The 67,369-nt window shown below is 40.1% G+C and overlaps 3 protein-coding genes across 8 annotated transcripts; 1 reads left to right on the top strand and 2 right to left on the bottom strand.

Moving 5' to 3' along the window:
• Nucleotides 1–10,659: 10,659 nt before the first annotated feature.
• On the bottom strand, nucleotides 10,660–18,099 carry LOC131252729 (uncharacterized). Of its 3 annotated transcripts, none has more exons than XM_058253402.1 (7): nucleotides 17,938–18,099; nucleotides 15,254–15,358; nucleotides 13,457–13,524; nucleotides 12,075–12,188; nucleotides 11,653–11,815; nucleotides 10,918–11,064; nucleotides 10,660–10,828 (listed from the first exon to the last, which is right to left on the bottom strand). In XM_058253402.1, exons 2-7 carry the CDS (start codon nucleotides 15,326–15,328, stop codon nucleotides 10,802–10,804), a joined length of 594 nt encoding a protein of 197 aa, XP_058109385.1. In that variant the 5' UTR covers nucleotides 15,329–15,358; nucleotides 17,938–18,099; the 3' UTR covers nucleotides 10,660–10,801. The 3 variants fall into 3 exon arrangements, with proteins under 3 accessions (XP_058109385.1, XP_058109386.1, XP_058109387.1); XM_058253403.1 differs by having other exon boundaries at nucleotides 15,254–15,372; nucleotides 17,938–18,088; XM_058253404.1 differs by lacking the exon at nucleotides 12,075–12,188.
• A 7,216-nt stretch (nucleotides 18,100–25,315) lies between these two features.
• On the bottom strand, nucleotides 25,316–28,444 carry LOC131253846 (universal stress protein PHOS32). Its single transcript, XM_058254979.1, has 4 exons — nucleotides 28,160–28,444; nucleotides 27,941–28,050; nucleotides 27,651–27,769; nucleotides 25,316–25,675 (listed from the first exon to the last, which is right to left on the bottom strand). The coding sequence occupies exons 1-4, from the start codon at nucleotides 28,332–28,334 to the stop codon at nucleotides 25,588–25,590; spliced, it is 492 nt and encodes a 163-aa protein (XP_058110962.1). The 5' UTR covers nucleotides 28,335–28,444; the 3' UTR covers nucleotides 25,316–25,587.
• A 7,444-nt stretch (nucleotides 28,445–35,888) lies between these two features.
• LOC131252728 (guanylyl cyclase 1) lies at nucleotides 35,889–60,847 on the top strand. 4 transcript variants are annotated; one of them, XR_009174659.1, is made up of 11 exons: nucleotides 35,889–36,089; nucleotides 40,310–40,334; nucleotides 40,408–40,642; nucleotides 40,792–40,916; nucleotides 41,471–41,582; nucleotides 51,202–51,276; nucleotides 52,890–52,978; nucleotides 53,561–53,622; nucleotides 55,521–55,687; nucleotides 56,079–56,151; nucleotides 58,353–58,413. XR_009174659.1 is itself a non-coding variant. In XM_058253401.1 (11 exons), the coding sequence occupies exons 3-11, from the start codon at nucleotides 40,511–40,513 to the stop codon at nucleotides 60,135–60,137; spliced, it is 798 nt and encodes a 265-aa protein (XP_058109384.1). In that variant the 5' UTR covers nucleotides 35,897–36,089; nucleotides 40,310–40,334; nucleotides 40,408–40,510; the 3' UTR covers nucleotides 60,138–60,279. The 4 variants fall into 4 exon arrangements, 2 of the variants coding, with proteins under 2 accessions (XP_058109384.1, XP_058109383.1); XR_009174660.1 differs by having other exon boundaries at nucleotides 55,521–55,771; nucleotides 58,353–58,394; XM_058253401.1 differs by lacking the exon at nucleotides 55,521–55,687 and adding an exon at nucleotides 60,084–60,279 and having other exon boundaries at nucleotides 35,897–36,089; nucleotides 58,353–58,428.
• Nucleotides 60,848–67,369: the final 6,522 nt, after the last annotated feature.

The raw sequence follows: 67,369 nt of genomic DNA, 5'->3' as shown, positions 1-67,369 counted from the left end.
ATCAATCTGAACCGTTAAAATTGTTGGCCCAATTTTTAATGGCCCAATATTCGAAAATTACATCCATCAAATAAATCTAGCCTGACTTTCGTCACTTTAGAACACTTGATTTTGTCCATTATCCATTTTCATTTTCTGCCGTTGCTTCTATTGACAATGATCAGATGGATAAGATCAAAATATATAGATGTTTCTTTAGTTATTTTCTATCCTTAGTATGGCCCACTAGATGGAAGGCTCTGATTGGTAAATTAACCAGCAACGTGTCAGAAGGAGAGATGTATGTACCATACTTCGGTTGTTCCGTCTCTATTCTTTCTTTTCTTTCTTTCCTTCCAAGTCTTTTTAGGCCCTTTTCTTTGATGATCACGATTGCCGGTGGTTCCAACTAAAGGGCCCTTCAACGGCTAGTATGAGTTGTTGGGGATGGTTTCTTATAGGAGGCAAATGGGTTTCAAAATTTTCAAAAGATGGCCCACCTTTATATAGCCGTTGATAGGTAGCTGACCGTTTTGTGTTTGGGGTGGTATCATGATATTCTGGCAGCCTGTACTAGTTCATGCACATGAACATGCAGTCAGAAAATTTGCACGCGTGAGATAGACCAGACTCAAATCAAAACCGTCCAAGTGTCTGGGCCACTTATCATGATATCAAAGTCATACTGATTGCACCTTGCCAACCTCCTATTCATGGAGACCGTTGATTTTTTATTTTTTCATTTTCATCATCTGTGATCTATGAGCTATCTGAAGAAGACCCATTCATTTCAGATAAATGTACGCTGCATTTACCATTTCTGAGTGCATCTGAGTACTATCTATATGTTACTATCTGTTTGAGGGGATAAACTCCTGTGTTAGTTCAGCAACATTTTGAAAATGGTGGTGAGTCATCATCCGCACACATGTCACTGATAAAAATCTATCTATACCATCCAAATTGTGAATCCCATTGTCCATAAATCACACTGACCATCCAAATAATCAAATAGATGGTTAAAAGTAATATAGTGAGTGGTCCAAATTCAAAGTAAAGGTAAGACGTCTAATATTATCTTATCGGTGTAATTTTTCATTTATACGCCATCCAAGGTTAGGTCAGCAACTTGGACGGCCTAGATTGTGGTAAAACTATGTAAATATGTATTTCGTTGTTGCTTTCCTGAGTATACGAGGGTACACCATATCATAAAACATGCATTAACACCAACTGACCAATCCGAACGGTTTAAATCGTGGACCCCACTGGATCCACTAATCTGACGGTTTTTGGTACGTATGTGATGCATGTACTTTTGGGAAGCGGATTAGCTGGTGTACGTCACACCAGCTATATGATTCATTTTTTGGATAATGCTCTAGAATGATCTCCAAAAATAGATGAACGGTGTAGATATAATAAATACGTCACTGTGGGGCCCATCTCCCTTGAACCGTTCGTACAACTCGGTGCTCGAGTAGCGTCAGTGCTCGTCTTCGCAGGAAACGTACCCACAGCAGCTATACAGCTGGTGTGTGTTATCCCATCCAATACGCTTCCGTACCTTTGGTGGGTGAGTGGGCACGGAATTCCATACACTGGCCGAGTATGGTATAATTCCTCAACGTTCGCTGCACTGTTTCAAGTTTTGAATTGGGAACGTGGAAAAGCATCCATCCGTCTGTTGATAGGGAAGAAAAAGGACTGTCATCTTTTCAGGAAAGCTAAAGTAATAAAACGGCCACCAGCCCTGCCAACCATTGCCATGTGGCACGTGGGCGTGAGATCCAGGCCGTTCATCGCATGCCCCCCAGCCAGAAAATCACTTGGTCCATTCCTCAGCTGTGCCCCACGTGCACTTTGGAATGTGAACCATCAGTCCTATTTTTCTGACGGATACGCTTTCCCACACGTGTGGCCACTGACAATGAGGATTTTTGGGTCACAATACATGCAATGTTTCCACCAGATGAACGGCCCGGATCTCCCATGCAGTGCCACACGTGCAGCAGTAGCACGTGTGTTGCAAGTCTCAGCTGCCGTAGCAGTGTTTCCCAAATGGGCTATGATAGCTACTACTCTCCTCGTGGGTTTGTACCGTTGGGTTTTCTCAGTGCACTACTGATGAGTGGTGTGGCCCACCTCCACCTGTGGTCCAGTCGTCCAGATATGTAATGTAAGTGGTTGCAACACAACTGTCCTAGCTTACGAACATTATGGTTAGGAACCCCAACAAACCCGCTTGGACTGATATATGGTAGAGCCATCTCCCTCCCATAGTACACGTGGCAGGTAGTTTGTCAATCCCGACCGTTCATCTAATTTACCCTACCGTAGATTGCAAATGCCTGAAACATAGGCATGGTTTGGATGATCCTTGCCGTCTAAACAGTGGCTTCTTATGGCAACAGCAGAAAACAAAAAGGATAAACAGTCGGTATTCAATGTGGGAAAGTCAAGAAAAATGATGGTAGGAATGTTCGATCGGTTTGATTTTTCGGAACATTGCCATCGATAGGGAGGGCCCACTAGATGGACCGTCACCCTGCCGTTAGGCAGGTTTCATGGTGAACATGGTAAATTTGTGTGGCAATCAAGACCGTTGATCTGGTGGGAGACCATAGCGATAGCCATATGCAAAAAAGCCAAAGGGACCGGACAATGTTAGCCATCACATCAGTGGTCCGGAAAAGGATCGATTGGATCAAATCATTCACACTCAACAGGCAAAAGTTCTTTGAAAAAAAAAAAAAAAAAAACTCATAACAAATGGATGGCCAGGATTGTATGATGACTGAGATTTTTATTTTTATTTTTATTTTATTTTTTACTATAGCCCATCCATGTCGTGATCCACCAGATCAAATGTCCTCATCACCACACATTTGAGCCATGTGTAATGGGATATACCGTCCTCTCTTTTAACAAAATCATCCTTTTGCATCGCTTTTGGAGGTGATGTGGGGCCTACCATGATGTGTGCATGACAACTTTCCTTCCATCATGTTAGTAATTTATGTTATCGTTGGCCTCCAAAATTCAGATCATCCATGACTTTAGTGGGCCACAAAAAGAGGAACAGTCAGGATGGGAACGCCCACCATAATAAAATAAAATAAAAGGAACATTCCAGATTAATTGTGGGGCCTAACATGTTTCCATATTCCATTTATTCATTCAGAAGATAGCAGCCTAGCCAGATAAACCGACACTTAAACATTAGGCAATTCTAAAACTCAGGTGACCCACAACACATGATTTTAAAGTTGTTTGCCGACACTGGTTCGGATGTAAGTGCATCCAAGTTTTTAAAGACATTTTATGGTTAGATTTGGAATAGAATGAAACACCCATTTCTAAAATGCCTACTTTAGTTTCGTTTTTAATAGTGCACATGTAATATAAGTGTTATCAGGATATTGATTGATTATACATGTGACATGATAATAATACACAAAAAATATATGTAATTATCGGCTGCCTCATTGAAATCACATAATAAAAAAAAATCATTTGAACCATCAAAACATTGGCCATGTAAATTGATGATCAAAAAACATTGGTAGGTCACATATTTGTGGCCCATCCAAAAGTTAGAATTTCGTCATTTTCTTGTGAAGGTATATATTTTAATTGGCCTATTATCATCTATTGGGCTAGAATTCAGCCACGTGATGCACGTGTATAGTTTGCAAGTGTGCTAAAATTGATTGTGGTCTGATGACCCTTGACATCAAGATAAAACCACATAATTAAATAGCGGAAGATCAAACATTTATTATGCCAACGGTTAAGTGCGTTATCAAACAATTTGTGAAAAATAAAGTTTTACTATAAATATACTATTTTTTGTCTTGAAATTTAAAGACTTTGTAAGTTCTATTTGAGCGGAGACTAACAAAGGAGCTTAAGATCAGAAATAATAAGAGTTAACTATTTAGGATCACCATCGCAGTTGAGAGCAGTGAAGTGCTTAACCGATTAGCGTGCGAATGTGTTGGAATAGGTAATGTCGATCTTACAAATTATTGTCGACCCAGCATATGAACGCAGGCAGACCGGTCCTATTACTAAGGTCTTCCTTCATATCCCACATACAAGCATATATGAAAGAAATTTACCGTTATTGCATATGACTAAGTTAATCCTACATAAAGCAAGAACGGACAAAACTAATCTTATATTCTAAATGGTCCATGTTGATGAGCGCTGGAAATAATAAGTTTCCTAAGGATCCTTTTTAAACAAGGTTGTGCTGAAATGGATTCGTTTGATTAGTATATTTAAGAGCTTTTGGATTTTTTAAATGATATGATATGATCCTTCTTTTAATATGTTCCTTCACTATTTATAGATTTTTTAGTGGCATCGTGAAAATAATAGTTGCTATGTGGCGACGTTGTATACAGCAATTATAAAGTGGTAATTGCTTTTATTCGTTCGTACTTTACTTTCATCAAATATGTTTTTATTAAAGTAATTGGTTATTTGATTATTGATCATACGTCGAGGTTCAAGGTTGATGTAGCTCTATTAGTTTCTTGTTTTTATCCATGAATTATTCGAGCCATAAGATTCTTAAAAACCTGATCATTAATGAGTTGACTTTCATATATCTTGCACATGACATGAAGGTCTTGCATTTGCTACGTGACTGCATTTGCATGGTTGGATCCGGCATTATTAGATCTTACCCAAACACCATCGTTCCATCAAATGTCACATATGTAAACAAATTGACAATATTAAAATTAATTTATTAATTAAACTCAAGTACATGTTAATGTACTACTATAATGCATTTCACTTTTTGGAAGCTACTGTATTCTAATTACCAGCCACGGAACAGAATCAAAGGACTGAGTCACCTTGATTGAGTGTATCTATATTCGAGTTCTAATGCATTCTAAATATAGGCTCCTGAATGAGCCCTAAAAGAGTTTATGCACGATACTGTATGGCCTGGCCCTCTAAAACGTTGAATCAGCTTGATTTTTGGGTGCTAAAAAAGATCTTTTAGATCCATAAGGTCACATGGACCTTCGGTAAGACATAAATATCAGTTTAATCAAAAACTTTAGTGGCCTCAAGAATGTTTTCAACATGTGGTCCAATTTAGCATTCGATCTACATCATTTTTTTGGTTCATCGCCTAAAATGATTCATCAAAATGGATGAACAGCGTGGATAAAACACATGCATCACGGTGGCCCCACAGAGCCCTTAACAGGACCGTCCGTCTCTATCTAGTCCTGCCGGGGGTAGTACCCAATCCCCGCCCAACATAACCTAAGTCAAAAATCAGACTGGTCCACTAATCAGGCGGTGAAAAGGTTTATGTTGTATACAGACAGACCCCTAGCCAGCTGTTTTCTAACCGTTCATCTCGCATAACACGTGTGGCCCTATTGATTCATGGACTACAGAAATTTTCAGATTAGGGTATGTCCGTGGAGGATCCCACCAGATGAATGGTTGGATCTTGCGCACGCCGATCATCTCCTCCCTCTATCCTCCCACGGATCGCCTTTAGCATTTTTCTCTTTATAATACGGAGCTTTTGCCAAGCCCACACGCGTGTACAAATCAGCTAATGCACACACCATCACATAGGCCAGCGTAGTAGATAGATGAAATATCCAAGCCATCCATCAGGTGGACCTCATCATGTAGATGTTTCTGCCTGAAGATAAAGGTGGCCCATTTAGTAGTGATCCCATGACATTATAAATAATCAATCTGTTACAAAACTTCAATTGATTTTTTCACAACCGTAAATTTTGTTCAGTTCATCGACGGACCTGATGTTTGGCATAGAGAATGTACACAGCGGCAGCCTTCTGATGGATGGGTTGGATATTGCACGTGTCTGCCACGCTGGCAAATGTCATGGCATGTGCATTAGCGGACTTGTACACGCGTGCAGGCTTAGAAGAGCTCTATAATAAAACTTTCGATTTTCTTAATCCTCGATTTTCATGCCAAAGCCGTTTTAACTTTCAAATTTAGGGAATTCTTTGATACTCCCGTTGGACGTAACATTTGATACGCAGCCACTCAGAACTTGAACACGTGGTATATATTACTCAAATTGAACCGACTAAATTGTGGAACTCGCCTTCTGTAACTCGTAGTCCAAAAATCAAATTCGTTAAACAATACTAACTTTGGATACTTGTTCGTTGAAATATGACCACTAAATATTTTTCTATTTTAACCGTCCAATAAATGTCCACCAATCCTATAGCCAAACAATCGAATAAGCATGATTTTTTGTTCATGATACATCCAAACTGAGACCCATCATTTGGCCAGTTAAATTTGAATTACTTGTATGCCGAGCAAGCAATTTATAAGTAACATCTAAGCCCCTGTATATCATCCATCACGCTCTGCCCGAGTATCAAAGTTTTTCTCTCCAAACTTTTTATTTTACATGGCCTTTTTGTTGTCTCCGTTAGAAGAACGCTGACTGCAGTGCACACGAAAAAGTGCACATTGTGGGCACTCGCCTCTTTAATGTAGAAACTTGGTAAACGTACACAACATCCAAGCCACTCAACGGGCGTGGACCACCATTTAGACCATTGATCTCATTATCAGGTGGGCCAGATGAGTACAGAGAATGTGAACCGTCAATTCATTTTGCTTAACTGTCTGTCTAATTTCTACAAACCTTGCCCCACCTGATGATCAGATCAATCTAATTTCGAGACAAATGCACCTAATGATCTGCTTGGATCTAGTGCACACGTCCGACATTGCCACCTGTTTGTAGAATTTGAACTGTTAACTACTTTCATTTAGGACAGTTGATTAGATGTTCACCAATCGGCCATCTAAGGTATACCGCTAGCCGTAGCTTTTATTCCGTGACCCATCCAAGGTGGGGTTCATGATTTGGACGGTTTAATTTAATCAAATGTGTGACACGTGTACAATTACAAAGTGCACGAGTATGAACCATGGTACTCTACTAAAATACCAGAGTTTTTCTCTTTGTATTTGTTAATATTATACTTGGGGTTCTAATTTCCATAATCTTACTTTAATTTTTTTTAAACGTTTCTCTCTTTTGATGAAAAGAGTCAGAGCCATAACGGCTATCTTTGGGTTTAAATGTTCTGAGACCCGCAATCGAAGGCTTGTGATACCCATCGCATAAAAAGGCCTTGACTTTCTACCAGTGGATCTAGAATCCTAGATCAAATTCAACGGTTATGCCTCAGGAACCCTTCTTAGCTGTTCAAAGTCGAGTGTGAGCCATTTTGTCTAATCAAATGATTAGGATCATGTGGTGAAATTTCAGCCAAATGGCTCATTCAAGATGGACCCCACTAATGATCTAGATGCCAATTTGGGTGGTCCCACAATGGCATGCTCTGTGCTGGCACGGCTTGGGTGGATCCCTTACTGTGGAGTCCACCGTGATGTATGTGTCATACATCCACGATGTCCATCCATTTTGAAAGTTCATTTTAGGGCCTGATCTCAAAATGAAGTAGACCCAAATCTTAGGTGGACCGCACCATAGGAAAGAGGTGATTGAATACCCACCTTGAAGACTTGTTGGGGGCCACCAGAATGTTTATTTGCCATCCAACCTATCGATAAGGTCACACAAGGATCTGGATGAAGGGAACACACGATTATACTGTGGCCCATGAGAAGTTTTTAATAGTCAATCACCACTGTTTCCTGTGGTGTGGTCCACCTGAGATCTAGATCTGCTTCATTTTTATGATCATGCCATAAAATAAGCTGTCAAAAGAGGACAGCATGGATGTGGGCCCATCAGTCAGGGAACCACCAACCTCGGTGGATCTAAGACTTTCTTACAACAGTGGTAGGGAGCCAATGCAACAGAAAGCTGTGGGGCCACTGTGATGTCTGTGGCATCTACTCCGTCCATCAATAGCTCCAGTTGGAAAATCAATAAGTCCCTCCATCAAGTGGGCCACACTTCAAAAAACGTTGAGATGGAGACACCAACCTTGAAACCTTGTTGGTGCGCACAGAAATTTTGGATAAGGCTAATATTTGTGTTTTATATTCATCCTGCTAGGCACTAGGAAGGTTTCAATGGTGGGTGTCCCATTTTCACTCTTTCATGTGGTTTGGCTCACCTGAAATTTGGATCTGCTTGATTTTTTTGTCCGCGTCCTATACGTGGAAATCGTGCAGGTCATCTGATCCTTGCAAAGGTGGGTCCCAACATGCAACACCCCCAGGTCCAAAAACCAGATGAGCCATGCATAATTCGAACGTGTGGACCATAAGCATATCTCTTCAAGCTCTGTTGTTTTCACAAGTGGCTCGCCTGATGAGTTGACAGGCTCAATCTTTGGGCCAAGTCATCTACAAGGTGGGGCCCACATGATGCATAGCTCAGTTGTCCCACGTGCACCAGGTTGGCACATGCGACCTCATTCAGCTGTGCTTGTGTGCTAAGCAAACCTCTTTATCTTTTCTATTACCCTCAAGCTCAACGGCTATATGATGAGACTAAGTTGTGATGAAGAAACAGAAATCTTTGGGAAGACAGACTTTTAGTGAATATATACCTCAGTCGATCAATATAAGAGTGGGGGGAGAACACATTCAGGAGGTGATTTGCAACTCGTTCCAGACAAAGTGGTAGTTGATCTCGACATGCTTAATGCAAGAACGAACAACCAGATCGAATCTGTAGTGGTTGTAACAAGAGACTGATATTCTACTTCAGTGCTAGAACGGGGACGGTTGGTTGTTTACAAGCACTCCAAGAAATAAGATTTTAGCCGAAAGAATATATATAAAAAGTAATAACAGATGGTCAGTTGTTGGGAATTCCTACCTAGTCGTTGTGAGGTTACAGTGAGATGCACAGCTAAAAGTGGAACCGAAGGAAAGCATGCATCTAACAAAGCAGAGAATGCATTTGACAACTACAGGGTGAGTATTTATAGGTCAGTGCATGAATTGACAGGCTTCATTTATGACAAATGTGATGTTAGGCTGAGTCATGGTGAGGTGTTGCAATGCTCTAACAAGGCAAAGATAGACAGTTGGATCAGGTAAAGATGTAGCAGACTGTTGCAGAGAACTTAGCTACTAAGGCAAGAAGTGTAGTGCATGGCTTGGCACCTTCCACATTGGCCTGAGTAAGCAATGAAAGAGCATATTTCAGTTGATTGTGTTGCAGATAAACACCCACACACGATCAATGCAAAAAAAAAAAAAAAAACGAAACCACAAAGGGAAAGGGTCAAACAAAAGGCCAAAGGGCCAAACAATAAACAAGAGACAAAAGGTAAGGTGATTTTCTTAGTTCTACAATATGCTTACGTACGCTCATGGGATAGCAACATAGATCTTTCTTCTTCACTAAAACAAGAGAAACGCAAGTACAAGACTTACCTCTCTAATGCTCTTCCTCCATACAAAACTCTCACTGAGGAATACTTCAAAAGAATAATCCCCTCTACCTATGCTCCTCCTTATGTAAGACCACACCAGAGCAAAGAGAGCAGGTGGCAAATTCCTACTTTAACAAAGCTTCACAAAGGAAACCACAAGAGGGGAGAGAGAGAGAGAGAGAGAGAGAGAGAGAGAGAGAGAGAGACACTGTCACCAAAATCAATTACATCATCGACATCTGGTAGAAGAAAAGCATTGCCAGTTGAATCCCGGCAGTAGAACATAGAGCGAGATTTATGTCAGGAGAAGAACAACATTGCCAGTTGAATCCCGGCAGTAGAACATAGAGGGAGATTGGTACCATGAAAAGATTTAATTTTCCTGTATTTTTCCTTTCCACGTATAGAGTTTATGCACGCATAGAGGATATACACTATGATTATAGTCTTGATAGCTGTACATACAGCTACATGGTTTTGAGATTTGAATTTGATTTTACCACAGCACACAAATCATCTCATGGTCCAAGCATCACCGCTCTGATACTATTGTTGAGTACATTGACAGCAAAAGTAATATTACATCCCACTAGTTTGGACATGGAAAACTCCCCGGGCTGTCGATATGGATCAGACCCATGGTTAAATGACTCAGTGACTCAGGTCACCTCATCCTGTCTTGAGTTGAGTCATGACTCCACCAAGGGTGAAAATGGTCTGACTCACCAGTCAGGGGTGAGGGGTGGACCCAGGGTATCAAATTGGATCGGTCCAACCGAGTCCTGGTAAGCTTAGGCAAGTTGCAGAGGACTCGTTCAAGTCTTAAAACCATGGTCAGGACGGCCAGGCCAGCTACTGGGCGAGGCCCGAGTTTAACTTTTAAGCCAGTGGGCCTAACTTGGCATAGAGAAAAATTGATGCGCCATACTGGGCCCAGGCTCAGCCCAAGACCAAGTCTAGGACCATTTTTGGCCTGGATTTGGGCAAAGGCTGACGGGCCACAAGTCAGGTTCAAACATAAGTATTGAGGCCCAAATTTCTTTCACTTGCCGCATTTGGACAAGCCTAAACCAGGCCCAATTACACCTGTCTACATGGTAACAATCGGCATGCAATTCATCAAAAGAGAAGGAAGCATACTACCAAAATCGATTCTCCCCTGACTTGGGGTGAATCGTGACTCGACTTGAGACCGGATGAGTCGGTCCAAGTCGCCAAGTCAAAAACCATGGTGCAAATAGACTCTTCTCTCAATGCAATGTAATGGCTATTATGGAAATGAACAAGATGAAAGAACATGATATTATGGAAAATGAAACATCACAACGTACCAATGTAGGCATTTTCTTTCCTTTTATGTGCGAGTAACAACATCATAATTAAGATGTGGGTATGGTTATTAAGATGAGCGGGTGCACATGTCAACCCAGAAACTCCTCCATTAAGCCCTGATTCATGGGAAACAACTTGCATCAGAAAGCCAATAAAAGCCACAAGCTATACAGGGCAGCACTTGATGTAGAGAGTGAACACCCACCTGTGAAATGAATGGTTCAGCGTCGGTGCGCTTGAGTGAGTGCACTGAGTGACGGACAAGGGATGCCGACTGGTCACCAAGCAACACTTCACCGATGTCATCGAGGACTCGGACCTGAATGTATGGATCCTTGGGAGGGACCATGTCCTAAAAAAACATTGGTGAATGAGCAATTATACAATGTCCTGTCAAGCATTCAGGTGGCCCAAAAAAGTGCAGGATTTGGAGGGCTACCAATTGATGGCTTGAATCATTTCATATGGTGGGACCCCCAAAAGCCTGCCACAATCTAATGATGATTGCTGCTTCGATGAGATCCTATTAAATGTGGCACATTGGTTGTAAGTTGTAACTGTCCATTTCCATTGGATGGCTAGGATCATCTGATCATCAAGGTATGAGCCATCACACAGACCATGACAGGGTCCATTAAATCAATTGCTTTGGGTTGAACCAACAATGTTTCTCAATTGAACATCATAGAATACATGTAGGTGCAATCATAGTTCGAAACCCAAAACTCGACTGGACTCCACGTCCAGCTGGGCCAGGTTGACTCGAAAACAGCCTGACTTGATTTTTTTTGAAAGGTAGCCTGACTTGATATTTATTAACTATATATTAAAAAGAAAATACTAGGATAGTGGCGAGTATTTAAATTAGTTAGAATAGAGTATAAGAAATAAAAAGAAAAAAGTGTAATATAATAGTATTGAGAGAGAGAGAGAGACTTACCACAGTTAAATCGACATCCAGTTCGGACATGTATGACTCTAAAGCTGCAGAATGATTCTTGAAATACTCTTCTTCTGAGTAATTGAATTTTTCTTGAATTTCCTGTGGAAGTACTGGCCCAACCTTCCATCTCAAGCTCCGTATTATCTCCGTGCGGTTGTACCTATAGAACATAACCAAAAAACAAAAGAAATCAACCAAGATGTATCGATGATGAATGCCAAACATGCATATGGAAGGGGGAGAAAAAGAAAAGTAAACAGAAACCAGTTCTTTTAGGGTGTGTTTGGCTGCACCAAACATTATGAAATTTCAACATATTTTGCAATTAGATTGGTTGATCATGACATCATGATATTTCGTGCAGCCGAAAGCACCCTTATGCAAACAGCTAGATATTAACAGTGATGCGATTGCCTTACATGTAAGACATAAGGCAACGCTTATTGCGAATTAGAGAAAGATGGTGAACAACAGCACCAAAATGATCTGCATTTCGAGCTGTTTGTATGTCCAAGCCTTCTTCCTGAATTTTCCTGTTGAAATATAGCATTGATTCATGTCAGCAATAAACATCCACTGCTCAGAGCAATAACAAAGAGATCTTCAAGTAACCCATCTGAAACTAACATGAGACTTGGATACCATTTGAGTGTGCCACAAAATTGTGGTTGATCACGGTTACCAAGCGCACTCAGTGCACTTTGGATGCACTATTGAATTGAATTGGATTTAATGAATTTGAGTGGAATAACCAAATCATAGTTTCCATAGCATTTACATTGATGGTCTGGGAGCAGACTGAATAAGAGATGGAGGATGCTGTTAGGATCGGATAGCTCTGTGGATCCAATCAACAGAAAGGGAATGGTCTATATGACCCTTCTTCTCGCATGGATGAGATATCTATGCCAAAACTATACAAAAGACCACCCAACTTCTTCTTCTTTCTTTGTTTCTTTCTTACTTTGAGAGGCAGCAAAGTTTGTTGAAGAAGGGCAAGGATGAAATCTCTGCCAAACTATACAAAAGACCAACTGCCAGAGATGCAAGAGCACTGCTGGCCAAAGACTTGATAGAGACAGCCCAAAACACAACATCGAACTCCACCCTCCGAACCAACCTCTTCCGTTGTCCTACACCGGTTTCCAAAACATCTGTCATTCCTTTCCACACAAATGGCTCATAAACTGGTGAGAAGAGAGAGCTTCCACAACTTGCTTCATAAATGACCATAAACCGGCCAAGAACATGTTGTAAACTTTGGGAATTCAAAACCGAGGAATTATACGATACTTGACTTCAAGATATGCATAATATACCCAGATCTTCAGTTTTTACAAATAGGGAACATGGCTCTGCAACCCAGACATTTGACAGAGTGGGACAGATACAAATGGACCCCAATAAAGAAAAAAAAAATCCCAGGAAGAAGATACTATCCATCCTATTTTTGGCCTTTTTCCATTGAATGCGGGTCAGTCTAATAGATGTTTTTAAAAAAAAAAAAACATTAACCATCAATTTGCAGACCACCAATTGAAGGGTTAGGGTTGTGCAATAAGGAAGATTTTTGGGGCATGGTCCATCCTTGGTGGGGTTCACTTTATCACCGTCTGGATTACTGAACCATGGACCCCACTTGCACAATCTGAGGAATATCCTTAATTTAGGATCAAATTATTCCTCCACAAAAAGAAAATCGGAGAGAAGCTTTGGTTGCTTCCATTCTATTTGTTATACCAATGAGAACATACACATCGTCAAAAGGGTGGAATGGAAAGCTTAGAACAAACAGAGTTACCTCATCAAGGACTGTAGCTGAAACTGATGCTCGTTGCATTCTTTGATCACTTGATCAAACATATCATTCTGCATGATCAAAGAAACAAGCTTCCCATCACAAAGAGAAGAATTCGATGAATTTAATCATTTGAAAATGCAAAAGATTTTGAATTGAACAAGCATTCAATAGATCTCTTTTCTTTTTTTCCCAGCCTTTTTCAGTTTTCACTAACCAAAACACAAACAAACAAACAAGAAATGAGAGACATGGAAAATAAAATTTTAGACAAAAGGACAAGCTCAAAGGGATAAGAAAATGGGGAGAAGGAAATAGAAGACTTCCAACAAAAGAATAAGTTAACAACCTTCCCTTGACTTCAAGATACCCATGAAAAAATAAGCATGCAGATATAATGACATGGAAGGGTACATACATAAATCAGTAATCGTGGGTAGGAGATTCTAAGAAATGTTGTTTCTTGGGTGGCTATTAGCTGTTCCAGGCCATGGAAGTTATATTTTCATTTTGTGAAATCCAGACCGGCTTGATTCTAAAAATTCCATTTACCCAGGTGGGAAGGGAGATAAATGTTCCAAAGACATTTTAGCAATACTTTGGCAGACAATTAACCAAAGTTGGTTTTATTGGATTTTTCCTTTGTTTGGGAACTCTTTTAGTCTCTCTTGATGTTTCTTCTTTCTTAAATTTGGCATTTCAATTTTAGGTATACAAAACTTATCAAGCCATTGCAAGTGAAATTACTAGTGTAAACATGATACTGTTGAGTAAAATATTTCATACATGCAATTAAGCTACACTGGAAGATATAAAGGGTAATGTACAAAGAAAACTAGAAGAAAGGGGAAACGGAACCAAGAAGCAAAACTTTAGGGGAAGCAGTCCAGGATTTATATGAAATGAAGGTAAACTCCCAAACTAGTGAATTCAACTTAGAAAGGAGATTATCTTCAATTAAGGTAATTGAAAATCAACGGCTTCACCACCTTAAAAACATGCTTTCAAGTCATCTGTAGGACAAGTTGCTAAAGAATGGAAGAAACTGCAGCATACTGAGGATAACCTAGGAAGGCTAAAGAGATACAAATATGATTAAGCCAAGCTATACAAGTTCTAACCATCTAATGTAATTAAACTAGCAGCTCAAACATAAGTAGAGTTCAGAAAACAGATACAAGGAGCGGGGACATGTTTCTTTGTTTCCAAAATTTAGGCCACAGATACAAAAGAGGGTATTTGCATGCATCCTGTTAGTACCATGAGAAAATACTAAGATTTCAGAAATAATGAACTTAATATAATAGGATACAGTCAAATGGTATCGCACAAGAACCCATAAAGTACACAACAACAATATCAATATCATATAGTGCCAATACTGGTATAGTATTGTAAGCATATAAATGTATCTATACACCTTACCTATAGACTCTACAGTTCTAGTCAGCTGCAGTCTCTTAGTACACCAAGTCAACAGAAACAACATCAAAGAGTGAAGTCCAAACCCAAAGTGATGGGCTTTGGTTTCAAGCAATGCTACTTCAAAGAATGTTACAAAAATGGAACAACCATCCAACTCATGTTTAAAGTAGCAGTTCATAGAAGGAAGGAATTTGAAAAGGCATGATAGACCCAAAACACTTTCACAATTTCAATGGACATTATTGCTAGAGTGCAAAAGGAAACAACAAAGTGTTCCATGTAACAGACCAAGAAAAACTCATTCTTCTACAAAATGTTGCGGTACGGGAAAATTGGTAGTATTAAAACCTACCATCTCAGATAAGGCGGACTTACATTGAAAGCTGTAAGCTGTCCGGTTTCACCACAGGCTATTTCTCTCAAAAGTCGAGCTCCCCTTCTCCCATACATCTTCGTAAAACAATATCCGCAAATAGAGACCTAGTTACCAAAATCTAATCACATGTAAACAATGGAGAGCGGTGACAATAGTAAATATTCAAAGACCAGCAGACAATCACGGCCAATAACAGTCAGATGTTACAATCATGTTTGACAAGAAAGATGTTCTATATTGATGTTAACAAGTCATTGGGTGCCAAAAAAAGAAGAAGAAGAAGAAGCCAAGGCTATGCCCGGCTTTGTTGATCATGCAATTAGTTTCAATATCCAATAATGCAACCCACCAACAAGGAGACATGCTTGAGCATGATATATCACTGATCAGTGGCAGCTGAAAGACCTCTTGGTTCTAATAGAAAGCACCACGGAAAGTTACAGCTTGGAACAATTGCAAAGCATGTAGAATCATAGACAGTCATGGAATTGTTAAAATTAGCTCTTCACTTGGTTGGTGTTTCTCCTTGTTTATTTTAAATACTTAATTCTGAGTTATTGTAATTGTGATGAAAAATCATGTATTCTTTTGAGGGAGGTGAAAGAGAAGTAGCGTTAAAAGGGTGATGTTGATATTTCTCTTTGACAGGTAGGACAATTTTGGGCATGTCATATGGGTGACCAAACAAGGGGAATTTTGTGAATTTACATTTTATTTGATGATGATGAATTTTTTCTGTCCCATTTTTTATACCTCAAAAGCTGATTTCAGATTCCAAACTTGGAAGTTCAAATTCTAAATTCAAGTTAGTCATAGGTGGGCTTGGGGTCCTCAACTTTCAGAGTTTTACTACTTTCATTTTGTGCAAGTGATTTTCCTACCCTTGCAAGCTTTCACCTATACAAATTTTCTTCTCTAAAAGTTTCTCTGGACTCAGATTGTAACTGTTGGGACAGGTGGCAACCCCTAGTGGGGGTCACCTGCCCCTACACATGGTGAGGAAGGGTAGTGGGTAGGGGGAGAAAGGCAGTGGCCTCTCCCTATTTAACCCCCTCTCCCTCTCTCTCAAGACTCTCTTGCTCTCTCTCACACTCTACGTCGAGAAAATCATCCCCATCAAACAATCATCCTAGCTACCTGATTATTGACCTACAAATGGATGGTCAAGAACGAAATATGACCAGCAGTCCACTTGTAACAGGAAAAAGTCTACCTGTCAAGTGCTGGGATTGTTCAATAGGTGCGATTTTCAGTCCATTGTTTTCAGCAGTAGGGCAATGAACATATGAATTGATGGAAAGCAGATCACATGCACAGAATGCTGGTCTCAACAGATACCACCACTGGTCCAGGCCAAGAATTGCATAATGCCTATTTCGAAAAACTAAGCACTTCAAACGTTAGCAGAGGCTACTAAGAATTGAATTATTCGTCCAATTCATCATGGTTTATTGAAGTGAATGTTTATCACTTCATGTAATCCATCTCAAACATCACCAGTTCTACGTGAAATGGGCTGATCCTACTTCAATGACATTTTTCCACAACAGTACAGAAACCAATCTCCTGATTTTTAAAATTCATCGAACGATATCTACCATAAACATGTATTACTCGTCCAATTGTCACCCAAACACTAAAAACCAATAAAATCTCTTCCTCAAGATGACTGAGCGCAACACACATGCGAGCATATTTCCACTCATTGCACCATGAACATACTCTCTCCCGAAAATTAGGAGGGTCCATTCAACATGTGGACTACAAGCATATGTTCAATGTTCCAATTGGTGAGTTAACTGTCCATTTCTCATCATACACATGCAGCCCACCTGATCAATAGACAGGAAAATTTTTGGGCCCAAGCATCATCATAATAGGGCCCACCTAATGAAAGTAACGGATCTCACACACCTGCAAAGAAGCCTAGCAAGGCCCTTTCCTCTATGTCCATTTTTAGCATGATCTGATATGAATAATTACAGTGGGGAGTTATAAATGCGGATGATTACACACACCTCTGATCACCACAGGCATTGGATGGGAGGGGCCCACGATGAATTGCGCATGGTCCAATATCAGTATGATGGGGATAATCAACGCCATTCAAGTAAGTTCCAATAAAATAGATGGTAATGCCAATTCTACTCATGTTCAAAAATTACCAATTTTACTCATACCCCCAATTTTGCATGCTCCTAGCTCTATGGCTGTGGACTTGTTGTAGTCCAAACACAGTCATTCTTGGCAAATCTATGGTGGGCCCCACTTACCCAGTGGTCTTCCTTATCATAGGTGGACCCACTTGGGCACAATGTGTAAATTCGCAATGCAATACAGTAAGAAGAATTCGAACTGCATGTTGGCTCTTATTTAGCATAATAAAAAATTATTCGACGGAGATCCAGATCAGAACGAAGGCTACGATTCATAAACCCTGTAATTCAAGAAACCTTCGAAACCCTTTTCGTATTTCTTCATGAATTTCACAATCGACATGAAAAATAACCAAAACTAGTAATTCAAGATTGATTGAGTAGGATGCCAAAGAAATTTAAATAATAATAATAATAATAATAATAATAATAATAATAATAATAACAGAGAGTAAAATCGAGAGAATGCAAAATCCTTTTTTTTTAAATGAAAAAGATATTGCAACGCAAATGGTAGGGAAACATACCTAGATCTTGAATGGAAGCTCGAATCGTCTTCTTCGCCTCAGAGAGAGAGAGAGAGAGAGATTGGCGGGTATTTTAGGGTTTTCAAATTACGTTTCTGCCATTTACCGCCAAGAGAATTTTAAGAGGGGAGCGGATTAGGTGTTACCCAGGTAACACTAGCACCTTCGTGGGGGAAGCGGATTGGCTAGCGTACGTCACACCAGCTATATAGCTGCTGTATTGACGTCAGCAAGTTCTGTGGGTCTGATCATGAGGTATGTGTTATATCCAAACCGTCCTTTCATTTTTTGAAATCATCTTAAGTCTTAGGACGAAAAATAAGACAGTTCTAAATATTAAGTGGACCACACTGGGAAATGCAGCGGGGGATTGAACGTCTGCCATTGAGAGCTTTTTTGGGGTCAAAGAAGTTTTGGATCAATATGAAATTTAATTTTCCTCTTAATTCAGATCTTTTTGACCTTATGAACATATTGGATGGAAAATAAACGTTATCGTGGGCCCTAAGAAATGCTTAACGGTGAAAATCATTATCTCCGCTGCTATTTGTGGTGTGGTCCAAATGATCTTTAGAAGGATTCATTTTTTGGATAATGATCTAAAATGATCGCTAAAAATAGATGAACGGTGTAGATATAATAAATACATCACTTTGGGGGCCATGTAACTTTGATCTCCTTTCAACCGTCCGTTCGTACAACTCGGAGCTCAAGGAGCGTCAGTGCTCGTCTTCGCACGACACGTACCTACAGCAGCTATATAGCTGCTGCGTGGTACACCAGCCAAACCGCTTCCCTTCGTGGGTGCTACCTTACCGAGGGGCCCACCTTCATGATGTTTTTGTATATCCACCCCGTACATCCATTTTTCCAGCCAATTTTAGAGCGTTTTACAAAAATTAAAATATCATATACAAATCATAGGTGGACCACACCTCAAGAAATAGTGATGATTGAACGCTTGCCATTAAAAACTTCCCAGGGCACAACGTAAGATGATACATAATTTTTATTTCCCATCTGACCCGTTGATAAGGTCAAAAATACCTGGATGAAAAGAAAATACAAATATCAGCTTGATAAGAAACTTATTTACCCTGCAAAAAGCTTTTAATAGTCACTTATCAGTTTTTCCAGTGGTGTGGTCCACCAGAAATTTGGATCTGCTAAATTTAAATTTTTGTATCCGTTCTAAAATGATCGGTAAAAACGGATGGACGGAGTGGATATACAAAATATTCATCAAACTGGGCCCCACGCGGTAAGGGTAACACCCACTAAAGTGTTACCGTGGTAACACATAATCCGATCCTTTTAGGGCCCGTTTGGCCGGGCGGATTGGAAGGGATTGGAATTGGATGGTATTGGAAGGGATTGGAAGTTAAATCCTGGGATTGTCCGGGCGTGCCAAACAGACTGGGTAATCTGATCCCAGGATATAGCAATCCCATGGATCTTAAGACAATCCACTGGCAACACCATCATTACCTTTAAATCCCATTCAATCCACCCTAATCCGTTCAAATTTGCCTGGGACGTGTTTGGTTTGAGGGATTGGAAGGGATGGGAAGGTTTAATCCCGGGATTAGCCGGGCGTGCCAAACAGACTCGATGTAGCAATCCCGGGATCTAGCAATCCCATGGATTTTGCACCAATCCACTGAGGCAGCCATCATTACCTTGCAATCCGGGCCATCCACCCTAATACCATTCAATCCCTTCCAATCCACCCGGCCAAACGGGCCCTATTAAGAGGAGGAGAAATATACGGTACGCCATAGGCGAAGTTTGCACAGTATACGCGGGTTTTTCAGATCTCACAAATGGAGTCCATTGTTCGTTAATCTAGACCGTTCTTTCTTTTCATTTTCTTTTCTCTTTCTTTTTTGCTGTGTACCCATCATTATTTAAGAATGATATGAATACAATAATACTAAGTATCACATTCAATTAAAAAAGAAAATCGAAGCTTTGTGATATTTTTAAGCATCTCATATTCAAGTTAGCATTGAGCGGATTAACCTTATTTTATTCATGTTTGCATTTAATAAATTAATATCAAATATTTCACTTCTACTTTAATATCATATTAAATTATTAATTTTTCTATAAATTTGAACAGTCAGTAAATAATGTATCAACATCTCAAGATTAGGTTTTCTTTAAAAAAGAAAATGAAGATAAATGCACCCTTTCCTTTGTTGCGAATTGGGATTGTTGTTTCTCTTAAGGAACTCAATTTTCTTCGTTGTCTGGGTTTGTTATTGGTCTTCGAAAGGCATGCACCCTTTTCTCTGTGGTTTGGATTTGTTATTATGAAAGTATCTTACAATCGCATTGGGAGTTGAATTTCATATACCCGAATGAAATACTACAAACCGCAAGTAACTTAACATTATGACTGGGCTAGTGTAAGTTGTGGCGGGAAAGTTCAAACAATATGGATCAACCTCAGTAGATGTTTTGCCTCAATCTCCACCGTACGTTTTGGCCCACCTGGAATGAAAGGAAAAAAAGGCCAGCTAAATGAATAGAAGTACGCATTCTCAGTTGCTGAATTAAGGATAGAGAGTGTATGAAGAGTAGTTGTACGAAGAGTAGTTGTAAGAAAGGTTTTCAAATTACAACTGTAGGAAGTGGGACCCACCCTGCTAGGTAATCCAGGCCACTGGTCTGCTGTTAGCTGTTACCCATATACACCGTTTGGTGGAATCATTTTAGGATATATATATATATATATGAGCACAAACATGCAGCAGATCCGAATCTCAAGTGGATGATAATGCAGAAAACAGTGGCGAGTGAATGCCCACCGTTAAAAACTTCTTATGGGCCATCAAAATGTTTATTTGTCATCCAACTTGTTGATAAGGTCACAAAGACCTGGATGAAAGGACCACACAAATATCAGTTTGATCCAAACTTTTGGCGGCTCTCTATAAATTTGTATTGGCCAATTTGTTTCCTGTTGTGTGGTCAATCTATTGCGTGTTTGGGGTCATACCCTAAAATGATCTTGTTAAATGGATGGACAGCATGGATATAAGACACATATATCATGGTGGGCCCCACAGTCAGGGATTCACCAAAGTCACATTCAATCTAGCTACCCCTAGGCAGGGTCGTCTATCCTAAAGTAGGCACATGAAGTATATATATCTATGCCGTCCATCAGTTCTGTGAGCTCATTTGGTTAAAAATCAAGCGGATCCATATTTAAAGTAGACCACACTAAAGGAAACAATAGTGACAGACTTACAATCCGATTTGTCCATAAGATCATACAAACCTGGACAAAGGGAAAATACAAATAGCAGCTTCATATAAAACTTTTGTGTCACCCGATAAGTTTTTAGTGGTGGGATCCAATACTTATTCTGCCCATGGCTCACCTGAGTTTTGGATCTACCTCATTTTTAGAACATTGCCCTAAAATGATATGCAAAATGGATGAACCATGTGGATATATAGACATACGTACATCGCGGCCCACTTAAGTTTTGGATCTATCTCGTTTTTAGAACATTGCCCTAAAATGATAATTAGCAAAATGGATGAACCATGTGGATAAATAGACATACATCGAGGTGGGCCCATGGTTAGGGCCTCACCCACTAATCTTAATCAACATTGATTCTTAATTATAGAATTGGCAATCTAATTTACATATTTTACAAAGTAATACAGTATCTTCCTACGGCCGCTACCGTCTGGATGGGAACCCAAATGTGGATGGGATAAGAATGCTCAGCCAGAGAATTCCTTTCCATCTTGTTATAGGTTTTTCAAATTGTGCAAGGGGCTCATGGTTTAGTTATCCAAATGGTCCATTGATGTGATGGTCATCATAGTTGACGGCCCATGTGTTTATCCCATTATCGCCATTTCTTATGAGAACCAATCAAGGGGAGTTATGTATGATCTGTACACATCTACATTATATATTTGAAGATCTGCAGATATGTACGAATAAGTTTTTTTTATATAGTAGCTAAAACGTTTCTAATAGTGCGATGTCATTGTTTGAGCAACCAATGAAAGAGATATCATAAAGAAGCTGTTACAGGACAGATGGCAATAGGAGAAACAAAGGGAGCAAAGTAGTGGTGAACGGTTATGGTAACCGTTAGAACGTGAGAATGATCTAGATGGCTAGTTTGAAGCTATAAATAGTAAAGGAATTCAGCATGAAAAAATGTCTCATACCAATCCAATCAAACCAAACATTACCTTTCAATAATCATTTCAACTATCTGTCTTTTTCATTCCATAGTGAAATCATTTACTTTCCTTGCTAAGAGAATTACATTTCTTGGTGTAATTATTTAGTTTTAGCCTAATGTTTGCATTCCACAGTGTAATCTGTAACCTTAACCAAGGAGCTGGTAATTTTAGTTGTAATTTGAGTCTACGCTTACATGTTGGATTTAGTTATTCACTCGAAAAGATGTTTTGCAGTTGTTCTCCATGGTCGATTGTAAAAATCTCTTTCTCATTTTACTTTATCTGTATCGAAAAGTCCTTTCGTATGAAATGTAAAGGTGCAACCCATCATTAGAGGATGAACCCTATTCTCTGAACATCGCATGATCTCATTTACACATTGAGCGAGTGGCCGAATAGGCGTCTGATCTTATCAGATCTCGATCATACACTACGTGTCTGCTTATCTTGATGGTTTGAATTGAGTCGCAATTTCAATTCCGGTACACCCGCGCACGTACGACCATAAACTAAACAAGCAATGTGCGAACACCATACACTAAATTAAGTTTCCAAATTGATATGGTTTAGGTCGAATTTGGTCATGTATGTGTGTCGGGCATGTTAAAGTTAGATGTAGCTTCATTCAAACTGAACACCTTGTGACCCCAAGCACCGAGATAGACCAATTAAGACCATATTTGTGAATATTGACCATCTATCTAGCTACCAATCATATAAGATTAGGCAATTTGTGAAGGCACCACAAGAGAGAGTCTGTCATTCAAAACGATTTTTTCTCTTGCCTTGTGGTCGAAATGACTTCAATATTTGTATGATTGCAACTATAGTTCAATGATATAAAAAAAGGAGATAAAAGTGTTTAAATATATATACATATATATATGTATATATATATTATTATTAATTTTTACAATTTTGACCCTCACAATAGGTTTGAGGAACAACGATTCATTCATCAATCATCACTTGATCATGAATTGAACTTCATACCAAGACGATTGTGATGTGTAGAATGGGTATCTTTTTGTTGCTCGATTGAAAAATGGGCTTTGTAGCGAGACGATTGATAAAGAGTAGATATTCAACAATTTGTTCATCGCAAGATTGAAGCAGAGCTTCCTGCCGAGATGATTGATGGACAGTGGATCTTCGACCGTTTGTTTATCATTTAGTCAAAACCAAACTTCACGGTAAGATGGTCAGTGGGGTGACAGTTTGTGATGATCATGATTCAATTATTTATTCATCATCTCGTGTATATCAAACTTCATAGCAAGATGACCGACAAAATCACTTAGCATGTATCGGGAAAGTCTCACAATCTTACATTCAAAACTAAGTAATCTTCCTTGTGTTCCAGTGGATGAAGGTAGAAAGATAAACTAAGTATAAAAACTAGGACCTTATGTTATAAGCAACAATATAGGCTAAATTAAAACAGAATAAAGAGATATATAAGTGTCCATACTGGATGGATAGATGAGGCAATGTAGAGATGAATTTCATTGTATTGGCTTGTGGTATTGAGCTCTTTTTCAAATGCTACTTTTATAGACTTGGAGAGACAATGACCATAGGCAGGTTTTCACAACGTGAGAGATTTAGATGGTTGGCTGCACAAATTTCTTTAATTATCCACATAAGCATACCTTTTGATGTTCTGGTGTAGCAGTGTGCATTTGAAGCTTTGTTAAAGTCTTATTATCATTAAACTCTTTTATAGAAAGCTTTGCTGGAGCCTTAACTTTTCCTAACTCTTTGCAAACTCTTCCATAAAAACTTTTGCAATTGACATTTAAAACTCTTCCAAATATATATATAGGGAAAAGGTCTATGCGGTCAAGCTTATGGGATCTTCCCACGAGGTCAAGCGTGTGGGTCACACCACATACAAAAGTTGAGAGGGAATATTCTCCATTACAACATTCATAATCATTTGTTGGGCTCACTGAGAACTGGTTCACAAATCCAGCACATCCATTATGTGTGTCCCACTTGGATGAGGGGTCAGACCAAGTTTCATGCCTATCCAAATTTCAGGTGGGCCCTACCAAGTGCTTTTATATGTTTTAACCATTTCTTCACATGATTTTAGATGGTATGGCCCACTTGAGTTCTGTATATGGTTGATTTTTGGGATATCCCATTATTTAAAGGGAACCCATTAAATGTACGATGTTGATGTTCGACACGCATTGGAAAAAGGTACTATGCGGTCAAGCTCATGGGAACTTCCCATGAGGTTGAGCTGTGTGGGCCCCCACCATGATGCGTGTCGAACATCTACCCCATTAGTCAGATGCACCATTCCATGGTGGACCTAAGGCTTAAAAATCAAGTCAATAAGTGACTTGTGTGGGCCACACCACATACAAAAGTTGAGAGGGGCTTCCCTCCATTAAAACATTCATAATCATTTTTTGGGCCCACCGAGATGTGGTTCACAAATCCAGCCCATCCATTATGTATTTGCCACTCAGATTAGGGGTTAAACCAAGTTTCAGACGCATCCAAATTTCAAGTGGGCCCCACCAAGTGCCTTTATATGTTTTAGGCTTGTCTTTACATGATTTTAGATGGTATGGCCCACCTAAGTTCCGTGTACGGCTGATTTTTGGGATATCCCATAATTTAAAGGGACCGATCAAATGCATGGTGTTGATGTTCGACATGCATCATGGTAGGGCCCACACGGTTCGACCTCATGGGAAGTTCCCATGACCTCGACCGCATTAACCTTTTCCTTATATATATATATATATATATATATCCTTTTAAAATTTATTTGCACTACATGTGGCATAGCTGCCATGTGACTCATTCTAAACTGTTCGATATAAGCATGAAATGTATGACTCATTCTACACTACATTTTTCCAATGGGTTGGATCATCTTTACGGAAACAAAAAAAAAAAAAAAAAGGACCGTCAATACTTGCATTGATATGTGGCAAAGTCGAATAAGAAGTGATCATATATAGACTACTGACGCAGCCATTTCAATCTGTGAAACATGTCACATTTGTAGAATATCCAAGCTGTGCAAAAGGTGGGCCACACCATAATTATCAAATAGCATGGAAATCAGACTAATCCACTCATGGGTGGGCCACACCAGTATATCATATCATTTAATCCACTGTTCAAAATTACTTCTGTTTGGCACACCGTCGATAAAATTCTTATTTTTATTATTTTTTTACAGTACCCCACCTACAACAAGGCTCGTCATATGAACGGTTTTAATCATTGCAACATGACACTAGATCAAAGAGGTGTTCATGAGAAAGAAAAATACAAGAAAAATAATCATATGTTTATGAGAAAATACAATGCCATACTAGAGGAAATTAGAGAACCGAGACTATCTCGAGCACATCCAGTAATCCCACTCCTTTTAAGATCCAAATCCAACGGTTCTGATCAATGCTTGGAGTTTGGCTCTTTGACGACCGTCACGGGACAGGGCGCATGCGATATAATGAAGTTTGTGACGCTCCCCATGAAAATCCTGTGAACATGTCCCAAACACGTCAACATCAGAATATTACAGTTTCATCCAATAAATAAAGCTATCTATGGGCTGAGCTGGCCTGTTGGGCTTGTGGGCCCTACCATCCATATACATTAGCATTTTTAGTTCCGGCTTGATTCGGGACCATTAGATAAATGGCCTAGATGAATTTTGATAATGATTTCTATTTGATGCCGGTCCCATGATCTATTTAGGTCCTGGCGTGGGCTGTTTTGGGCCTAATATTCAGGCCCAGATCAGCTCTGGGCTTAAATTTCTGACCCAAAATTTGAATAGCCTAGGCTCGGGTTAATGTGGGCTGCACCATCGGCACAAGTGGAGGTATGCACGTGAGCTGAGAAACGTGTGTATGTGTTTGAGCCAATCATCAGGTGAAACGATAGGGTGTGTTTGGGTGCCAACAAATGAGTTTTAATGCATTTCATTTCTTTCCTGACATGCACTAACCGTGGGAATTCATGCCAACAGTTGAGATGAACTTGAGATTATGTCCCAACTATGTGGCAAACGGGTGCTGAATTTCTTTGGGTATGTGATGTAGAGCGGGTCGCAGATAACTTCATGGCCAAAATGGACCAGAAAAGGCTTGATTGGAGATGGAAATGATCCTGACCGTCAGAACTTAAAAAGGACGTATCTCGCAAATCGAAATAAGCTATTAGATGTACTGTATATGATTTTGGGGTAGAGCGACCCATCCAATGTACCAAAACTAGCCACCCAACCCTGCTATACCGGGTTTCTCATGCCAAAGTTGCGCAATACCAACAAATTGACTGTCAAATTCGTTGGCTCTAGGAGTTGAGCCCACCATGAAAAGTGCCCAGAATAGTTAAGGGGATCATCAAGTTCAGCCAAATAGGACACTTACTATTTTTGGCCGAAAACCATGCTCATTTCTAGGATATTAGTTATAGTTTAATTATGAAACATATTACCAAGGTTTATGTTATTATTTAAGATGTTGTAAGCTTGTTTTATTTTTTTAATGAACAATTAATTTATTATGAATTTTTAAAAATTATCATATTTTTCTTATTTTCCTCAGGAATTTGAGGTATTTCTGTGAGGATTAAGGTATTTCTATGAGGATACCAAATAAGTTTCATGGATTCAGAATAGTTATCCCATTAAGGAAGACCGTGATCGACCTAAACACGTCCTTTCCGGCGTAAGTATGCTCCTAGGGTAGGGATGTGTATGAAGTTTGTGGAAACATATGGATTTTTGGAGCAGACTTGCAGATGTGAGCCGGACGTGGTCAATCCGCCTATGGTGATCAGGAAGAGGCGACCCTCTGGTCAAAAAACATCCCTGGTGACCCTGACACTTGATTGGGTCAAGTGCCAAAGTCACAGATGAGCCTGATCAACGTACCTGATTCTTCAACGGGTCCACGTGCCATGGTGGGGCCTACCCATTCCTACCGTACCTGATTCTTCAACGGGTCCACGTGCCATGGTTGCCCCAAAATTTTTACCGCCCAAATCACTGATCTAATTATGTATGAAGTGTAGCCCGAAAATTCCACTCAAATACGATTATAACAATTTGATTTTTCCTTGGAATTTGGGCCACTCATTTCATGTAGTTAATATCTATCAATTGGATGGTTAAGATTGCTTGATCAGAGCGATTCATGACGTGCCCCACTATTTGGATGGTTTAGATAGTGCCACGTGAGAGAAAGAAGAGTCACCAATATTTCGAAAATGGTAGTGAACTATGGTGGAAATGTTAGCCAGCTAGAGCAAAGACTTTTCTAGGTAGTGGGAAAATGCTTACGTGCTAGGCCTTCCATTCCACATGCCATTACACGTGCCAATCTAAAAAACGTGTGTGCAAGATCCAAGACGCCCATCTGGTGCAAGATCCAACACGGTGTGGCCCACCTGATGAACGGCTTGGATTTTCACCTTTCATTTTTTATTTTTCATTTTTCTTCTTTTACCTCTGGATTTGCCCAAGTCCTCTACTTCCCATCACTAAAGAATCAAGCTTCATTTCCTCAACTGCATCTAACAGCTTTTCCCTTGCATCTCCCCAATACAGCTTTGTCACGATAGTCACCTTCAAAAAAAAAAAAAAAAAAACATTAAACAAAATAACAAATGGAGTGTTTGGTTGCACCAAATATCATGATATTGATATCGTAAATATCATAATATTTGGTGCAACCAAACATACTTTAAAACCAAAATAATAAAAAATAAAATAAATAAATTTTAAAAAAAAACCAACCTGTTTTTGTCTAGAAATAGTATCCAGCATATCCAAAACATCGATATCTGCTTTCACATCGTACTGTTTCATCAACTCAGGCTCTCGAAATTCCGTTAATGGTATCAGAGCTAATAAAAATAAAAATCCAGGTCATTGAAGAAACGGCATGGAAAAACCCAACTAAAATAGAATATTATCTTTCAACGGTTGTGATCACACCAAGGTGGACATACTTACGTGACCCAGATTTCGACCATAGCTGATGCTTGCTATCATCACCTTTCTTGGGCTTTACGTGAAGAACAACCAGAGTATCGTGGTTGTCGATCAGATTGTCAATGGCCCACTTGAGGGCCAGCTTGCTGCTCTGAGAGAAGTCGAGAGCGACACCGATCTTTCGTGCTCCTGCCATTTTTTATTTCTCTTCTTGGGAAGGTTTGGGCGATGGAATGAGATGGTTGCACGGTGTTTCTGGGCTTTGGACAGTGGAAATGGACGGTCAGATTGCTTGCTTTTTAAAGACGTCGCAGGGATAAAAGAAAGAGAGGCGTGTACGGTTTTTGAAATTTCGTACTGATCGTTCGCATCACGTGGGTCTTAAAGGTTGAAGGTTTATGAGGCGAAAACTCACGGGAGCTTACAATGAAGTTGAGCTTGTGGGCCCCACTGTAATGTGTGTGTCGGAGATCTACACCGTAAATATAATTGATAATTTCATGGGTGGGCCATGGGACTAAAAATCAGGCAAATATATGAGTTAAATGGGCCACACTATGTACAAATGTTGATAGTGGATATCTACCCATTGAAACTTCCTGATTGTTTATAGGGACCAGATAGATGTGGTTAATACATCTAACCCATACACTATGTGTGTCCCACTTAGATAGGGGTCAAAAAAATTCAGGTCATTCCAAAACTCAGGTGGCCCGATATTTTAGACTTTTAGTCATGATTTTACATAGTATTATAATTTATGGCCGACATTAGCTTCTGATACGGTTGATTTTTTGGGAGATCCATAAACCAGAGGAGACCAACAAAATTCACGGTATGGATTTTCAACATACATTACGGTGGGCCAAATGAGCTCGACTTCCTGGGAAGTTTCCATGTGGTCAACCCCATGGGACCTTTTCCCGGCCTTAAAATAAGTCAAATGGACATATGAAACTCATGAGACATTATACGAATGCCTCCACGCCAGCATGCGTGTGAGACGCATCCCATCCGTCGATTAGGCAGGCCACACGTGTACCAAAACAAGGGATGGCTGCCAGGTTTTCGTACGCTGTCCGTAGTTTTTAGGACACGCGTGGCTGCGATGAAATGACCGCATTCTTCTAACCTTGTGATTTTAGAGCTATGACCCCATCATGCCAGGGCCCACGAATTGGACGGTCTAGATCAGTACTACACATGCAACCCTCCATTACAATCAACGGTGATCTGACCGTCAGAGGGGCGAGGCTTTGCGTCAATTTGGGTAGCGCTTGGTCAACATAGGCGAACCGTGGAAAGTTCCCGGCAGACTCAGAAGGTAAGGACCAAGGAGCGGATTAGGTGCGACCCTGGCGTCATCCAAGACGATGTGGTCCTTACTGTGGGGCCCACCTTCATGTATGTATTCTAAATCGATACCGTCCATCCGTTTTATCAGATCATTTTAGGAGATGAGCCCAAAAATAAAGCAACGGTGATCTGACCTTCAGAGAGGACGAGGGCATTTGGGTCAATTTGGGTGGGCTAGGTCAATACGGGCGAACCGTGGAATGTTGGCTGTAGACTTATAAGGTAGGGAAAAGGTTAGGTGCGACCTCGGCCTCACCCAAGACGGTGTGGTCAGTACCGTGGGGCCCACCTTAATGCATATATTTAAATCGATGCTGTCCATCCGTTTTACCAGATCATTTGGGGTCATGAGACACGAAAAAGAACCACATCACAAAAACCTGGATGAAGGAATAAACAAATATCAGCTCATCCAAATCTCAAACATTGGTGATTAAACGCATCACCAATAAAAACATCCTAGGCTCCGCAGTAATGTTTACTTTCCATCCAACCCATTAATAAGGTAAAAAATGTCTGGATGAAGGGTTCAAAAAACAAATATCAGCTTCATCCAAAACTTTCATAGCCACATGATGTTTTTAATAGTCTAACCACTGTTTCCCATCGTATGGTCCCCCCGAGATATGAATATGCTTTATTTTTTAGCTCATGCACTAAAGTGACCTGAAAAAATGGATGTACGGTGCGGATTTAAAATAAATACATTAAGGTGGGCCCCGCAGTGAGGACCGCAGCGTTTTAGGTAACGGGCGTCACCTAATCCGCTCCGTAGGGCGCATGAGTTGGGAGTGCGGATTTAGTCGGTGACCTGAACATGAGGCCCATCTCGATGTACGTGTTGTATATCCACGCCGTCCATCCGTTTTTCCAGCTCATGTTCGGGCATGGTCCCAAAAATGAAAACGGATGGACGCGTGGATATACAACACAATCATCAAGGTGGGCCACACGATCAGGGCCTCACCGCTGAGCTGTTTCCCCTACCTCACCTAATCCGCGACCAGAGGAGAAGAGTCAGGAGACGGAGGAAAGGCGTGAGAAATGGCAGTGGACCACGTGGGTTGTTTTTTAAGGGCCTGTTTGATTTTCCGGCTTAAGTGTAATTAATAATTACTGACGTAGGCAATTACCACATCTTGGGGAAATTTACAACATCATTGTGGGGCCCATAATGATGTATGCTACTTATCCAAACCGCTCATTTGTTATGCTAGCCTAATTTATGACATAAGCAAAAAAATGGTGCAGATCCAAAGGTCAAGTGGACCACACCACAAGAAATAATGGTATTCGAATGCCTACCATTAAAATCTTCTTGGGGCATTTAAAAGTTTTGGATCAAGCTGATATTTGTGTTTTACTCTTATCCACGCCTGTGTGACCCTATGAACGGGTTAGATGATGAAAAACCTCTCTGTGGGCCCAGTGAAGAAAATAACTTTCAATGGTGGATGAATTAAGGCCACTGCATCCTTTAGTGTAGGCCAATTGAGTGTTGGATCTGCCTCATTTTTAGTTTCATGTTCCAAAATATTCTAATAAAATAGATGGACGGTGTGGATATATAATATACATTACAGTGGGTCCACATATTTAAGTCGACACATTTGTTTAGAGATGAAATTACTCTCATATTTAATTACTTGTTTAACGTGAAAATCACGTATGATGGAAAATCATACAGGCCCTTAAGATTCGGTGTGCGTCCAGTATAATTTACTAAATGGTTTTGTAACGTAGAAAAATGAGATTGGAAAATATGTTCACCGATCCGAACCGTTCAAGGACACCTAGTTGGTGGTCCATGATGTAAAGATTTTAGTGATTGGTTGTTCTTTGCTCAACAATCTAGGGAATTTATTATTTTCAACAGTTGCCCTAATCCCTTTTCTTTACCAGGAAGAATGGGCCATTGATCATCTGGTTGTGAGCTTTGAATCTTTGCTATGAATCATCAATGAGGTGGCCCACTAGATGGATCCTAGAGACGCACCTACGAAATTCACAGATCAACGGTTCTAGAATGATAGAAAATATCTCTTACTAGATGATACAGTACGCACACGGAATTGCAAACCAGGAATAAAACGGAGACCGTCCAAAAGGGCGTTCCGTGGTTGTAAACGCATGTGGGAGAAATTCTAAATGCTGTACCTGCCCCCGCAGATTTTAAGGGGGTGCCTTGTCCACGCGCTCAGCAAAATTTTGCATGATCTGAGCCGTTCATCAGATGAATCTAGCATGAGCCTTTCCTGTCAAAGAAGTCAGATTGGTTGAGATCTGATTTAAACCATACAAACATGAGAAAAATGGAAGGCAAAGGGTGAAAAATGATCAACGATTTAAATTTAACTTGTACTTGTGTCCTGACTTACATAAAACCGGTCTAATCATTTGGGCCACAGAATTTTTTGTGGGCCCACCTGATGAACGTCTGGGATCTTGCAAACATCTACCATATCGGCACGGGTACAGTGAAACATCTCTTCAATCTTAAGTGCTCAAATCGCCTAGCTCTTTTAAACGCACATGGAGTCTCCTAATCAAAGGCGTTGATTGAAAAGATGTGGAAACTTCCTTTGATGGTTACACCTGTCCATTGAGGGACCATGGCCCACATGCATGACAGCTTGGATTTGGCCGTCAGCCAGCCTAACAGGAAATAAAAATGATGATCCAAGCCCACGTTCTTAATGATGAGACCCACCACCCAAAAGTCGCAGAGATCCATGATCTGAACCATGTAATCAATAAACTGCCTGTCCATTTAGTGCAACCGGTCGTTCGTATTCATTTGAACGGTCGGATTGCAAGTCATCAATTGTCTGGTGGGCCCACAAAGCGAAAGATGGCCACTGCGTTGAACGGTTACGTGGTGAAGTGGGTGAATTTATTTTGTCCATTTGATGGCCCACCGTGGATAGCCACATTCAAGGGAATGATGATTGAATACCCCTGTCATCCATCTGGTCTCTCTGACAGACAATCAGAGACGTCTCGTCGACATGTCTGATGAATGTAAAACAATATTTCCATGTCGCTTATTACATTCTCTAGGGTTGTACGCGAACCGGGTTGGCTCGGTCTACTCTACTCGAAGAAGCTTGATTGGACTCGCTTCGGAATTGAGATTGAGTAGAGTGGAACTGATGTTTTGAGCTTGAAAATTTTTCGAGCAGAGTTCAAGGTCGTCTGAGCTTGAATCGGCTTGGATCGAACCTCAACTCGGATTGAATCAATTTGGTGACTTAATTATTTTGATATTGAAATTGCTCACCTAGTCTTTGATGAAATGACTCAACAAAATATTGTTTCGGGTGCATGTATTCTCTGTGGGATCGGTTGGTGGGGAGAAGAGTAATGATGCGAAACAGATCACTAAAAAGAAAAAACCTTTAGATGATAAAACTATCCCCATATTTTGATTTTGATGCTGCTTCCCATGTATCTGATGAAGTACCCGTAGCTTGCTGTTACGTTTTGCATACGATAAGAAATTGAAGGTGTGTTTCATACGTTTGAGAAAACATCGCACGGGCTCAAATTGGCTCAAGTTGATGGCTAAACTGTGCAGAGCTGGCTAGTCAAGCAAGTTGATGACCAAACTGTGCGGAGCTGGCTAGTCTAGCTTGAAGACTGAGCTAAGTCGAGCTATGCAAAGCTTGACTCAGTTCAACTCGTGTACCGCTCTAATAGTGTCCTGACCCTTGAGCGTATGTCTCCTAAGCTACTTAGGGACCATTTGAATACTACCAAATAAGTAGCTTTTTAAACTTAGGTAAGTTAATAATTTTTTTTAATAAGTTAGTTTAACTATAAAACTTAAATAAATAGTTTTTTATATAAAAAAGTAAATTATTTTTATCACTCATTATTTTTAGTACTTTTCAACTTTAAAATTAACTTACTTCCTTCATTTTCATTCATGACCCACCAGCTGAAGAAATTATATTTAAGAAATGTGTTTACATGTGGCCATGATTCCTCTTAATTCATGGATGATGATGAATGACACATATCTAAGGCGAGCTCCACATGATGGGCAACCCACATTAAAGGTGGGCTCCACATGATATAGAATTAATAATGGTGGGCCCCACATGATGGACAGTCCATATCAAAGGTCAGCCTAATGATGAGTGGTCCATCTCCAAGGTGGGTCTCGCATGATGGACAACGACCCATATCAGAAAGGTGGGCTTACATGATGGACAATTCACATCAAGGGTGGACACTACATGATGGGTAGTGGATATTGAAGATGAACCTTTCGTGATGAACAATAACATTGATGGTGGACCCTACATGATAGATAACTAGCATTAGAGCTAGGCCCTACCAAATGAACTATATACATTAAAGGTTAATCCTAATGATGAATGACCCACAACCAGGGTAGGCCATGCATGATGGACAATCTACATCAAAGGTGGGGGCGCACACAATGAACGATCCACATGAAAGGTTAGCCCCACGTGACGAAGGATGGATGCGAGGGGGATCAAAGATACATTTGACATAGTTATTTGTGATGTTTGCTTTCTCACTTTTTTGATGATGAGTACCTTGTTTACCAAACATACTTATCTAATTATAAATCAAAATAGGCTACTTTAGCTTATTTAAAGTAAATAGTAATTCAAATGCCCTCTTAGAAACATCTCCCACATGCAAAATCTACTATAATTCAAAATACCCTCAACCTTCAATACAATAAAATTTATCATTTTAAAGTATAAACTAAGAATTGAATGATCCAAATAACCATAAGGCCAAATAAGTCGCTAGGTGGGCTATAATGTCTAGACTCTCTGTACAAAAATCAGGTCACTTCACACCTCAAGTTGGCCACAACATGCAAAATAAAAGGATGGTCACAGAAATTTGTTCTATATGACCAATTTTAATTCAATCAAAGTAACCCACTTGAGGAGTAAGATGGCTGAATTTCTAGGCAAAATATCCAAAAGCATTGTTTAAAATAGAGTGAAAAGTAAAAAATTCTCACATGGCCCACTACCATGTTTACGTGAAAATCCACCCCCACTACATGTCTCACCCGTGTTGGGCACAGGCGACCACATGATTGAAAATATTATATAAAATAACACTAGCCTTCCAATTTGCTTCCCTTCATGTTCCCTACTTGGATTATAAATAGCCTTGATTTTTTGCCCCAAGCATAAATTTGAACATGACATCTAATGGTTAGAATGAATTTCATATATCATCAGGACAAGCCAAAAAAAAAAAGTGTGGACATCACTCTCAACTGTTTCCTTTAGTGTGGCCCACCTAAAGCCTATAGCGGATTGGTGGGGTCTACTATGATTTACATATTTTATCTGCTCAGTCTATCCATTTTAATAGATAATTCGATGGCTTGAGCCAAAAAATGAAATATATCCAAATCTCAAGTGGACCTAACCAAGGTAAACAGTGTGAATAGAAAATCTACCACTGGAGATTTCTCGGCACCCACAGAAATTTTGGATCAAGCTGATATTTGTGTTTTCCCTTCATCCAGGTCTGTGTGATCTTATGAACAAGTTGGATGACAAATAAACATCATCGTGGGGCCTTAGCAAGGTTTCAATGGTGGAAGTCATTATTCAAACTGCTTCCTTTAGTGTGGTCCACTTGAGCTTTGGGCATACTTGTATTTTACACTCAACCACTAAAGTGATATGGATAAATGGATGGACGGCGTGGATAACCCATATACATTCATAGTAAGCCCAACTGAGGTTACTCAATACAATAAAAGTGTACTGAGTAAGTCAGTCCGCAATCCTATTTCCCTAAAGCCTAGGTTAGTCTAATTTTTTCGTTTAAACAGAAAAAATGAAATTTACCTAATGTACAGTCCAGATTTGATGATTCGTTTTACAAATGTAAATACGTGCGTGGTAAGGTTTCAATACACCGACGGTCCCACTAGATAATTTCTGGGGAGGTTTAAAGGTTCGCGGATTAGGCACAACCACCGCCTGTTCAGAACTCGGGACAGGCTGGCCTCCGAGGGGTATACGCGATGTATGGGTTTCATTCACACCGTCTTTATACTTTCCCATATTATTTTTTAAAATTAAGGGCGCAAAAATAAGGAAGATCTAAGTCTCAAGTGGACTACACGTTCGTGATTAAATTCTTACTGTTGAAAAATTCTTGTGGACCACAAAAGTTTTGGATCAAGATTATATTTGTTTTTTCACCTCATCCAAGTGTATATGACCATATCAACAGGTTGGATGGAAAATAAACAACACGGTGGGGCCGTAGGAAGGTTTCAACGGTGGACATCCTTAGCACCGTTGCTTCTTGTGGTGTGGTCCACTTGAAGCTTGGATCAGCATTATTTTCGGTTTAATAACCTAAAATGATATAGAAAAATGGATGGACGGTGTGAATAAAATCCATACATAACGGTGGCCTCTCGGAGCCTCCGCCCGCCTGTCCATCCGCGGCCGGTTTAAAGAACCTTGCGCACCACGCGCAATATAGAAATCCCCTCTATTTTACAGCCCTTTCGCGGGTCTTCTTTCTTCCCCGCCATTTCATCCTTCCCGTCTACGCCTCGTTTCCATCCAAGGTAACTCTCTCTCTCTCTCTCTCTCTCTCTCTCTCTCTCTCTCTCTCTCTACTTGCATCCTTTCAATCTCGATCTACTTCCTCGTTTGTTCCGATCTTTCCTTCCGTCTCCAAAATCCAATCTTTCGTATTCTGAAATTTCTCGAATCGTTTCGATTTCTGTAGACAATCTTTTTTTTTTTTTTTTTTAATGGAAATATCTTTACTTTGCGCGCTCCGTTACTGATTGTCGGGAAATCCGTATTCCACTCGTGCTGTGTTTGGCTGCTATGGCGAACTGAATTGCAATATTTTAGAATGATGGAGAGAAAGCGGCTAAATCTAAGAGGTATTTTGTGATGGCCGGATTGAATTGTTGATGCGATGGTGATCAAGTTGTAGTGATCCTAACTATTAGATTGTACAATCTGTAATTAAAATCACTGATTTGTAATTATATCCTAGTCTCTGGTAGATAATTAGATTTTGAATTATTTATATGGCTAATCTTCAATTTAGCTTATTCCAAATTTAGGCATGTACACATCTCTATAAGAGAGCTTCTCCATTTTCAATGAAATATAGAAAAATTATCCACTTCACATTAACTGTTGATATCGTGTTCCCCACTATGGATGACCCATGCACCAAAGTTCCCCCAGACTGGAAGAATCATGACCTTTCAATTGGCGGTCAATAACACAGACGGTTGAGAGATATAATATACATTCAATTGAGAAAAAAAGTCAAAAAAGGGTCATCAGTGGGGAAGCCTATTGTATCAACGGTTTGGATCATTGAACCGTGGGCCCCACTCATTCAAACCGAGAGCGCAAACGGAAGTGTACAATGTTTTCACCTGAGCATTTTACAATGCCTCAAATAGCATTCACATGTTGGGCTAGTCTTTTTACTTATGGCTGTATCCAATTCAGAAGTTGATAGGATAGGACTTCTAGACAGAACCACTCCTTTGTTGAAGTTGCAACCAAATGCACCCTAAATTGCAATTTACATTACTTTAGAATTAGACTTGAATGAATTGTAAATTTGACCTCAAGGGCTACTTCATTTCCCTGGACATTGTATTGGATCCCACCAAAATGGAGAAGGCACGCTTGGAATCTCCTTCTATTACGAGCCAATCTAAAGATCCAAAAGATGATTTAACCAAGATTAAACTAGTCTTAATCACTTCTAATTCAGCTTGGTTGGAATTACCCACTGTAGAAGGCCCTGAGAAAGCAAGCTCAATCGATCCTATCATCCCTAATGACCCATACCACACAGGATTCACTTGGATTCACCATCGAGCATTGTTTTGCATTGACCCCTAAGAAGCCAACTTTTTTCGGCAGCTTTCTATAATCTTCTATCACCACATTGCAACATATATTGAAGTCTGCTCCTGAAACACCCTTGGAACTCTTTTGAAGCACGACCTCACTCCATAATGAGCAATTTAATTTTCTTCTTGAGGCTATTGATGGAGGACATCTTGTTCTCACAAATTCTTATATTGCATTCCTTCTAGATGATCCAACGAATCTCATGGGGAGCATTCTCCAAAAGGATTCTTCTTCTAGGTTCAAAGCGATCAGCACCCCACCCAGGGCTAGGGGAAAGGTTGGCAACTAACCTTGACATAACCGAATTAGTTTAAACAAGTTCAGGAAAAACATACGAAATTTCTCTACCCGTCTCACTATGAAGAAAGAGTTGATAAACTCTCTTCATCCTTCCAACATAAGAAACAGTCACTTTCTTTTGTTTGGGCATATTGGATTTGATACTACTTGTTTCGAAATTGCACATGCACTGTTACCACCGGTGGGAATTATCATTTCTCGTGCTTTGTAGTTCAAAAATTCATCTGCTCAATTAAAGCAGAATTATGATGTCCACTGAGGACACATGAAGTCACCTAACCTATAGAGGCTTACAAAAGTTAAATTATTTGCGATGACATAAAGCTAAAACAAAGGAAATAATAGCTTTGAACCAGAATTATGATATGGAGAACCAAAGAACTTAACCAATGAAATACTTATTCTTAGAAGTCCACCTTTCCAATGGTAAAAATCAACTGTCATTGCCTTCATGGCGAAGATTTCTCATCTCTATACTTGCTCCACTAACTTATTTCAACCCATTAACTCTATCTGAATAGATAATATGATCTCCCCCCTATGGATAAGCACAACATACTTTTAGTCTGTACAGTTGGGCCCATGATTCAGTAATCCAGATCGTTGGTATGATGCAACACATAATTGACGGACCATTCCCCAAAATCTCCCAGATTGAATATCCTACTCAACAATCTCTGGCCCTTTTTTCAATCAGGGATGGACCATTATTGTGTCTCTTCTTAAGCATCTATTTATTGGTGGCTTTTTGTCCCATTGAGGAGACTTTTGGCATTGTCCATTCACGGTGGAACCCATCTGACCAATGGTCTAGAATCAAAATCAATTAACCATGGCTACCAATTGTTTATTTTTTTATTTTTATAAAGGTAATATTTTTATTGAAAGAAAAAGAACAATAGAACACAAACTGAATAGAAACAGAAAAAGCGAAGCAATAGGGGAAAGAGAAAGCAACAGAGAACATAAAAACACCCAAACAGAGAAAGGGCTACGCCGCTGAGCTTGAAATATTCCTGAAGCATCTATTGTTGTGCTTACCCCAAATGGCCTAGAAAACTGCTAGGAGGATCGTCCTCCATTTTCTTTTACCCAAGGCTCCACTAGAATCCGCATGCCGCCCGGAAAGAAGATCATCTATTGAGTTAGGCATAACTTAAGGAACCCATGCTAGTCTAAGGACGCTCCACTAGATATTGGATGGGGAACAGTGTAATAGAAGATGGTCCACCGATTCTTCAGCTTTGAGACACAGAGGGCATGCATTCGGAATCTGCATACCACACTTCCTAAGGTTGCTGATAGTCAGAATTCATTTTCTTCCCGCGAGCCAGCCAAAAGCAGCCACATTCTGCGAAACCCCATAAAGCCAGATAGAACTGGTGTGACAAGGGGAGGAAAAAGATGATGCAAACAAGGACTTGTAGAAGGACATCACAGAGAACTAACCCGAAGGTGATAGCGACCAAAAATGGCATCTTTCGGCTTAAATGGGAGAGGAAGTGGAACACCTTGCAATAAAGATAAAAGCGTAGTAAGTTCCTGAAATTCAAAATATGAGAGATTTCTCCCGAGAAGAGGAGACCAAGACCCTTCACTCCCTAAAGGGCTGAAGCAATCTATGACCAGGGCATTGGGATCAACAGAGAGAGCAAAAAGAGTGGGGAAATATTCAGCAAGAGAGCGACTACCACTCCAAATGTCTAACCAGAATCTAATATTTTATCCTCTACCCAAGGATGAAGGGATTCTATGCCAATAAAAAACCTGAACATACTGTACATCAGGTGGGGGATCACAGAATTATTCCTATCCGAACTCGCTAGCCCCCTAAAGATCGAAGCACAAACCATGCAGAAAAATGCGTTGTGCTTTACTGCATGGAGACTTCATTTTAGATAAAACTCAAACTGTCTGAATGGGGCAGAATTTTACAAATGCTTGAATTGAAATGTATCTAATTTCGTTAGATATTTGGTTGGCATGGACTTCTTTTTCTTCTTCTTCCTTTTTGGTTACAAATATGACTCTGCCTCCACTCTCTTTCTTCCTGATTTATCAGATTCGAAGTACTTCATTTTAAAAACTTTAGATCTGGTTGTGTTTACCTTACAGAGGGCCTATGAGTGTCTAAAGGTTTGATTAAAGAGAAATAGCCTTTCAGCGACCTCCATGCCTAAAACAAAAGTCCTAGATCTTGACTTGACTTATCTTGGCTTACCTAGGGAATATGGTCAGCCCTTATTCAATTCCTCTATCAAGGAATTGCAGGCTGGTAGGATAGTGTATATGTCAGCCCTTAATTACAAATCGAATTCGTAATCGCGGGCTGGAACTGGGGGGAACTCCTTAACGCTAGGGGTTCGATGCCAAAAATCTCATCTTTGAAAATTTGTTGTCCAATCAGATGATGTTGGTGAGCCATGGCTTGATTAAGAGAACATTTATTTACTTTCTACGCTTTCCTTTCCAATTTTTCTTGTCTCATTATTTGTAATCAATTGATGGGCTTATACGCTGTCAGAAAGGTTATATTTTCCAACTCAGTGTATGATCTTCTTTCCTTTTTTCCTTCTTATCACTTGTGTATCAGAAACTGCAGCGTGTGACAGCAGATAGTAAGATGGAAAGAAAGCACCCTGTCTGATTCGTCTAACTGCAGCATGTGAGAGCAGAGAGTACTATGGAAAGAAACTATGGAAAGAAAGCACTGTGTCTGATGCATCTAACTGTGCTTACATCTTAGATGGCAGTATGCCCAAGTTATAATTTTTGTTAGTTTACTTTGGCACTGATGTGGGCTGTTAACTCCCTCACCAACAAGTTGCTAAAAATGAATGAAGAAAATATCGGATTGCCAGTTGGAAATCGTTCTCGTTTGGCTGGATCATGTGACACCATTCTGCCCCGCTCTCACTTTGTCAAAGTAGGTCCTTTCGAGACATCTTTTCTCATTGAATTTTCAGTATGATGTATTCTTTAAACCTCTGTCATTCAATTGTGTATCTGTCCTCTGATCACCTGTAAATCGTAATTGCATCATTACTCTACTGAGTTGTGACAATATTGTCATAGGTTCCACATGTTCACCAGCTACGTAACTGGGATTGCGGTCTTGCCTGTGTTTTAATGGTTTTGAGGACTCTTGGCGTCGACCACTGTGACATTCACTCCTTGGGGAAGCTTTGCAGCACGACAAGGTAATTTTGTTTTTTCTTAATACTCTACAAATTTGAATTCAGTATCGGAGCATACATTCTGATATTATGCACTATAAAAATTCTCACCATAGAGGTCTTCTGTGATGCTTGATCAAGAGAGATGACTTCTTATTTTCATCGCAGCAATGGTACAGGTGGTGAATAGGGTCATGTTATTTTCAGATTTAGTACCCTAGTAAATAAAATCTACAATTGTTTCTTGTTGAAAATTTGCCACCATGATACATAATTCTTTCCGAAATCAAAACATACCCAGTAGGATCACATTAAAAAAACTTTATGCCCTTTTGAGAATCATGAATTAGCATGGTTGACTCTTGTGTTGGAGAAAAGGTATAAATATGTAACCCCTCTTTGGATAGCAATACTGGCTGTCAATCTCAACGTTGAATGTGTTTACATGTTTTCTTTTACTTATTGATGCATGTAGTCCAACGGAAAAGATATCATGCTTTTATTCTCAAATGAGTCAATATGAAATATTTTTAATATATTTATGTGTCTTTCCTTCTTCTTTTTTTCCCATATTGCAGCATTTGGACGGTTGATCTGGCATATTTGTTGCATAAATTTTCTGTCAGTTTTTCTTTCCTCACGGTGACTTTAGGAGCAAATCCAAAATTTTCTGTGGAGACTTTTTACAAGGTGAGTTCTTACTCATGTTCTGGGAAACAAATGATTTGTAGTTACAATCCTTTTCTTTCTGTAACTGTTCAATGGAAACCCGATATTATCATAGGAAGGACGTATCGCCAGGTACTTTTTAACTGTAAAAGTTTTGCGCTTTATACAGTAATTATGTAGAGTAGAATCGATCTATATGACAACACATTTATTACATTTGAGAGGCTGGGACTGAAAATTAGGTATAAAACTACTTACAAGATTAAGAAGAACCCAGATTATTGATAAAAATCGGCAAGGGCACCCGTCAAAACAGCATCTATGGAATAAACTGAATATTTACAGCACGTTTGGTTGCCACTTATTGAGTTCATTTCATTTTAGTTATCATTGGTTACGTATTGGAGATCATAGCTTACATAAATTTTTTGTTATATTTAATCCCTACAAAAATATCCTTCAAAAAAAAAAAAAAAATCGCTACAAAAATAAAAAAGCTCTGATTGCCGGTCCCAAATGTAGAGAAAGGAGGGGGTTTACGTCATGTTGGTAGCCGGTGTGAAACTTTTGCCACAACTCTTATTATGAATCTTGGTGATGATCTCTAATACATAATTACAATTATAAATAAGATGAGATGAACTCATTTTTAAGTGGCACCCAAACAGGTCCTTAGAAATGAAGTTCCATCAGTTCTAGATCTTCTGGAGTCATGCCACTATTAGAGGCATACTTCTCACACGCATGGCTCCCCACATCCACCCTCTCATGGCTGTGTAAGGGCGTTTAAGTGGTGATTAATTTTTTAACTTTTGGGCGGTTAGTTGATATTTTTTCTTTGCAATTTGAATGCATGTGCATTAACCCTATTTCAGAAGAAGAAGAAAATATGTACATGTTGATTTCTAGAACCCTAGACTTCCTTTCCAGATCAATAAAGATCCTACTTGTGGTCGTACCCAGTGTACAAATTGTCGCCGATATTATCGAAATATCGCCGATAATTTCGGTGTCACCAGTGCAGCGACACCGAAACCCCAAAATTTCGTTTCGTTTCCAGATTTCGCCGAAATCTCGCCGATATTATCGGTATTTTCAAAATACGTCCGATATATCGCTGTTCCCACCAACCACGGGTGGGAACTGTATCCAACAACCCACTTTTATCGATAAAAGGGGGGGTTGTCGGCGAGAAAATCACAAAAAAAAAAGAAAAAGAAATACCTGTTTTTTCGCCTGGATTTGGAGGAAGACGCGGATTCAGCTGCTGTCGAGTGCAGATCGGCATTTCTGGTAAGATATAACCCCAAAAAATTCTTTTTTTCCCGTCGAAGAATCCTCTGCAAGCTGCGGAAGCCGCTTGCGGGCCGAGATTTCTTCGAAAATAGAGGTTTTTTTTAAAAATTTGTGATGAGGAAGAGAGATTTGCGGTCGAAAACCTCGGAGAAATCGGTGGGAAGGAAGGAATTTTTGAAAATTTCAAAATGGGAGAGGGATTTGAGGTTTTTTTCCCAAATTGGGGATCGGGAGGGCCGCGGGGTGAATAGGATTGCGTACCGGGTTACTCTGTACGCTTTTATCGTACTGAGCACACTCAGTTGGGCCCACCGAGAATGCATCTGGTCCATCCATGCGGTCCATCCGTTTTTCTATATTATTTTAGGGGTTGAGACAAAAACTTAAGGGTACCAAAAGATCAAGTGGACCACACCATTGAAAACAGTTTGAAGAATGACATCCACCGTTAAAAATTTTCTAGGGCCCACGGTGATGTTTATTTCTCATCCAACCTGTTCATAAGATCACACTGACATGGATGAAGGGAAAAAACAAATAGAAGTTTGATCCAAAACTTCTGTGGCCCCCAAGATGTTTTCAACGGTAAATGTTCAATTCTTACTGTTTCCTATGGTGTGGTCCACTTGAGGTTTCGATAAATTTAATTTTTAGGCTCAAGACCTAAAATTATCTGTTAAAATAGATGGACGGAGTGGATAAATTACATAAATCATGGTGGACCCACAGGTGGGCTTTGACGATGCAAGCGGTTGCTTCACTTTCACCGTTGGAATCTCACCACCCACCACGGCTTGGACTTTGGTGCAGTCAGGTGCTATATAGGCTCCACCATGATGCATCTGTTGTATCCACGCTGTTCATTAATTTTTAAATATTATTTTAGAGCTTTCCTCAAAAAATGAGGTAGATCTAAGTCTCAGGTGGACCACACCACGGGAAAACAGTAGTGATTGGATATACACCATTTAAATCCTCCTAAGGCCCACTGTATTGTTTAGTTGACATCCAACCTGTTAATTAGCTCATGAAGACTCAGATGAAGAGAAAAAACAAAGATCAGGTTGTTCCAAAATCTTTATGGTCCCCAAAAAGTTTTTAATGGTCAAAGTTCATTCAGCACTGTTTCTTTTAATGTGGTCCAATTGAGAATGGGATATAGATCCTTTTTTTTTTCTTATCATAAAATAATTTATAAAAATAGATGGATGGCATGGATGAAATACATACCTCATGGTGGGGCCCACAGAGCATGGCAAGGGAAAAGTGGGCCCAACTTAGAACGTATTGTTGAAATCAGGAGGGAAGCTGATTTCTGGATTGGCTACAGATGAAAGCTGTAGCCAAAGACGCCCACAAGCACAGCTCAAAATGCAGCCTGAGTGGTGATACCCGTTTCAACACGGAGGCGGATTGACCGTACTGAGTAAACTCTGTTAGGTCCACCGTGATTTATATATTTTATCCATTCCTTCCATTCATATTACCATATAATTTTATGATTTAAGCCAAAAAATGAAGCATATCAAAAGCTCAAATGGACCACACCATCGAAACAGTGTGAATTGAATATCTACCATTGTAAATTTCTTGAGGGCCACTGAAGTTTTGGATTAAGCTTATATTTGTGTTTTCCCTTTTTTAATGTTATAAACAGGTTGGATGATAAATAAACATCACTCTGGGGCCTAGCAAGGTTTCAACGGTGGAAATCATTATTCCCACTGTTTCCTTTTCTATGGTCCACTTTGAGCTTTGTATGTGCTTCAAATTTGGTTTCAACTACTTAAATGAGCTAAGAAAACGGATGGATGGCGTGGATGAACCACATACATTCACAGTGGGCCCAACAGATTTTACTTAGTACGATAAGAGCATACTGAGTAACTCAGTACGCAATCCGATTCCTTTCAACACATGGTATCGATCCCTATGTGGACCCAACCATGATGCATGTGTTGTATCTATACCACCCATTAATTTGGAGAGATTTTTTTTATGACATGAGAAAAAGAATGAGATAGATCTAAAGTTCAAGTGGACCCCACCATAGAAAACAGTGGGGACAGTGACGTCCAGTGTTCAAAACTTCTTATGGGCCACTGAAGTTTCTGATCAAGCTGATATTTCTATTTTCACTTCATTTATCTCAATATTAACTTATGAATAGGTTGGATCTCAAAAATACATCATAGTGGACCCTATAAATATTTCAACGGTGGTTGTGATTACTACAACGGTTTTCTATGGTGGATCCACTTTAACTTTAGATCTTGCCATGTCCTGAATATATAAATATGTGTATTTAGGCATGTCCTGAAGTTTCACTGAAAAATTCCACCATTTTCTCCATATTTTCCCCTTTTCCCTGCATTTCATTTCAGAAGAAGAAGAAAATATGTACATGTTGATTTCTAGAACCCTAGACTTCCTTTCCAGATCAATAAAGATCCTACTTGTGGTCATACCCAATATCTTGCATTCCAGGTTTTACACGGTATTGGGTATACCTGTAATACAGCATTTGCCTGTGTCAGTTCTCTAACATTCATCTCTAGAGCTCTTTTGTACCTGCAGTTGACTGCAAATAGCTTGGCCTGCACAAACAACCTTATATCATGCAGCATTTTGGAATGTTATAGCGGTGGTGTTGGGGATTAATCATTTGTTGTCTGATTGGACTGAGTTGTAAAGCTGTTGTTGTTTTTTGTTTTTTGTTTTTTTGTTTTGTTTTGTTCTGCCTGTCCATCGGTGCTTTTGTTGTTACTTTTCCTGCCTAGCTTTTGCTAACGGTTTCTTTAATACAATTCTTTCATTTAAATAAAAAGAGAGTATATCATTCATGCAATTAACGATATAGTATGAATATCTCATCCCCTATGAGTTGCTTATCACTATGAAGAGAATTCCTTTATTGTCTAAGTCCTGAATTCCTTTTTGAAGACAGTTACAAAAATGACCTTGTTACTTGAAAATGAGGGTTGTTGTGCATGCTATACCTTCTAACTTGATTGTTAGATTCATTTCTTACATACTTGAATGCCATATGTGTTATTATATCTCATGCCTTTTCAGTTCATTTTGTAGGAATTATAGGATTCTTGATGTGAGGCTTTGCACAATATAATCAGGTTTCGATTTTGGCATGTTGGAACTGGTTTGATAATCTAGACCATTTGTCTGCTGTGTCTCACTGTGGATGGACAATGTCTCCAATATCTTCTCGATGGGGTGATCTTTAACTTTCAAATTGAGGCATGAAAATAGACATTCAAGAGAGAAACAACTTTAGAAGGCCTGAAAATAGACATTTTAGAGAGATACATCAACAATCAACATTCACGGTGCTAATAACACCAAGTATGGACCATACTCAAGAATAACAGTCCACATTAGCTGAAGAAACTGTTGTCTGATGTCTTCAATCTATACATGGAACAGGGTCTCGATCGATTGAACAACATGGCTGATTGATCGAGTGAGCCCCGAATTATACAGATTGGTCTCTAGACAGTTTTGGACAATCTCGATCGATTGACATAATTCAGAAAATAGTTGTAAACTCTCTGGACACTTTTGAGCATGTTCGAGTGATCGAACATGTGGTGTTCGAGTGATCGAGGATTGCTCAATCGATGGTTAGATCGATGACGTGCACAATTTTACATAATTGTGTGATTAGTTTCCTATTCGTTTGCGTTTGCTTATTGTCGTATGATTTGAATTTGGGGTTTGCTTCCTCGGTTCCCCAAAAAGTGTTATCAGAGCTATATGTTGGAATTCGAGTTTGGATATGAAACATGGCAATTAATGTATCAAATGTGAAGTATGAAACAGAGAAGTTTACTTGGAAAAACAACTTCGGACTATGGAAGGTGAAGATGAGAGGCATTCTAGTTCAACAATGGTTGCTACATGCACTCCTTGGTGTAGGGAAGCGTCCTGTGTATATGAACGATGAAGAGTTGGAAGAATTGGATGAGAGGGCAAAAACCTCGATCTAACTATGTTTGGCAGATGACGACCTTTACAATGTTCTTGATCAAATTACCTGACTTGCGAAAAAGTTAGCTTGTATATTATGAAATTGTCGTTGAATCGTCTATATCTAAAAAGCAATTCTATAATTTGAAGATAGTGGAAGGGTCGGATCTTAATGATCATATCGACACATTTAATTAGATACTTTGCAAATTAACGAGTGTGGAAGTGAAGATTGACGAGGAAGACCAGGTCTTAATTCTATGGAACTCTCTTCCAGAGTCTTACGATAGCATTATAGACACCATGTGCCACGATAGAGAGACCATTGATGTCGAGATTGTCATCTCAGCCCTTCAGTCGAAGGTATTGAAAAAGAAGGATAACAACGCATGGTTGGATGCATTGGTAGCTAAGGGAAGGAATTCTGAGCTGGAGAATGCAAACTCGCGATCACGATCCAAGCCTAAGGGCAAGAGGAAGATGAAGTGCTGGAACTGTGGGAGATAGGGGTATATGTAGATTGTTGAAATCCTAAAGCTCGAAAGGGGAAAAAAAGCAGATGAAGCGCCTAAGGAGGCCAACACGATAGAATCTAGCGAAGAGGTGGATGGTGATGACGTCTTGATCTCATCTAAATCCAGCTATTTCATCGATGAGTGAATTTTGGATTCGGGGGCCTCATACCACATGACTTTTCTGCAAGATTGGTTCACCGGTTACAGTAAGTGCGATGGTGGACAAGTGTTTATGGGCAATGACATTACCTCTAAAGTTGTTGGAATCAGAATAGTGCGCATTAAAATGTTTGATGGAACAGAATGCATCCTAACATATGTTAGACACGTTCCTGAGTTGAGGAAGAATCTTATATCCCTGGGAGCTCTCGATGCACTTGGGTTTGGGAATACCCTATCGGGTGAAGCTGTAGTGTCTGTAGTGGAGTCTACACCGGCGTATTTGTAGCATGAACATCTAGGCTACATGAGAGAGTGGGGTATGAAGGTACTTTCTGATCGATTGTTAATCCTTGCTTTTAAAAGTATTAATTCAAATATATGTGAGCACTGTATATATGGTAAATAATTAGAGTTATCTTTTAAGTCGGGAAAACATGTTAGTAAAGGGGTGCTTGATTATGTACATTTTGATGTATAGGGGCCGTCGCTTGTAGTTTTTGGAGGGGGTCATCGTTCTTTGTATCGTTCATACATGACTACTTTAGAAAGGTGTGAGTATACTTCATGAAATATAAATCAGGCTTTTTCGCCACCTTTAAAGTGTGGAAGGCAATGGTAGACAAACAGTTAAGGCGAAAATTGAAAGTGTTATGGGCAGACAACGACGGAGAATTCACATCAAATGAATTTAAATAGTTTTGTAAAGATGAAGGGATCGTACGACATAACAGTCAGGCACACATTGGAGTAAAACGGTGTGGCGGAATAGATGAATCAAACTCTCTTGGAGGGAGTACGAAGTATGTTGAGCAACGCTGCGTTAGGCAATGAGCTATGGACTGAGGTTGTTAACACGACTTGTTACCTAGTGAATTGGTCTCCATCTATGTCGATTGGTTGTAAAATTCCAAAGGAAGTGTGGAGTGGTCATGATGTAGATTATTCATGGTTGCGAGTATTTGGTTGTGACGCTTAATCTCATGTACCATTAGTTGAGAGAGATAAGCTAGACCAAAGGGCGAAAAAGTGCACCTATGTAAGCTATGGTGATGGTGTGAAGGGGTACATGTTGTATGGCCGGATCACAAGGAAAATCACGATTAGTCGTGACGTCAGGTTTGATGAAGATTCTTTGTTTGTTAAGGAATAAAACAAGGAACCGGAAAAATTAATAGTGATCGATGTTGAAATTGACAAGGGTAAAACACGGGATGAAGCTAAGCCGCAACAAGAAGTATAAGAGCAGGTGGAGCAACCACCTGTGAGGAGAAATCCACCGAAAGATTGCATATCACCAACGAGTACAGAGATGACTCGAACATTACATGTCTAAGTGGATTTACAAGAAGAAACAAAATAGGTATAAGGCAAGATTGGTTGTGAATGAGTATACTCAGAAAGAAGGCGTCGACTTAAGTAAGATATTCGCGCCGATTGTTAAGAAGGTATCTATCAGATTTGTGTTGGTGCTGGTTGCCCAATACAACCTTGAACTGGAACAGATGGATGTAAAAACTGTTTTCCTACATGAGGAATTAGAAGAGCAGATCTACATCAAGCAACCATATGGGTTAGAAATTCAAGGGGCAGAGAATAAGGTTTGCCGGTTAAGAAGGTTGTTGTACAGTATAAAACAGTTGCCTGAGCAATGGTACAAGAAGTTTGATACTTTCATGGTGAGTTAGTGGTTTACCAGAAGTGAATATTATCATTGTGTCTAATTTAAGACTTTGAGTGATGGAAAATTCATTTTACTGGTATTATATGTTAATGACATGCTTATCGCTAGCCATAATATGTTTGAAATCAACCCATTGAAGACTCAATTATTGGGGACATTCGAAATGAAAGATCTGGGGGCTGTAAAGAGGATTGTCGGCATAGACATATACATAAATAGGGAGAGTAGCGGGTTACAGTTAGCTCAAGTAGAATACCTTGAGAAAGTATTGATGAAGTTTAAGATGGACACGGCTAAGCTAATTAGCACACCCCATGCTGCTTACTTTCGACTTTCTTGAGAGCAATGTCCTATTACAGATGAAGAAAAGTGGGATATGTCTTATGTGCCCTATTCAAGCGCAGTTGACAGTTTAATATATGTAATGGTCTATACGAGATTGGATATTTCACATGCAGTTGTTGTTGTGAGCATATATATGTTAAACTCTGATAAACAACATTTGTAGGCAGTGAAATGGCTACTTCATTATCTATGAGGTACAACGGACTACGTCTTGACATTTCAGAAATTAGAGGAAAAGCTTATAGGTTATGTGGATTCAGATTATACGGGGAATGTGGATAATAGAAAGGTTGACTTTCGATTACTCGTTTGTATTAGCGGGTAAACGATCAGTTGGATGTCGAAGTTCAGTCTGTGGTTGCTCTTTCCACAACTAAAGCTGAATATATGACAGTGAAGGAGGCATTCAAAGTAGGCGTTTGGTTGAGAGGAATGTTGAACGAGCTTGAGCTTTAGTAGGAGGTCGTGCCAGTTAATTGTGATAGCGAAAGCACGATCAATTCAGCGAAGAATTTTGTTTACAATTATAGAACTAAACATATTAATGTTTGTCATCATTTTATTCGACTGATTCTTGAGGAAGGTGGTGTTACTCTTGAGAAGATTTATATGAGCGTAAACCCGGCGTGCATGCTTATTAAGGTGGGTCTCACAGAAAAGTTTTGATTCTGTTTGACTTCTCTGGGTCTAGAGAAAGGTTGATGAAGACGGAGTGTGCATGAAAAGTGATGATGATGGTGACGCTATGATGGAGGCGATTAAAGACGGGGCTTGGAGCAATGATTTATGATGATTGAAGCCATATTGGAGATTGTTGTCTAATGTCTTCAATCTGTACATGGAACATGGTCTCGATTGATCGAACATCATGGTCGATAGATTAAGTGAGCTCCGAATTATACAGATTGGTCTCTAGATAGTTTTGGACAGTCTCGATCGATCGAACTGTCAGGTCGATCAATTGATAGGATTCGGAAAATACTTGTAAACTCTCTGGACACTTTTGAGCATGTTTGAGCGATCGAACATGTGGTGCTTGATTGATCGATGACTACTCAATCGATGTCGATCGATCGATGGCTAGATTGACGACGCACGCAATTTTGCGTAATTGCGTGATTGGTTTCCTATTCCAGGTGTTATGCTATTTATATGGGTGTAATTGTGGGATTAGGCTATTCCAATCAGGGCTTAAATGTTTCTAGGGTTTGGAGAGGAGAAAATGATGGTTTTCTGATTGTAAGTGCATCCATCTCTTGTACTTTTCGTTTTTATAGTGATCGTGGTTGCTTTGTGCCATGGTTTTTTCCCGCGAGGGGTTTTCCACGTAAAAATCATGTGTGCTTGTGCATGCTTTGTTTTCATTTGCTTATTGTTGTGTGATCTGAATTCGGGGTTTGCTTCCGCAGTTCCCCAACAGAAACTCCCAAGCTAAGAGGCCAATATTCTCCAATCAACTTGATCGTTGAGGCATGGCCATACACGGTGGGAGCAACAGACCAATGGTTTGGCTTACTAAACCATGCGCCCCATTTGTGAGAACCGGAAACCTGAGCATACTGTGCAGCGCCTCAAGTCAAGGCTCCTATATTCTTCTCACCTTTATGATGTTGATCCATGATTTACTTTTAGGGCTTATTGTTTGCAACATATCCAGGAGCAATTGCCAAATGACTTAGGACGAGTGGATGGACTGTTTCAGAAGGCACTAGAAGCTGGAATTAACATAGAGGTATGTGACATTCATCCAGCTTACTTGAATGCTGTTGGTTTATCTAGCAAATGTGATGTGGTAAAATAGTCTGTTATTGAGCCAAACCATCTTGGAAGCGGAGGCAGAGACAAGATTCTAGTTTTGGTCATTCAATTGCTGAAATTATGCTGTGGGTGATAACTTTGTAGAGGTATACTTTTTGTCTGTTCTTCATGCCATTGGCAACATTATTTTGTTTGATGTTTAACATCATTGTCGTAGATCCTTTTATGCTGCATTTTCCAAGTTTGGAAGACCCTAACCCGTTGTTCAGTGGCCCACAAATGGATGAGTAAGGAAATATGCTGTAACAGTCTGGAAAAATGGGCGAAGATGATGGTTATGATCTTTCAATGTCATTCAATCCACTAGGTAGGTCATTTTTTTCAACCGCCTGGATCAATAAACCATAGACCCCACTTGTATGGATTGGATGCATCAGGATGCTATTCACGTCTTCACGTGCATCAGGACCCTATAATCCCTCTTCAAAGAGCTGAACCTTTGACCCTGCAAATGCCTTCTACAGCTTCCTCTTGGCCTTTCAGGCTGGCCTATCTAAACTGCTTGAAGACGGCATCGACTACATCTTATTGGCAATGCATGGCTGATGTACTATCCTTTCTATTCAAGATCCCTCCAATGCACCTTGGGCAGTTTGTATGCAAGCCATGCTCACAAGGTCAATTTTCTCTCTAAGTTCCGCTTGTCAGTAGAAAAAATCCTCTCCCATCAGCAAAGGAAAGAGTTGTCCAAGCTTAAAGATGTTCCCTTTAATAATCATCCTATCCAATGCTTAAATGCGAGGGAACTTCTTGCTTTCCTTAACTGTTGCCAGGGCGTGAATCCTGTCCCCTTTTCTCTTCTTTGTTCTGTAGCTTGAAATGGGGCATTGGTTTGTCTCTTTGTTTTTCTTTGGCCTCTGGGTATGTTGATTGTAATTCGGCTTTGGCTCGTATTGGATGAGTAATAAAATATCTGCTTACTTTCCCGAGAAAAAAAAATGCTGCATGATACTGTGAACACAATGGACGGATATCTGGAAGCTGACTTCCTCTTAAAAATCAAGAATCTGATTCAGGTTGAGGGAGGGAGGGACTGCTAACTGATGTTTGGACCTGAACACATTTAATGGATGATGGGTGATTCTGTGATTATTTTCAGAGATTTTGTTGTGACCGCTAATTATAAATTCTTAGCCTCCGCCTATGCTTTCTCAATTTTAGGATGATGGTATCTGATTAATGGTCTTTTCTTGAAGCATGGGTGGCCCAGTTTGACAGTGCTGCTGCGATGCATGTTTCAGATTATATCAGGATTAAATTTTCCTTGGTAAAGAATAGAGGGGGGCATGATCAGGCAGGTTAAAGCAGGAAGCATGCAATTGCAGCCAGCTGTGTATAAACAGCACTGCCATAAAAGGCAATTCATCTTAAAAGTTAATATCTCTTGGAATTTATTTATTTTAAGTTAACATAGTAACAGGAATCTGAAATTTTGTTCTGGCGGCATTATTTAAATGATTTCAATGCCGTTAATTAGATTTTGTGTTGGACTTTGGTGATAGGTTAATGAATTTCCCTGTTTTACAGTGCAGGTCCATCAGCAGTGAAGAAATTTCCGTCCTGATACTGTCTGGGAGATATATTGCTGTTGCTCTGGTTGACAAGTACAAGTTAAGGTATGTTTTTATTTCCGGTAATAATAAGCAATAATATCAAACTTCTTTTACTGGCAGCATTGAATGCGGAGGTTGCTTCACACATGCGTATGCAATAAAGCTCATGTACATGCCACATATGTGCCAGCATGGCACGATAGGTCTGGGATCCAATCCATCCATCACAAAAGACCCACTATATTCATGATGTAGCCCAGGAATCAGGTTGATTTGCTGGTCAGTTGGGCCATAGGTTTCAAAACAAATGTATAGCTTTGAAAAACTTGGCTGAAGTTTTTTGAACCATACAGCTATTTCCAATATTGGGGCTCACATACCAAGTGGCCTAGATTTATTTTGGGAAAACATGTGGGAGGTCAGACCAACCCCATGGATGGATTGGATCTTGTACATATGTGCCAGGCTGGCACGTGCGGCATGTACATGAGCTTTATTGCACATGCATTTGTGCTTAGCAAAGCTCTTGAAGACATTGTGTTGAAAAGTTATGCTTGTATTTCTTTACTGTCATTATTAGAACTTATAGTTTCTCTTGTAGAAATTCCAGTGCTTGTAACTCATGTAAAAAATTCATCAATGCAGTCGGTCTTGGCTGGAGGGTATTTGCATCTCAGGATGTTATGGAGGAACTTCAGGTTATACTGGTAAGATGCGGTGCTTTTGTTTTATTAGAAATATTTTGCATTTGGAGTTAAAAACAATGATACGGGAAATATGTAAACAATAATAAATTGAAGAATATGGAATGCCATACCTGTTCAGACAACTGCAAATGCAATAACACAATCAACGGCGAATCTGATTTCTTGGTGGAACGAGGCGTGGACTCAGTCTCTCTCGTTGAGATAGTTTGCATCCCTTGGTAGAATTCGCCAGTGCAGTAAGCTCACAGCATGCTATCCATAGGATACAAATTGCCCAACATATGGCTTCAACAATATGCACAAACTGCCAAAAATCCAACACCAATATCACTGACACACCTTCGCATGCCTAGAAAGAAGAAAAAGGAGATTTCAGAGAGAGAATAAGGAATAGAGTTTTGTTAACTGTAAACAGGGGGAGGGAGGGAGATCCGGTAGGCACGTCTCACGTTAGTAAACCACCCCAATTCTAGCCGGTTTTCCCCCCGGGTTGGCCTTGTGCATGTGTACAGGCATAACACTTTCATGGAATAGAATGCTTTATAAGCACTTTTCAATCCTCCCCATCTGATGTGGCACAAGAGTTCTGCACTCGAAAAGAAGGGCATCACTTAGCTTGCCTCCTTTTTTTTTGGAAATACTCTGACATTTGGGTCCCATGCATTCATTACTCCATGAACATGGAAACTAATTGACCATTTAATTTATGACTAAGAAGTCAGGTTGTTAATGATATGAATATTCTCATGTCAGGTTGCTGTGTCTGTTGTTCTGTTTTCTTGTATTATTTCCCGAGTCTTTTAGCACAATAGTAATACTAAATATAAATAGTAGATCTTTGACTTGTTTGGGATTGTCATAAGGGTCCATTTGTGTAGTTGTAACCGGAAAGGATTCGAAATCCTTTGGTTTCTGAGGGGGCTTGAAACTTGGGGTGCACAGATCACTAGGTCTATGGCTTTTTGGTGGGAAAGAGGCTTGTGATTCCCATTGGTGTCTTTGGAGTTGAAATAAGAACAAAATCCAATATAATGATGTGCCTCTTTGTGGGAAAATGATGAGACATCTAGTGACATGGAGCTATGGGGTCCACATTTGCAAGCTGTTTGAATTGAAAAGGATTCCAATTCCAAATTTTCCAAGATCGAGTCATTTTGGCTTCCATTCCTAAGACACGTAATTTCTCAAACTTGAAGGAAATAGAGGGAAACCGTGCCAATATGCTACATTTGCCACCATCCATCTTCAAGCGGCCCACGCAAGGTATTCTAAAATGTTCATGTAACTGCCGTTATGAAATGGTAATGGTGGTAACTGTTAATAATCGTTACTGAAAAATTGACCCATAACAGTTTGTTACAGGGCTGAAATAGTTTTTATTTTATTTTTTGTTAAAAATCCGTAACGGTTGTCATAGCCCGCACTGTTGCTGTTATGGAATACCTTGGCTCCACATGCCAAGTTGTGCCACATATGCAACATCTGCCACCATCCATCTCAAAGCACCGCACATGTGCCGATGTGCTACATTTGCTAGTACACAATTGTCATCTTCAAGTGCACCTTATGCACCACATGAGCCATTATGCCATGTGCCAACGTCCATCTTCAAGTGCCCTACATGTGCCACCGTTCATCTTCAAGCTCCCACGTGCAAATGTGCCCATGCAACAGTGTGACACATTTGCCACAATCCATCTGTGCCACCTTCCATCTTCAAGCGAATTTTTTGTTGAAAATTCTGTTTTGGCAAACAATAGGGAAATAGAGGAAAATTTTTCAGGAAGATCTTGTTGAGAAAGAATAAGGGGAATCAGCTTTCCTTTCCCACAGTTGCCTGGAAAGTGTTTCTTTGGAAACTGTTTCCTCCATTTTTTTTGTTTCTTGAATCCAAACAGGCCCTCGAGGGGAGGTCAGAATTGATTTCTCAGGTGGATTGCATATTATGGATGCTAATGAAGCAGGAGAAAGAGCTTGTTGGGGCTCAAGGCCACCTTCAGCAGTCTGGCCAACTCATTGCAAGTGGTGATTTGCTTAACATGACTAAAAGGAGACAAGCATGGAGGTTGTCTTTCACCTCGGACATTTTTGATTTGCTGGAGGATTTCAATATTTCTATTTGACCCTTTCCCTTAGAGAAGCCAACCTGGTAGCTGATACTCTATTTAAGTTATTCTGAGGTTGTCACTGTATATTGGGGCATCTTTATCCCCTTCAAGTAATTTGATTTCTTTAATTAAAATCAAATATTCATAAAAAATTATAACAATTAGCTCTCCTGACTTCTAACCTTACAAAATTACATATAACCTCATGAACAGAGGTTAATCGTTTCCGATCCTATCTATGTTCTATCAGATGTAAATGGTTTTTTTTTTTTGGTATGGTGTTGATTTTATGTTCGATTCTATTGATCAGCTAAAATTTTATTTAACTAGCCTACTTCTTTCTTTTAGGTCACTATGTTGTGATATGTGGTTACGATGCTGATGTGGATGAATTTGAAATAAGAGATCCAGCCAGCTGTAGGTATGATAACCCATCTCATCTTGCTGTCAATTTCCAGATTATTAAAAGAGGACAAGCATCTACCTAATTGATCACTGTAGTGTGAAAGCATAATGCTTTTCGGTTGTTATGCATGTGAAATGCCATCAATATCCACAGTAGATTAGTTTCTAGTTTCTCATAAACATACTGGAGTCAGACCTCAGTCAACTGGGTGATGCAGGACAATTAACCACTTGCTCTAAAAGCTTGAACTGTTAGTGCATGGCGAATTAATCAATTTTTCTCATAGCCCAGACCCACATCACATGGGTAAGGACCTCGGCCGAACCCCCCTCGTGGGCTCCAAATCACATAGGTACCGCCTCACACGGGCCGCCCACCTAGAATGTGTCTCTGCATCCCACAGGCTACCCCACTCGAGCTCGGTGTGAAAATGCCCCTGCATTAATTCCAATTTGATGCAAGATATTTAACCACTTGCTCTAAAAGCTTGAACTATTAGAGTATGGCGAATTAATTCCTTTATCTTATAGCCCAGGCCCCACATCCCAAGGGTTAATGCAGGGGCATTTTCACACTGGGCTCGAGTGGGGCAACCTGTGGGATGCAGGGACACACACGAGGTGGGCAGCCCGTGTGAGGCGGGTGGCTCGTGAGAGGCGGGCCTCACTCGTATGATTCAGGTGGCTCGTGTGAGGCGGTACCGATGTGATTTGGGGCCCACAGGGGGGATTCGGCCGAGGTCCGAACTCATGAGATGTGGGGCCCAGGCTATGAGATAAAGAGATTAATTCGCCATGCTCTAACAGTTTGAGCTTTTAGAGCAAGTGGTTAATTGTTTTGCATCAAATTGGTATCAGAGCGGGAGGTCTCGTGTTCGAGACTCCTCACCGGGGGTGATTAATGTAGGAGCATTTTCACACCGAGCTCGAGTGGGGTCTTCTGTGGGATGCAAGGGCACACTTGGGGTAGGCGAGGCTCACAGGAGAGGTCTCGTATTCGAGATTCCTCAACGGAGGTGATTAATGCGCATTTCACACCGGGCTCGAGTGGGGTAGCCTGTGGGATGCGGGGACACACTCGGGGTGGGCGGCCCGTGTGAAGCGGTACTCATGTGATTTGGGGCCCACGAGGGGGGTTCAGCCGAGGTCCTAACCCATGAGATGTGGGGCTTGGGCTATGAGATAAATGGATTAATTCGCCATACTTTAACAGTTCGAGCTTTTAGAGCAAGTGGTTAATTGTCCTGTATCAAATTGGTATCAGAGCGGGAGGTCTTGTGTTCGAGACTCCTCATCGGGGGTGATCAATGCAGGAGCATTTTTACACCGGGCTCGAGTGGGATAGCCCGTGGGATGCGAGGACACACTTGGGGTGGGTGACCCATGTGATTTGGGGCCCACGGGGGAGGTCTCGTGTTCGAGACTTCTCACCGGGGGTGATTAATGCGCATTTCACACCGGGCTCAAGTGGGGTAGCCTGTGGGATGCGGGGACACACTTGGGGTGGGCGGCCCATGTGAGGCAGCACCCATGTGATTTGGGGCCCACGAGGGGGGTTCGGCCGAGGTCCTAACCTATGCCATATGGGCCTGGGCTATGAGATAAAAGGATTAATTCGCCATGCTCTAACAGTTCGAGCTTTTAGAGCAAGTGGTTAATTGTCCTGCATCACTGGGCCAGGCTGGACCGGTCCAAAGCATGTACAGATCCAGTCAATGAGCTAAAGACCTGAGCTCATCCCAGCCCAGCCCCTCCTAGCACACAGGCTAAGAAATTTGGCTCATGCACTGGGTCTGCTTTTGGACAGATGCAACTCAGGTCCAACCCAAAGCAGGCTAACTTGGGCCAAGCTCAGCCCAGTTTCATGATGCATTTTATGCTGAATGACTGTGTTTAGCAAATCTTCTGATTGCATATCTTAAGTATTGTTTGCCGATATCGGGGTCCTGTGTTGTATCCTTGATTTTGGCTCCTTGTTTTTTTTTTTTTTTCTTTCTTGTTTCTCTTTGTTTTTCTGCAATCTATCCAAAATGACAAGCTGTTCTTCATCTTTTCATTTGAACCCTCCTATCAAATTATTTTGGCGTTGTCCTATCGTCTTCATTTGTAGAAATGTGTGGTCTACTTGGCATTTTGGTCCTTCCCTTTCTTGGTTTCATATTCGTTGCTTATCCATTTAAGTAGTGCTAAATACATAAACATGGGATGATTTTGTAGGAAATGTGAGAGAGTATCCTTGGAGTGCCTGGAAGAAGCCCGAAAATCCTTTGGTACAGATGAGGATATTCTTTTGGTAATTATACACTTCATTGACTTTTATAGCTCGTGGCATTGCATCAAAATTTCTAGGCTATAGTTTGGGTGTATCTGAAAAACTAGCAAATGGGAGCATTTAGAGCATCTTGCCATTTCCATTTGGCAGGATGCTCCAAATGGTTCCACATCTGCAAAATGCGTGTGGGGCGATGTGTATCCAATACCATTTTCATTCAGCATACCCAACCATGCTATTTGCAGCAGGGTTTAAGGTATTGTTGGAAACTGGTATGAATCGCTTGTTACAAACTGATGTTGTCAATAAACAATATGGCTGTATCGGCCTGATATGGGGTGATATGACCTGGTTTACACTGAAACCAATTTTTAACCCTTGCTTTGCAGTGAGTAAAACAAACAATCAATGAGCATGACCCAGGGAATTTTGAACCCGTGATGGTACTTGATAGAAAATGTCAAAAGGAAATCTATCATCTGTTTGCTGGAATCAAATAAAAATAAGACGGCAGCCCCTTGTTTTTTGGCCACACATGATTTGATCCCCCTAAATTGGGTGGGATAAGAATCCCCTCTTTTCTCCCTATTAATCTGAGGGGCACAAATCAAGCTGCCGTTGTATATAATAATGCTTTTGGGCCACCCCCAAATGCAGTGAAAAGGGGACAGTTATCCCTTTCACACGGATAACCAATGAGCTCCAACAAATGGTACCCAAGAGGTATTGAGAGCATGGTTAAAGACTATTCAGACTGACTTGTTTGATCTCGAGTCAAGTTGGGACTCACCCTTGTTGGGGGTGAATCAGCCCGACTCGTCTAAGTCAGGGGTGAATCGTCTATGTGAGTTGTGGTACCGGACCAGATCTGGTCTGAGTCTGAGTCAACTCAGAAAAGTCACTTGGGACTCATCTGAGTTTTAAAACCATGATGAGAGTGAACTCTCTTGAGAAGAACCGCATGCAGGGTTTTGTTGCTCTTCCTCTGCAGATTGGTTGTGCAGGAGGAAGCTCTGCTGTTGGTTGTTAGGGATGCTAGTTGCAAAGTACATAACTGAAAAGTGGAGGTGTGATACCCGCAGGGAACCATCTTCAAATGCCATATGCATGGCCCCCCTCTGTGTGCACATGCACACATGCAAAGACGCCTAGTCAGATGTGGACGAATGTCAAAAAGTAGGTTATCTTTTTCCAACCATCCACTCTTTTTGGCACGTGGCCCACTGTACCCAATCTCTCACACCTGTGCCATGTTGGCACATGTGGGTGAACTAACACCATGAGTTGGCCGATGGGCATCCACAAGTAGCATTCCTGCAGTCTATGATAAGATTCATCTGTCCTCAATATGGAATAACTTGGATAGATCGTGTTGCCACTGAATCTTTGCAAAGGTTGTACCATAAAGAAGACTCAGGATCATTGATGACTTTAGGTAGTGCGGTGCATTGCTTGAATATGTTTTCATATACCATCTTTAATGTGTTGATGAGTTTCATGGTTTTCTGTATTATTTTTCTTGCTGCTTTCATGTGCTTGTATTTTCCTGTTCACTGAAACTGAAGTTAAACTTTCATGGAAGCGTGGGGGATCTTGGGTTGCTGAAATCTGACTTCTTCTATAAGCAGGCCATATCAATGATCTCATTCAATGTCTTGGTGGATTTGTCTGTGCAGGTCTCATTGGAAAGTAAAGGGGTGGAAACAAGCTCTCAGTGTGAGGAATTATAAGATTCTCAACCTGATGATATGCATTGTATACACAGTGTTTCAGTTTGGACAAGTGGAGCCCATGGTTCAGAAATCTAGACAGTCTGTCGGGACCCACCTTGGGTGGACCATCTGTAAGAATCTCCTCAGACGGTCCTAATCTTTCTGTTGTGGTCAGCAAATAGATGTTGAAGCAGAGAAGTACAGCAACTGTCGACATTGGATTAAAAAAGGGGCCCAAGATCTGCAGCTAGGATTTAAATACCAGAGATTTTGGGCATGATCCACTGGTTTCGAGGCCCAACAGAAACTGTCTGGATCACTGAACCCCCACTGTACATACTGTAGGATCATATAGTGATCTCCTGATCTCAATACAATCAGTCTACATTGATGGTTTGTGGGGTCCATTTGGGTTGTAATTTATTTTTTGCAATTTATTTGGGCTTTCATATATTGAAATATTATTTGCTTTTCTTTGCATATCATGGGCTTGTTGGAGTTAATGTTGTAACATTTATTTGAGAAAATACTGAATAGGCTATGAATTTAAATGAAATTGGGAGAATGTGCAGTTTGGAAAATATGAGCAGACTTTCTCAATCTCCTGGGGGATTGTATGGATGCAGGAAAGCAATATTTTCTTGTAATTTGATGTTTTCTATTGTTTAGGTTGTAAAGAAAACTACTGGATTTTATGAAGTAATTGTTGCACTTATCTGTAGTTTTAATTCTTTTGTGCAAGATTCAAGGCATCTGTCATTTGATAAATTTTGAATTTTCATTTGCTATCTAAACAAGACTTCATTTTTAGAATACGTGGGGTTACAATATATTTTAAAAAGGTTTGGCCTGACTTGCCTGACCACGGCTATGTGGTTAAAAGACTCCGGCCCTGAGTTGAGTTGGGACTTGCTCGAGTCAGGCTAATCGCCTCGACTTTGCCTTAGTCACAAGGCCATAACTATTGCAAAATGAAATGGCATTGTAATATTGTCTTTCTTCTCTTTCTGAATCCTTTATAACCCTTCATTTGATCACCTACAGCTGGTTGTATGCTAACTTAGCATGCAACCCTATCTTTCCTGCCAAGGTGTCACTTTTGTAGTGCCTCCCTTAGATGGGACCCATCCAGCGGCCACATGGTCAAAATCAAACGGGTGGCGTTGGTCTGATTCATCACGTAGGTTTGGCCCACCTAATGAGTATATCAGCATCATTCTCAGGGCAGGTGATCTTCATGGTTTTTCCATCATTTACATGGGACTGCATTGTAGGTGATCAGTTCTCAAAGCATAGCTACTGTTGCTAGAATGTAATATCTATTTTTCAGAGTTGTAGGGTGCTGATGTTCCCAGTCAGCACAAATGGAACCATGTAGGCGATCCAGACTGTTGAACTGATGTGCAACCATGGATGTTGGATATATGAAAAGAAGTCTTCCAGATTGGAAATCCTAGCCGTCCAATCTTTGCACGTTTTGATACTGTCACATTCTTTTCATGCAGACCTTATCTTGACAAAGAAGACAACAGTGAATAAGGAAATATATACACACATAATAAGGGCTATCAATAGGCCTGATTGGCCCATCAATGTGGGGCCCACCACAGCCTGGGCCTTGATGTAGATATGATGACATCTCTATTAACCAAACCTGCACTTAGTCCATTTATAGCTGTCATGAGTCTCATGAGGTAAAATTTCAGCCGGTGGGCTGTGTCTGGGTCTAATTTTCAAGCCCAACACATAACGGACCACCCCAGACTGGCTGAGCCCATTTAGCTAAACCGCAAGGTTAAAAGACTCGGCGAGTCAGACCGAGTCGTTCGTCTGTCGAGTCAGTACTTGCTCGGAGGTGAATCATCTAAGCGACTCATGTTGTGGAACTGGATCAAGTCCAACCAAGTTCGAGTCAACTCGGACAAGCCTCCACAGGACTCGATGGATTCTTATAGCCATGATTGACGGCTGAAAATACATTGTTTTGTAAGCGTATGTTTAAAAGGCTTACCTTAAGGGGCCGGGCCAAACAAGAAAAAAAATCACTGTCATCTTCCCCACCAACGTTCCACGACATCAGTGCCATGAAAAAGGTAGGAAGCACCATGAAGATCACCTGGGACAAAAATCAATCCATTTCGTTCATTACATGGGCCACAATGTTGGAATCAGTGAACAGACGTCGGTCCAACTCAACATTCGGTTTGGCCCACCTAGTGAGTTAAACAGCTGTACTTTTAGAATATTCCTCTTAATAGTGGGTCCTACCGTTTTAATGGCACTGATTTTCTACATATATGGCCTAGTGGAAGGAAAGATGACACGGTACCACAAGATGAGGTGGACCGCGGGACTAGGAGAACATCACCAAGCGGTGATTGGTCAAGTACCCATCTGGGCCCATTCTTGAATTTCCTATATTCCCGAAGTGCCCCCTTATGTGTGGGTGCTTAGCCAATCATCGCGCGACTAGTTCAAGTTTTCCCAATCGCGCGAATCGGCTTTCCATTCCAATTTCACGCCGACGAGAAGCAAGCTGCGTGGAACCTGTAATCACGTGACACGCGTGTATAAGATCCGTACTGTTTAACAGGTGGGTCCCACCATGGACTGGGCCATACCCAAAATACACTAGTCGTAGTTAGGACCATTTACGGAATCTCTTCTTCTTCTTTGGTTTTTTTTTTTTTTTTTTTTTTTTTTTTAAATATTTATTGGGTACCATCAATTGTTCAGCGTGGGAACCTTCTCAGCCATACATGGGCCAATGATCTCAATCATCTGACTGTTCATTAAAATGGCCACCTTCTGGATAAGCCATTGGCCAAACGGTGGATTCATTTGACGGTGCTAACCGTGAAAAAGAATCAAACAATATCCATCAATTGAACGGTCAATATAATTTCAGCTAAAAAGTTATAAGAAAAAGTAGGTTACCATCTGGGTTTTGGCCTATGGCCGGTCTAGTGGGCCACTGAATCAACTGCCACACATTCGCCAATGAAATGATGATTAACACACTCCACCAACATAGTGAAGGTTAGCAAAACCGGGTTTGTAATTCTCAAAAGTCTATTGGATGGTTAGGATCATCGGATTAGTGCGACCTTTAGTGTAATGCATCAGATTAACGGCCCAGATCTCATGCACGTCTCTCACACTATGTAGATTTGTCCTAACTAGAATAAAACATGTTATGACGTCTCATGTGACCACAGACATGGCCAAACACCAGAAAATGCATTTTCAAAAGGCATTTCATTGACATTTTAAATTATTATTTTAATTATTTAATAATAATTATTATTATTATTATTACCTGTTTGAGAGCACCTTCCCATCCAACCAAAGCTACCAAATGATATTATAATCTAGGTTTATTAGGGACCACTTGATTCTTCTGCGGAGTATGGAAATCCATACACATGCAGATGGCCACTAAAATGTGAGTGTACATTACATCTACCTCAATCAAAACCGTCTAAATTGTGGGACCAAGTGTAGATGTATCACAGTCCAAAAATTACATCTAAAGCTAAGAAAATCTCCAGTAAAAAGAGATAAGAATGGTCAGGATCAATCTGATTTTTTGGGTTAGGTTTATCTCTATAGGGTGACAATTTGAACGGTTTGGATTAAGATAAGAGTATTATATGTGGACGGTGGGAATTGTTGCATGTGTAGAAGAGATATGTGATTGAGGTTATCTGACCTTAGATCAGGTATGGGGGATCTGGTCAAAGGGATTGTAGTGGTGGGCACATGGTCAATCTCAAGATTCTCTTCAAACCCTATTCCTTTATTCCTTTCAATCTATCATCAAAGCAAAAGGACAACATCCATACATCTTACATACATCTCCTTTTTCCCGTTAATCAATGAAACATGTCACTCCATCCAGCACATGCTTTGTGGGCCCCATTCCTCCGCAACACCTGCTGCAGGCATTGCGTGCAACTCTCGAGTTTCGTGGGCCCCAGTATAATGCGTGTGAGACATTCATTCTTTCCATCAGTTGCGTCACTTCATGTTTTTTGTACATAACAAATAACAAATGCGCCACGCCAAACAACTTCTAAATTCACGATGTGTTGCCCACCTGAGTTTTTTTATTTTTATTTTAATCAGGTTGATTTTATCTTCATCTTGGTGGGCCTCACTTGATGAACGGGTTGGATGGTATATAAACAAGGTGATTGCCTTAGAAAGGTTTCTATGGTGGGCATCTCCATCTCCATTGTTTCGTGTGGTGTGGCCCACCTGAATTTTGGATCTGTCTGATTTCCATGCTCGGATGCTAACATTAGATGCGGCAACTGATGCACGGGGTGGATGTTACACACGCAGCAGGGTGGGGCCCATTTCAATGTCTGTGTTAAATAAGTCCGGTCCATCTCCACGATGGTAATCTTCGTTGGAATCCACCTCGTCCATCATCAGATGCGTCCCACTGTTAGTTGTAGACCCAGAAATCCAGCTAGATCCATGATGTAGGTGGGCCACAACAAAGGAAATAGTCGAGAGTGGTATGGCCCACCATAGATTTAAATGCGGGGCCCGCAGAGGTGGTTCGGACATCCAACCGCTCCATTGTGTGTATCCAACCAGAAAAAAGGACTCTACCAAATTTCAGGCCATTTAAGTGGACCCACTAAATGATTTTGAATGTTTTAGATATGCTTTTGCACTATTTCATGATGTGGCTCACGCAAGCCTTTAAATACGTCCGTTTTTTGGAGAACCCAAGCTTAAGAGGAGAGTCACCAGATATACGGTTTAGATTCAACTCAACATTACAGGAGAGCTACTGCAACTTACGGTATGATCGACCTTATAGGACATACTAAATGCATGCACGTGCATTCCATGACAATTGTCCTTTTTCCGAAGAACAATTGTGGTGGTCTGATGACACACTCTCTCGTGCATGATCATGGGTCGGAGGGTGGTGCAACAAACCCAGACACATGTGCATCTATTCCTTAGATATGCTGACTAAACGACAGCAACCCATTAGAAAAATGAATGGATGAGGTGAAAGCTACTAGATCATGTCCCATGAGGTGGGACCCACTTGCATGGAACCATCATCTCCAAAGGTATGTACATAACCACATTACACAACCTAGTCACACCTCATGGCTCACTTTTCTTTTCTTTTTTTCCCTCTTACGGCCGTATCCACTACAAATCTTTGTAGGTCAAGCTTAACCTACAATGCCACGTGTGGGGCCCACTGTAGTGTGTAAATGACATCCAATCCATCTATCATGTTTGATTGCTCATTTTTTTCTGGTTGGATGAAAATCAAGCTGACTCAGCATTCAAGTGGCCACACCACTTGGAATAGGTCGAATACGACGACTGTCGTAGAATGTTTCAGATTGTTCAGGGGACTCACCGTGTTTATATATCCCATGCAGTCCGTTCAGAATACGATCGTCCCCAAGGATGGATGGATACCCTGGAAATCAGGCCATACCAAGACTCATGTGGGGGTTCGCCGCTTGATTTTAGAGGTTTTAAGCATGATTTTACATGGTGTGGTCCCTAAGTTTTGGGTCAGTACGAATTTTGGGCCAGAAGGAGAACATGATAGACCACACACAATGGACGGCTTAGATGTTATGAACACATCTAGGTAGACCCCACACACTGCGTTGTAGATTAAGCTTAACCTACGAAACTTTGCGGTGGACCACACCTCTCTCTCTCTCTCTCTCTTTTTTTCGGTTAGTCTGTCTTTCTCACTAATGTGGAGGTGGGGCTCTTCTAGGAAAGGGAGGGAAGATCTCCTCCCCATTTGGAAATAGATAGAGGAAAAAAAAACGAAGAGAGAATAAAAGATAAGAAAAGATCCCATGCATGTACCTTGTAAAAGAGAGATAAAATAGATCTTGATCTTGAAGCCATACATTCCCCTCTGTTTCTCTTGTATTCAAATCGTTAATCTTAGGCTGACTCATCATATATTCTTATGGTGGTAGAGTATGATGATCCATACGTGTGCATATAGCAACTGTGTGCAATTGGTCTACTGTACATAATCCAAGCCATTCAAACCATGAAACCCTCTTTAGATGGATCATAAAACAAAGACTATAATGGATAAATGATTCTAACTATTCAGTCCGTGGCCATCGAATGGATGATTAAAATGAAAAAAAAAGAAAAGTCAATTGTTTAAATTAACAAATGGCTCAGTAATAGAAGTTTGGGATCATAGTTTAAAAGGACCAAACTCAACTCGAGTTGACTCAAAGGCTCTACAGGTTTCTTGAAAACTTATATGAGTTTTTACTGTAAATTTTTTAATTTCCTAAAAATAAATAATATTTTTATTGAGTTTTTATCAAGTTTTTCGGATTTTTTTAATAGTGAAGTGGAGATTTTACCGGGTTTTGATAGAGTCGTAATATGTTTTGAGTTTTTCTTGAGTCTTGGTGAAACATGGTTGAGATGACTTGATGTGGGTGAGTTAAGTAATTTTAGGCTTTTGAGTTGGTATAGTCTCAAACATTGACATTTGGGGCCGTTTAGATGCCACCGAATAAGTCATTATTTCTATTCATAAGAGTAGATTAAGTCATTTTTTCTATTCACAATAGTAAATAAGTAACTTATTTCACCTAAGTAAGCTTGGTTTATTATTAGCTATAAGTAACCTTTTTTACTTTAAAGTACATGATCACTTTAGTTAATTTTTTATTGTTTTTTAACTTTTCGTAAGTTATTGAAGAGAGGCATCAGAGAAACAAAAGAGAAAAGAAGTTGATAAGTATATTGTTTGCCAAATTTACTATTTTTTTTAATTAATTAGTAGAAATTAAGATAAGCTACTTGTGGAATAAGTAGCTTATCTTAAACAACTTAGGATCTAAACAGGCCGTTGGTGTTTGCTTAGATAATGAGATAAGAAAAGAAAGAAAGAGAAAAAGTGAATGAATTTTCTCGTAACAAGACATTTATATATTTGAATAGTAAAGGGAAAATTAGAATTTCAAAAAACAATTATTATCCAAATAACATAATTAAATTCTTATGTAAAAAAATCATTGTGATCATTGTTGATAGTTTATAAGGATTTCACTTACTATCCAAATAAGATCCAAAAAATGAAATTTTATTTTAATAATACTTATGAAAATCTTTTAGAAAATCATAATTAAATAATCATTAAAATTTTCTTTAATTTTCTTTTCTTTTGCCAACATTCAATCAAGCCCTGAAAGTAGATGTTCGTTCCACCT

This window comes from Magnolia sinica, chromosome 8 (genome assembly GCF_029962835.1).
Source record: "Magnolia sinica isolate HGM2019 chromosome 8, MsV1, whole genome shotgun sequence".
In the NCBI taxonomy this organism is placed as follows: domain Eukaryota; kingdom Viridiplantae; phylum Streptophyta; class Magnoliopsida; order Magnoliales; family Magnoliaceae; genus Magnolia; species Magnolia sinica.
This window is presented reverse-complemented; position numbering and strand designations above follow the sequence as displayed.

Excerpts from the sequence above, each read along its gene's own strand:
- LOC131252728 (XM_058253400.1), top strand. The coding sequence starts at position 40,511 with ATGTGGGCTGTTAACTCCCTCACCAACAAGTTGCTAAAAATGAATGAA. Across the intron at positions 41,583-51,201 it reads CTGTGGAGACTTTTTACAAG|GAGCAATTGCCAAATGACTT; the intron begins GTGAGTTCTTAC and ends CAACATATCCAG. Across the intron at positions 51,277-52,889 it reads AAGCTGGAATTAACATAGAG|TGCAGGTCCATCAGCAGTGA; the intron begins GTATGTGACATT and ends CCTGTTTTACAG.
- LOC131252729 (XM_058253402.1), bottom strand. The coding sequence starts at position 15,328 with ATGTATGGGAGAAGGGGAGCTCGACTTTTGAGAGAAATAGCCTGTGGT. Across the intron at positions 12,189-13,456 it reads CAGCTACAGTCCTTGATGAG|GAAAATTCAGGAAGAAGGCT; the intron begins GTAACTCTGTTT and ends ATATTTCAACAG. Across the intron at positions 11,816-12,074 it reads CGTTGCCTTATGTCTTACAT|GTACAACCGCACGGAGATAA; the intron begins GTAAGGCAATCG and ends TATGTTCTATAG.
- LOC131253846 (XM_058254979.1), bottom strand. The coding sequence starts at position 28,334 with ATGGCAGGAGCACGAAAGATCGGTGTCGCTCTCGACTTCTCTCAGAGC. Across the intron at positions 27,770-27,940 it reads CTATTTCTAGACAAAAACAG|GTGACTATCGTGACAAAGCT; the intron begins GTTGGTTTTTTT and ends TTTTTTTTGAAG. Across the intron at positions 25,676-27,650 it reads GGACTTGGGCAAATCCAGAG|GATTTTCATGGGGAGCGTCA; the intron begins GTAAAAGAAGAA and ends ACATGTTCACAG.